Genomic DNA, 72,089 nt, shown 5'->3' with positions numbered 1-72,089 from the left:
TATAAAATGTCATATACAAGCACTCAGTGTATTGTTTAGAAAATGTATTGCCACAACTCTGAAACACTTAGGAAATAAAGTTGCTCTTAAAAATATCTTGTAATTTCACTTGAATATTGTACATAATCAATAAAGTATATTTGTTATAACAAAAAGAAATATAAAGTCATAAATAACTCAAAACTTATCAGCTTCTCTATATTTTTATTTTGTTATTGCCTTTAAAAAACCCTCTCGTTTTCTCCAAGTCTCTGTGTTTAGTTGATAAAATTGTGTCTGGTTGTAAAAATTTAAATTTTTATGTATAATCTGAAGCAGTGTTTTAGCTATTTATTCATATAATTTTTAATACTTAGTTAAAGACTTTAATTTCACCCTTAAACTATACTTTTGAATAAATGATCTCATGGGAGAGAAAAAGAAATAGCCTTTAAAATATAATATAATACAAAATTTAAAGAGACTAAATTTCCTAGTCATTCTAAAATTCTATGATACAAATACAACAATTTAATGAATTTCAAGAGCTATTCAGTTAACATTAAGCCTTCTTTGTAATATTAGCTTCTACACTTATTGAAATGGCATTGATGTTACCTTTATCTCTGATATAAAATTCCTTTGGATCCTCTGGAAAGTTAGTGTGAGCTGGTCATTTTCTGTTTTGAAACTGTGTATATATAGTACTTGGGATTCCTGAGTTGAAACTGCATATAAAATAAAAACATCATCAAGAATAACATTGGAGCATTTCCAAAATATTTATTGGAATTTTTAAGGCCATAGGTGATTGTTTTGGCTCATTTTTAACTGTATTTTTTTTATTCCAATATAAGGAAACTTCTTTTGCATTATTTACGAGAATAATGGCAGAAGAGTAAATGTGTAATGACATCTTGTCTGTTTCTATTGTTCCTGCCTGTTTAATGAGGGGGTTGAAGGGAGATGGTTACTGGTTCTGAACCCTCACACAGAAAGGTGTGGCTCTGCACAGCCTGGGAGTTGGCAAAGTTTGATCTTTTTGTCATCTCTTCCATGCCAAGTGGTTTTTAAGTAATTTTATTTCTTACAGGGGAAAACTGATCTGGCAACATATAGTATTGCCAAAAAGATGCTTCAGAATTACCATGTCAGGGAAAACCATTCTGTCCTTTGCTGGACTATCATAAAGGGAGAAGGAAAAAAGGAAAGCTTGAGTAAAAGATGCCTTCCCACACATACTAATTTCCTGTTTTCTGTAATCCCTGAGGATGGTGTCAGAATGCTTCACCGAATAGGATCTTAGTTTTGTATTTTAGAATAAGTTCTGTGAGATGGTTACATCTGACTTTTCCTGTGACTCAGAACGCATATACAATCCAGGCATCTTTTTTTTTTTTAGAAAAGATTTATTTATCTTAAAAGTCAGAGATATTTTTATACTGACCCTTCTTCTTATTCAAAGTAAGCCATTTCTCTAATTTGTGCCTCAGTCTTCCTTCCTAAAAAGATACAATGATTGTGTGAAGAGGAGAAACAGCCTTAAAGTAATCATATAAATAGGATTAAGTTTCTGATAATAGTAATAGATAGAATTAAAAAGGAGTAAATGTTCCATCCAACATGGGAAGCAGTCCACACAGTAGACTCGTAGAATGACAATCGCTTTAAGTAGCACTTTGATCTCAGAATCAGACCTTAAGGTATTCTAGTCTGGCTGAAAAGCCCACAAGAGCATTTCAGGCATGGAAAGCCAAGACTCTGTGGCAAAAAATGTACTACATGAAGGACCTCAGTGGGTGAGACCCCAGTGGAAAGAAGTGATCATCAATGAAGGAGGTACTTTTCTCTGAAGGGAGGAGAGAACTTCCACTTTGCTTATGGCCTTGTCTAAATCCTTACAGAGTTTGTGGATTCAAAAGGCTTCCATAGCCTAAGCAGATCATGTCAAGAGCATCAGGTGATCACTGATGTCATACATAAGAGTGTTAATTGTTAAATTAACAACAGGAGTCACTGTGCACTAACATTCCATGCAGGACCTCCATTCTCAAAGAGTTGCATTGAGAGTTAACAGTAAAACTTGTTCTCAAAGATTTATTTTGTTTTAGTGTACTAAATGCAGGATATTCTTATGTCTCATAAATTTTAGTTATGCCTAAGTGTCCAATGCCATTGTTTGTTTTCTTAGGTGCTTCCTTAATTAATGATAAACCTTATTCTCAAAGACTTACTTTCTTTTAATGTATTAATGGAGGATGTTTTTATGTCTCAAAGTTATAGTTACTACTAAGTGCTCACAAAAAGATGTATCATAAGTATCATTCTTCAGTACTTCTTTAAAGTTAATTAAGTTTCTGAAAATAAAAAGGAACCAAAATTAACTTTGAGATGCAAATGAATTTGAACAGCCCTTGTCTCAACCGTTGAACAGTTTGTGTGTGTGTGTGTGTGTGTGCAAATTGTTGAACCCTTTACTTAGTATAGAGTTCGTCTTCTGTGTATAAAGTTAATTGGAAATGGATCTTAGTGGAGAATAGGACTGGGAATGGGAAAGGAAGGAGGAGAAGGGGTAGGAGTAGGGATGGGAGGGCGGGTATGGTGGGAAGAATCACTGTATTCCTAAAGTTGTACTTAGGAAATGTATGGAGCTTGTATTCCTTAAATAAAAATTTTCTTTGGGAAAAAAAGTGCACAGAGGACAAAAGCACTAACTTATTTGTATATTTATATGCATTTCTTGATTTGTGTACTGTATTTAAGTAAAATGTTTAAATAATCTGGAAAAATATCTGTGGGAATTTATTAGTTTTGAAAAACTTAGGCAATTTAGGTAATTTTGTGAGTTTTATCATTTTAAAATTGAGAATACATTGTAAAGATAAAATGGGAGAGGTTCTATTACAGCAATTGGGACAAACTAGATTGTCAATAGATGTTCATTTTAATTGTTTTTTCAGCTAGAAATTTCTAGTAAAGTGTGTCAAAGAAACACACAAGACTGTGTAATATATAGATTAATTTACTCTAGAAAATCAGAATTAATACTGGATTGTATCTAAATATAGTGAAAAGTTGGATACATTTATACTAATTCATTCATATATGAATGCAGTGAGTATTTTATTTGAAATAAGCAACTGAACTAAACTTTGGTCAGTGTAGAATTTTTGATCCTAGTAATACTGAAACAAAATAAAGGCAAAAGATCACTTGGAAGGGCGACTGATTGGGAAAGTAATTGAAAAAGTGACTGTTTATTGATACAGCTTCATTAAATGGGAGGCTTTGAAGAAGCTCCTGGCTCCTGGCTTTAACTCTACCATTGTGGCTATCTGGGGAATGAACCAGAGGATGGAAAATTATCTCTTCCTTGCTCTCACTCTCTGTTTCTTTTTCTCTCTTTGAACCTCTGACTTTCAAATAGATAAACAAATCTTAAAAATTATTTATATATTTATTTACTTGAGAGAGAGAGAGAGAAAGAGAGAGGTGGGAGAGGTAAAGTAACCCATTCCTGGTTTACTCCCCCAATGCCTGCAACAGCTGGGACTAGATCAGTCCAAAACCAGGAGCCAAGGGCCCATTCCAGGTCTCTCCTGTGGGTGGCAGGGACCCAGTTACTTGAGCTATCACTTCCTGCATTTCAGGATGCACATTTACAGAAGTTGGAATCAGGAGTGAAGCTAGAACTCAGCCTCAGGATTTTGATAGGGGACATCAATGTCCCATGCAGAGTTTTAACTGCTGTGCTAAATGCCTGCTCCCTAATATTGCCATTTCTTCTAAGGCCAATAAACTAGGTGATATTCTGCAGATATTTATACCTAGTGGCCAAAATCAAACTCACCATTTTATGCCCAAACCAAATTCTGCTCCCATGTTTCCAGTAGGAGTTAGTGGCATCTTCTTATTCTTCCAAGCTGGAAATCTTTGCTTTCTCTTCCTTCTCAGTCACAACATATTGTTTCGCACTCTCCTCCAATATATATTTTTCATATCACAAGTTCTCCTATTTACTGTTGCCTCTCACCCTAATCTCATGCAGCAGCAAATTTCTACTGGTCTCCCCAAATTTGCTCATCTTTTGTTCCACTTCTAGGTGTGTTTATAAAAATACAATATGAAAAAGACATTCATTTGCTCTGCACTGTTTACAAGCTATACTAAAATTACTCAGTATGATGTGCAACTATTTAAAATCTTAAGTTTCATCTCTGGCCTCATACTCTATGATCTGACTATAACAAAATGATCAGCATCCTTCAAATATTTGCTCAATACTTGTCCTCTGATGTTAATGTTCCTTCAATCAAAGGGACACACATAAATTTTTCACTACCTGGTGAGCAAACTCTCCCACTCTCTTCAAAATTAAATGTGGCTTACTTTGCAGAACTCCCATCCCTGAAAGACAGGTAGTAACTAATACAAGGCTAAGAAACATGCAGTCCTTGTTCTATTGTAAAAAAGATAGATGCATTGTGGTTGTACTGCACATTTCCTGCACAGATTCCATTTTAGTATATTGATCATGTTTTTGTTTGCTTTTATCTTATTTTTGAAAATAGAGTTTGAGACAAGAACTTGCAGGCTAACTTCATGGAATAGTGCAAGTTCAGGGAAGCAGAGTGAGGGAGAAAGGAAAGTTACATAATGAATATGAAGAAGCAAACACATAAGGCATGCATCATTGTGCTGGCAAGTGAAGTTGACTGCACATGCTTGACATCTGCAAAAAGACCACATGAACATTGCATCTCAGAAAGGAGATGAGGGATTCATCTGCTAGTTTCCTCTTTTCTGTTACTTCCCCAATAAGTCTAAATTTTCTTGAAATATCTTTTCTGCTTTAAAAACTAAACTTTCTTCAAAACTAAAAATAACTGGGAAAAGTTGAACTGTGATGTGGTAAATTTTGAGCATGAGTAGCCTTTCCTTGTGGATATTAAATTAAAAGCTATAACCAATTTTTATTATTTTCTGTTTGAAGGCAAATCATAAAACCAGTAAATATTTACACATATTATTTCTTTATATCTATAGAACTGTCACAAAATTGTTGTATTTTCCCCTAAATAAATTATGTTTCAGATCAAGATTATCCTCTGGGGCCGGCACTGTGGCATAGTGGGTAAAGCCACCACCTGTGGTGCCAGCATCCCATATGGGTGCCGGTTGAAGTCCTGGCTGCTCCACTTTTGATCCAGCTCTCTGCTATTACCTGGGAAGCAGTAAAAATTTGCTCAAGTCCTTGGGCCCTTGCACTCATGTGGAAGACCCAGAAGAAGCTCCTGTCTCCTGCCTTCATAGTGGCACTGCTCTGGCCATTGCAGCCATCTGGGGAGTGAACCAGCAATGGAAGACTTCTCTCTCTCTCTCTCTCTCTCTCTCTCTCTCTCTCTCTCTTTCTTCTTCCATTTTCTTCATTGTGAAACAGTAGTTTGAAAGAAAGGCAGTCAAAGAGAAATGATAGGAGTCTACAGCAGCCCATGTCACTGGTGATATTTCTTGATGGAGAATATTGTGACCACATGGACTTTGAGTCCAACCTGGAGTGAAGCAGGGGGAGGGTGCCCACCTAAACCCGTGAAGTGAGAATACATTGTCTGTTTCCAGATCATCCCCTTGAAAACAGCAGGGAAGAAGCACCATCTTCAAAGGTGAATACCGGCTATCACAACTTGTGCCTGTGTAAGTAGAATTTATCTGAGGGACAAATCTGCTGCCCCCATAGACTTTGAGTCTGGTCTGGAGGGTTGGCAGGGTATTGGGCACCCACTTAAGCCTGTGAGGTGCTCTCCTCCTCTCTATATCACTCTCACCTGTACTCAAACTGCCAAAATGGAACCCAGACCGGCAGCTGGCTCTGGGAAAACCTTAGCAATCTCCATGGACAGAGAAGCTTTGCATGGCTGAGAGTGGATCCCCTGCTTCCTGTGACTGTGGAAGTCCTGTCCACCAGGACAGTGGGAATTCTGTGACTGCATGATAGGGCATGGAGTGTGGCTGGGTCTCTGGGCAATCACTGTGTCTGGCTTCAGAGGCTCAGAGTTCATTGAGTGCTTGAGATGGGTCATTGCAGAGGGTTCGGTGCTCAAACTGATGATGACACCATTGTGTCATTCTTGTGTATGCATGCAGAGTGTGAAGCCACTGTGGGCTCACCCTGGCATTGATCACTTTGGCAGTGAGGAGGAGGTGAGGCAGTGGTCACACCAGCTCCTGTGATAATACCCAGCCTCACTGCTGACAATAGAGGAGATCCACAATGCCCAACATGGGCCCTTTGCACCCACATGGGAGAACCAGAAGAAGCTCTTGGCTCCTGGCTTTGGATAGGCTCAGCTCCAGCTGTTGTAGCCAACTAGGGAGTGAACCAGTGGATGGAAGACTCTCTCTCTCTCTCTTGCTCTCTCTCTCTCTCTCCTTCTCTCTGTGTAACTCTTTCAAGTAAATAAATAAATCTTAAAAAAGAGAGATAAGGAAGGGCACTACATAATGATTAAGGGATCAATCAACAGGAAGATGTGACTATAGTAAATGTATATGCTCAATTCCAGGGTCCCTGGTTATTCAAAAGCAATGTTAAGGGATGTAAAAGGATACATAGGCTCTAAGATAATAGTAATAGGGGACTTCAACGCCTACTTTCATCAATGGACAGATCAACTAGGTAGAAAATCAACAAAGAAACAATAGAACCTGGCCCAACATTGGGTTGTTGAGGGTATTTAGGGTGTAAACCAGTGTATGGAAGATCTCTTTCTCTTTGCTTCTTTCTTTCTTACTGCCACTTTGCTTTTCAAATAAGTAAAATTTTTAAATAATACACTAAATATACTGAAAAGTCATATTTATATCCCTTGGCCATCTCAATCCATGCTCCTAACTATCTCCTTACTGCTAGATCCTTGTATGAGTACAAAGCCAGGTGATAGTGTCAACATCTTAGGTAGTTCATGTGTAGTCAATATTAACATTGGAAATCATTTAAGTTACCCATAAAGTACAATACACATGGCTTAATGTGCACAGTAAAACCATATGGATAATTAATCACTCTGCCAATATTTTTTGAGAACATCCATAAATTTCCTAGTTTCTTTGAGGACATAGGCCATGCCATCATTATACAGAAGTATGGATGATTGAACATACAAGCGTATTTTAAAAAGTTTCTGAAAAATGAAAATAAAAAATCAGATTGTTTAGGTGCATTTTTATTTGAAATCCACATGGAGTTTTTGGTTTTGTTTTTACTAAATTTTTAATCATATTAAGGGGACAGATTTCTTTATTTCATATATATATATATATTTAAGAACATAATGATACTTCCCACCCTACCCTCCCTCCTTCCCTTGCTCCTACCCTTCATCCTCCATCCTTTCTTATTTTACTTTAAATTTTTTGCAATGGTATAATTTTAATTAACTTCATAATCACAAGCTTAACCCTTCACTTAAATAAAGAATTCAACAATACTAGGTAGAAATACCACTATTCTGGGGCCGACACTGTGGCATAAAGGGTGAAGTTGCTTCCTATGATGTCAGCATCCCATATGGGATTTGATTTGAGTCCCAGATGCTCCACTTCCAATCCAGCTCTCTGCTAATGCAGCTGGGAAAGCAGCAGAAGATGGCCCAAGTGCTTGGACTTCCAACTCATATGGGAGACCCAGATAAAACTGTTGGCTCCTGCTTTCAGCCAGGCGTACCTCCAGTCTGGCCATCTTGAAAAGTGAGCCAGTTGGACAGTGCCGTGGCTCACTTTGCTAATCCTCTGCCTGCGGCACCGGCACCCCAGATTCTAGTCCCGGTTGGGGCGCTGGATTCTGTCCCGTTTGCTCCTCTTCCAGTCCAGCTCTCTGCTGTGGCCCGAGAAGGCAGTGGAGGATGGCCCAAGTGCTTGGGCCCTGCACCCGTGTGTGAGACCAAGAGGGGGCACCTGGCTCCTGGCTTCGGATGGGTGCAGCGCGCCAGCCGTTGCGGTCATTTAGGGGGTGAACCAATGGAAAAGGAAGAACTTTCTCTCTCTGTCTCTTTCTCTCTGTCTAACTCTGCCTGTCAAAAAAAAAAAAAAAAAAAAAAAAAAAAAAAAAAGAGAAAAGTGAACCAGCAGATGTAAGATTCTCTCCCTTCTTCTTCTTCTTCTTCTTCTTCTTCTTCTTCTTCTTCTTCTTCTTCTTCTTCTTCTTCTTCTTCTTCTTCTTCTTCTTCTTCTTCTTCTTCTTCTTCTTCTTCTTTCTCCTCCTCCTCCTCCTCTCCTTTTCTGTAACTCTGACTTTCAAATAAAGAAATGCATTTTTAAAATACTTTACAAAACACCACTGCTTTTCACAGGAGTATTGACAAGGGCTATGAAAAACAATCAAGCCTCCAAATATCAATTTCTTGTGAGAACTTTTTGAAAACTTCATGTTTCATTCAAATTAGGAAAACATTATTTCCAGTAAAATTTAAATGTTCTCCCTCTCTAAAAAGCTCTGTATAATGTATTTGAATTTTTTCTTTTTTCTTTTTTTTTTAGTGCTGATAAAACTCATCCCCTGGGACAGATAAGTTAGGGTTTTAAAAAAATGCCAGGAGCTCAGTGCAGCACTTAGTCAAGTTGCTGTCTGCAACACTAGCATCACATGTTGGAGTGCTGGTTCAAGACCTTGCTGCTCTGCTTCTGATTCAGTTTCCTCCTAATTATCCAGAGGAAGTAGCAGGAGATGGTCCAGGTTTTTGGGTCCCTGACACCCTGTAAAAGAGCTGGATTGAGTTCCAGGCTCTTGGCTTCAGCATGGCTCAATCCTGGTATTGCAATCCTTTGGGGAGTGAACCAAAGGAGAGATAAATCTCTTTTTGCTCTGTTTCTCCCTCTATGTCATTCTGCCTTTCAAATAAATAAAATTAATCTTTGAGAAATTCCAAATTTCTGAACATTGTTACTTTGATTTTATTGAATAATTGTTATTAAAATAACAACTAAAGAGAAAATTGAGAACTTAAAGTTTAGCTTCTTGCAGAAGTCGAACTGAAGTTGTTTTCGCAGAATATATGAAAAAATACATTAGGGTTTTTGGACACAAAGAGGCAAGTAGCTTACAAGTGAACAGCTATCTGAAAAGCAAGCTCTTTGAACAGCTGCAAAATTCTCTCCAATCTAAACTTGCTTCTTTTTTGAAATATCTTTCATTGGTTCAAATTCTAAAACCCCATAAATATCTGTTCTAAGTTCTGTCTTTTTTTTTTTTTTTTTTTTGACAGGCAGAGTGGACAGTGAGAGAGAGAGACAGAGAGAAAGGTCTTCCTTTGCCATTGGTTCACCCTCCAATGGCCGCCGCTGCCAGCGCGCTGCGGAGGGTGCACCGCGCTGATCCAATGGCAGGAGCCAGGTGCTTCTCCTGGTCTCCCATGGGGTGCAGGGCCCAAGGACTTGGGCCATCCTCCACTGCACTCCCTGGCCACAGCAGAGAGCTGGCCTGGAAGAGGGGCAACCTGGACAGAATCCGGCGCCCCGACTGGGACTAGAACCCGGTGTGCCGGCACCGCAAGGCGGAGGATTAGCCTAGTGAGCCACGGCGCCGGCCTAGTTCTGTCTTCTAAAACACTATAACAACTCTGTAAAGGTGATATTTTCCCCTTCTGAAGGAAATTTAATAAAGTTAGCCTTGGCTGAAGTATAGATAATCTCAATGCAATGAATTCATTTTCTTGATGGATAAACACACAATTTTGCTGCAGGAAGGTGTCAAAGGAGACTGATGACAAAGCTACACAAATAAAACCAAAATTAATTCACCTGTGAACACATCAATGTCTTAAAATATACCTACACTTACTGTTCTATAGAAGAAAGATTTTCAAAATTTAGTTTTAAAAAGACCTGAACCTAGGCAAATGTGAAGTCAAAGATATAAAATTTAGATATAATAACATTTTCTTTTAGTACTCTCTCCTTTCATAATAGTAAACTTGAGCCTTCTTTCCCACTTTATATTTTAAATTTATAATGCTTCCTAAAGAATAGAATAATTTTGTGTGTATCTACCTGACATTTGAATTTGGCTTATCTCCTTTCTTAGATCTTTAACATTGCAAAATATTTACATATAATTACCAGCTCTTACCAAACTCACATAAGAATGCTGAGTAATGAAATGAATTGGAGTTACTGTGTATAAAGATATATTAATAGTAAATAAATAAAAGTTTTTTTTAAAAGAATTAATTTTTTTGAGAGACAGAGTTACAGGGAGAGAGAGAGAGAGAGAGAGAGAGAGAGAGAGAGAGAGAGAAAGTCTTCCACCACTAGTTCACTCTTTAAATGGTTGCAATGGCCAGAACTGGGCTGATCCAAAGCCAGAAGACAGGAATTTCTTTCAGATCTCTCACGTGGGTACAGAGGCCCAGGGCTCAAGTCCAGTGCCCATATGGGATTCAGCCACTGCAGTTGGAGGGTTATCCTACTACACCAGAGCACCCTTCCCCTTAACTCTCCCCCCACCAATAATTAAAGTGTTAATTACCTTACTGTGAAAATATGGGAAACAAAATTCAATAACATAATAATTTAATGAAAGTACAAAAATGGTATGTCCCTTTACAATTGTATATTTCCATCTCCTATTCAGAATATCAACATGAGGTATCAAAACCATTTGTTGGAGACGTATCACAGAAATAGACTGTTCTTCAAATATTTTCCTATTTCTGGAAATCATTCACAATGTGGGATATTGAATTTCTTTGCAGCTGATTTGGAAGAATTTTGTAGCATATTTTATGATTATTGAAATAAGGGCAATCACAGTATTTGCTCCAGAGGATCAGTTGCAAGAATTAAGGGAGATAATCTGTATAAAACACTGAGGACAGAGCCACATAGAAAGTACTCAAACAGGTCAGCTGTCATACTCCTTTCCATCTTCCTTTCTACACATCAAATGGGATTAGACTGAGATTCAGGTATATACATCTTATTTTTTGGCTTGTAAACGTGCTGATAACCATGAGTGAAAACCCCTGAGATGTTTTGTTTATAGTTGTGCTTTTACATTATGTAAGAGTAGAAGAAAACTGAGCTTAGAAAGATTAAATGATATGGCCAAGTAATATGGAACTATCTATTGACATACAGTCCCCAATTATCTTGTCCAATATTATCACTTTGTGAATGTACAATAATACATTGAACTAATATTACACAAACTTCCTAATGTGTAGTTTTCGAAAATAATAGAAGTGAAGTAGAAATGTAACAGCTTTGCTTAAATGAAAATATAAAAGAATTTCTGATTTCATTATCTGTAGCTAAATGATTTTTTTAAAAACACTTTTTATTTATCTGAAAGAGAAAGAGAGAGATAGAGATGGAGACAGAGAAGGGGGGAAGAGAGAGAGAGAGATATTGATTTAGTCTGCTGTTTCACTCCCAAAATGCCTGCAATAGACATGGTTAGGCCAGGCCAAAGCAGGGAGCCAGGAACTCAACCCACATATTCTATGTGGGTGGAAGGAATCCAATTATTCGAGCTATCACCTGATCCCCACAAAGACTCACATTATAAGGAAGCCAGAATCAGTAGTGGAGCCAGGATTTGAACTCAGGCATTTTGATATGCGATGCAGGTGCCTTAACTGCTGTACCACGTGCCCACCCCTGGTATCATTTTAAAATCAAGAACAGTTAAGAATGGCCCCTACTTCCAAGAAAGCTTGAACACCATTTCCTCCTTTTCTTCTTCTGTGATCTGTAGAACATTAGTTTTGGAAGAAAAATACTCTTTCTTAATCACCAATGTCAGGTAACCTCTGCCCTGTTATACCTTTTATTTATTTTCCAACTTTTATTTAATAAATATAAATTTCCAAAGTACAACTTTTGAATTATAGTGGCTTTTTCCCCCATAATTACCCTCGCACCTGCAACCATCCCATCTCCCACTCCCTCTCCCATCCCATTCTTCATCAAGATTCATTTTCAATTATATTTATATACAGAAGATCAACTTAGTAGATACTAAGTAAAGACTTCAACAGACTTTACCCACACAGACACACAAAGTATAAAGTACTGTTTGAGTAAGTAGTTTTACCATTAATTCGCATAGTACAACACATTAAGGAAAAAGATCCTACGTGGGGCATAGGTGCACAGTTACTCCAGTTGTTGATTAAACAATTTGACACTCTTATTTATGATGTCAGTCACCTGAGGCTCTTGTCATGAGCTGCCAAGGCTATGGAAGCCTTTTGAGTTGGCCAACTCCTATCTTATTTAGACAAGGTTATAGTCAAAGTGGAAGTTCTCTCCTCCCTTCAGAGAAAAGTACCTCCTTCTTTGATGGACTATTCTTAATGCTGAGATCTCACTCATAGAGATCTTTCATTTAGGTCATTTTTTTTTTTTTTTTTTACTACAGTGTCTTGGCTTTCCATGCCTGTGAAACTGTCATGGGCTTTTTAGCCAGGCTGATTCTGAGGCCAGAATGCTGTTTAGGGCATTTGCCATTCTATGAGTCTGCTGTGTATCCTGCTTCCCATGTAGGATCATTCACTCATTTTTAATTCTATCAATTATTATTTGCAGACACTGGTCTTATTTATATAATCCCTTTGACACTTAATGCTATCATTATGATCAATTATGAACTTAAACTGGTCACTTTACCAAGTAAGATGGCATTGGTACATGCCGCCTTGATGGGATTGAATTGGAATCCCCTGGCACGTTTCTAGCTCTACTACTAGGGATAAGTCCGAGTGAGCATATGCTGAACTATACATCTCCTACCTCTCTTATTCCCACTCTTATATTTACCAGGGATCACTTTTCAGTTAATTTTAAATGCCTAAGAACAATTGTGTGTTAATTAAAGAGTTCAACCAATGGTATTAAGTAGAACAAAAAAAGTACTAAAATAAATAAATAAAATAAAATAAAATATTAAGTGGTTCGTCGACAGTCAGGACAAGGGCTGATCAAGACATTGTTTCTCATGGTGTCTATTTCACTTCAACAGGTTTCCTTTTAGGCCCAGAAGGTAGGAGTGTCTATCATATACCTTCAACACCATTACATTTTGGATGTAGATAAACCGGCTTGATTTTATAGACTCCTGACAAGTGAATTTGGTCCAAGATGAATGTTCTTGAGTAACACCCATATCTGATTTATATGAAACTCTGGACTTCGAATTTTTGAGTTGGTGCTGGGATGAATTAAAACTTGAGGTTACTGGGATGAAATGAATACTATCTTGCATGTGATATGGACATGAATTTTGCAGATCAGACACAGGATGCTATGATTTTAAAGTTAGTGTTGTAAACTCAATCTCCAAAGCAATGGAATGGAGTTCGGAAGTGGATTATTTTTTAAGATTTATTTATTTATTTGAAAGCCAGAGTTACAGAGAGAGAGAAGGAGAGGCAGCAGAGAGTGGTCTTCCATCCGCTGGTTCACTCCCCAGTTGGCCACAACGTCCAAGCTGCACCAATCCGAAGCCAGAAGCCAGGAGTTTCCTCTGGGTCTCCCACACAGGAGCAGGGGCCCAAGGACTTGGCCATCTTCTACTGCTTTCCTAGGCCATAGCAGAGAGCTGGATAGAAAGTGGAATTGCCGGGACTTGAACTGGTGCCCATATAAGATGCCGACATTGCAGGTGACAGCTTTACCAGCTACACCACAGAACGGGCCCCAAGGAAGTGGATCCTAATGAGAGGTGACCAGGCGTTTATACCATGTGAGCAATATCCCTTTCAATTGATTACTGTTATCTTGGGGGTGGATTTGTTATAAAAGGGTGAGTTCAGTCTCCCATTGCCTCTGTCTCCCTCTGTCCCTGGCCATAGGCGAATGCATCAAGAATACCCTTGCCTTGTTATTAGATTTCCCAACCCTCAGAATTCTGAGAAATTAGTTTTTCATTATGTTATTTTGGAATTCTATTATATCAGCACAGAACAGAATAAGACACCCTCACGTTTGATTTCTTGAACAAAGAATGCTAAATAACTTTAAACTTCCACGTTTCAAAGAAACTGCATATTTACTAGAGCTTTTGAATGAACTGGTCAATATTTACATAGTCAAAAGGTCAAAGGATCTAATAATTATAATCATGAGATAGGCTACTCAGTGTGAGCAAACACAGGAATGGTGAATTAATATGTGTCATTAAATGAAAAATATACTTTATGTTTGATAGATGTCTAATATCCTAAGAAGTGTATAAATGTACTCCATACAAAAGGGAGTAAAGATTATGCTCATTTCATGTGAAGACCAGAATATTTTATTACTTTTTTTTGTAGTGCTGTGATAATTTATGACAAAGAGGCTATGACAACATTTGAGGGTGGTAATGGCTCTGCTTGTAAAATTTTAAGAAAATTAATACCAGTTAATATGTAGTGATATCAAACATTTGAGGAAATGTTTTCATTTTTCAAATATTCCAAACATTGTGTTGGTTCTAACATCAATTTAAACAAGGAACATTATGTTATAATTTAATTGTACCATATAATATTATGCTTCAGAAAGACAATGTACTTGTTGTAGATCTGCAATTTTATAGAACAATATCATTAACATTTTTAATTATTCATCTTAATGGTCCCCATACTCAGGCCAGTGCCTGTACATGGAGTTTCTGGGTGCCCCTTGGTGCATAATGCAGACCTGTAGCCACAAATGGTGGGGCTTATATTCAAGCCAGTATCATCTAAAGCTCTTTGTAGTGGCTTACAACTGAATGTCCACCTCAGTAGCACATCGGCCATGGCAGTGTGAGCCATGTCTTACATGCTCTCCTAGTCCAGGCTGACTGTGGGCTCTAATGTAGCATTGCAGAATGGATGGCAGTAGAGTCAAGCATCTGTATCTATCCCTATCCAAAAAGATGCTTGCAGAAGTGGAGTACCTTATTTTAGTTAAACCCACAGTTCATTCTTAATAGCATCTCAACTGCAAATTTATGACAAACTTGGGCTTGGGACACCTGCTAGTGTTGAAACAAAGATAATGCATCCCAACAGCAGATTTGGGGAAAACTTCAACTTCTGGTGCTCTCTAGTGCTGAAATAGTAGGAGTCTCCATAGGCTTAGAGACAATTATCACACTGATTAGATTTTCTGGAAGATAGACACCAGATCAGACTATGGAAACTAGAAAAAATTCCAAATTTTCAATGTGCAGACAGTGTTACATGACAAACATCAAGGTCTTATAGGCAACTATGATCTCACTTAATGAGTAAAATAATGTCAGCAGTTGACTATAGAAAAACTGGCATATGAATATGTCTACATGCAGAAATCAAATTATCTATTTTAATGGAACTCAATAAACTTCAGAAAAATAGACAGAAACAATTAAATACTCTACATGAGAAACTTAAGAGAGATGGAAATAATTAAAACAAATAAATTCTTCAGGAGAAAAGTGCCTAAGCAAAATTAAAAATGTGATAGAAGACATCAATGGCAGAATAGATCAAACAGATGTACTAGCAAATTTGGAGTTAGATTATTGGAAAATGCTCAGTAGGAGGAGAACTATGAAAAATGAAGAAAAAATGAAGAAACATTTCAGGAATTTTGGGACAGAATTTAGAAGGTTAGTTTCTTAAGGCTCAGATTGTGTGCCATAGGTTAAGTTGAAGGTTGCAACTGCAGCATTCAATATAGAAGTCCCCATTTGAGTCCTGGTAGCTTCACTTCTGATCCAGCTTCCTGCTAATGTGCTTGGGAAGACAGTGGAAGATGGTCAAAGTACTTGGAATCCTGCCACCCCTGTGGGAGATCAGGATGGAGTTCCTATCTCTGGGATTTGGCCTGTGTCTTCTCTGGTTGCTGCAGTCATTTGGGAAATCAGCCAGTGGATAGAAGATGTCTCCCCGACTCTCCAAATAAATGAATAAATAAATATTTTAAAAATAGTTAATGTTCTAGCTGTTGAGTTCAAAGGATATGTTAGAAGGTAAATGCATAGAAAGCATATTCAAAAATCTAGATAAAACAAATACGGTAAGATCAGAGACTCAACCAAATGTATCGCAATACATATTATAATCAATGTCTCCAATGTTAAAGATAGAGGATTCTCAAAGTTTTTAATACCAAAAAAGAATAACTGATGCATCATGAAGTTCTAATTCATCTGACTGTAGACTTATCAGCAGAAATGTTACAGGTCAAGTGTGGAAAGAGACTTTCATAGTTATAAAGAAAAAAATCTTTGCCAACATGAATATTGTCCCCAACAAAGCTACCATTTAGATATGAATGAGGGGATAAAAGTTCCCAGACATGCAAATTTTTTTTTTAACTTTTATTTAATGAATATAAATTTCCAAAGTACGATTTATGGATTACAATGGCTTCCCCCACATACCGTCCCTCCCACCCACTACCCTCCCCTTTCCCACTCCCTCTCCCCTTCCATTCACATCAAGATTCATTTTTGATTATCTTAATATACAGAAGATCAGCTTAGTATACATTAAGTAAGGATTTCAACAGTTTGCTCCCACACAGAAACATAAAGTGAAAAATAATAGATGATTTTTTTTAAATGATGATGAAATCAGATCAGACCTATTGTCATGTTTAATCCCAGTGAGAGTCAAGTTGGGAGTTGAGAATTTTTTTTTTTTTTTTTTTTTTTTTTACAGAGGATCAGTTTAGTATACATTAAGTAAAGATTTCAACAGTTTCATGCAAATTTTGAGAGAATTCACCACCACCAGATGTGTCCTATAATGCATGCTAACAGGAATTCTTCCAACTGAAAGGCTATTAAGACAAAAGTTAGGAAACTCACTGAATAGAAAGTTTAAATGTAAATCCCTGCATCAACTAGAAAAGCGATTTTCAATAAAGGTGCTAAGAATATGAACTGGAGCAAGGTCAGCCTCTTCAATAAATCTTTTTGGGAAAATTGAATATCCACATGCAAAAGAATGAAACAAGATCTTAATCTTTCATCACGAACAAAAATTAACTCAAAGTGGATTAAAGACCCAAGTGTGAAACCTGAAACAATGAAACTGCTGGAAGAAAACACAGAGAAAATACTTAAGGACACTGGGATGAAAAACATTTTTATGAATAAGATCCCCACAGCTAAAATAGACAAATGAGATTTCTTCAAACTAAAAAGCTTCTGCATAGCAAATAAAAACAGATGAAGAATCTACCAACAAATTAAGTGAAAATATTTACAGACTACACATTTAAAAGGGTTAATAACAAGAATGTATAAGAAACTGAACCCAGGGCCAGCACTGTGGCACACCGAGTAAAGCTGCTGCCTGTGACACAGGCACGTGCTGGTTCATGTTCCTGCATGCTCCACTTCCAATCCAGCTCACTGCCAATGGCCTGAAAAAAACAGCAGAAGGTGACTCAAGTTTGGGCCCCTGCTACCAACGTGGGAGACTTCAAAGTTGTTCCAGGCTCCTGGCTTTGGCCTGGACCAGCCTAAGGCTATTGTAACCAACTAGGGAGTCAAGCAGTGGATGGAAGATCCTCTGTCTCTGACTTTCCCTCTGCAATTCTGACTTTTAAATCAGTCAATCAATTTTTTTTTTTAAAGAAACTGAATCCAATAGAGCAGGAATAAATAACTAAATTAAAATGAGCAGCAGATCTGAATGGACACTTTTCAAAGGAAGACGTTCAAACAGCCAATAGGTATTTGACAAATTGCTCAACATTGCTAATCATCAGGCAAATGAAAATCAAAACAAAAACAGCACATCACTTCACTTAATTTAAAATATTGTCAATAAAAAATAACAAATACTGACAATTATGTGCAATAAAAACCTTGTTCAAGTTAGTGAGAATGTAAATTAGTATAGCCATTGTGTAAAACAGCATGGATTTTCCTCAAAAATGTAAAAATAGCACTACCCTATAATCCAGCATTTCCAGTGCTGAGTACATATACATGAAAATGAAATGAATCTATTGAAGAAACATCTGCATTCCATGTTTTTGCAGAACTGTTTACAATTGCTAAGAAATGAAGACAACCTAAGTGTTCATAAACTGTTAAATGGTCAAAGAAAAATGTGATACACAGACACAGTGGAATATTTTTTCAGCCAAAAAAGAATGTAATCAATACACAATTATTCTTAAGTGCTGAAACTTAACTGAAAAGTGATCACTGTTAAATATGAGTGGGAATAAGAGAGGGAAGAGATGTGCAATTCGGGACATGCTCAAGCTGACTTACCTCAAACGGTAGAGTTAGAAACATATAGGGGATTCCAATTCAATCCCATCAAGGTGGCATGTACCAATGCCATCTCACTAGTCCCAGTGATCAATTTCTGTTCACAATTGATCATAATGATAGGACTAAGAACCAAAGGGAGCACATAAACAAGAATAGTGTCTGCAAATACTAGCTGATATAATCAAAAAGGGAGAGAATGATCCAACATGGGAAGTGAGATACACAGCAGACCCATAGAATGGCAGATGTCCTAAACAACACTCTGGCCTCAGAATCAGCTCTTAAGGCATGCAGATCCGGCTGAAAAGCCCATGAGAGTATTTCAGGCATGGAAAGCCAAGACACTCTGGGGAAAAAAAAAACCTAAATGAAAGATCTCTGTGAGTGAGATGCCAGTGGAAAGAACGGGTCATCAAAGAAGGAGGTACCTTTCTCTGAAGGGAGGAGAGAACTTCCACTTTGACCATGGCCTTGTCTAAATATGATCAGAGTCGGTGAACTCAGGGGCTTCCATAGCCTTGTCAGCTCATGACAAGAGCCTAGGGTGATTACTGAGGCCATAAACAAGAGTGTCAATTTGTTAAGTCAACAACAGGAGTCACTGTGCACTTACTCCTCATGTAGGATCTTTGTCCTTAGTGTGCTGTACATTGAGATTTAATGCTATAACTAGTACTCAAACAGTATTTTTCACTTTATGTTTCTGTGTGGGAGCAAACTGTTGAAATCTTTACTTAATGTATGCTAAACTGATCTTCTGTATATAAAGAGAAACGAAAATGAATCTTGATGTGAATGGAAGGGGAGAGGGAGCAGGAAAGGGGAGGGTTGCGGGTGGGAAGGACGTTATGGGGGGGAAGCCATTGTAATCCCTAAGCTGTACTTTGGAAATTTATATTCATTAAATAAAAGTTAAAAAAAAGAATGAAATCGTATAATTTGTGACATTATGAAGGTCATTATATTAAATGAAGTAAACCAGGAAAGAAGAAAGAGGAAAGAGAGAAAGAGAGAGAGACAGGAGAAAAGAAAAGAAAAGAAAAAGAAAAAGAAAAGAAGAGAAAAGTGTTGCCTAATATCACCCGTAAGTACAATCTAAGAAACTTGACCTGGTAGAATGTGAGAGTAGGATGGTTGTTACTGGAGTCTGGGGAGGGTAAGGAGAGAAGCAATGAGAAAAGGTTAACAGGTACCTATTTATATTTAGATAGAGGAAAGAAGGTGTTGTATAACATTGTAGTTTGACAAGTGAAATAGTAAAGTACATTGTACTTATATTTCTTCTTCTTTTTTTCAAAAGAGCTAGAAAATGAGGATGGTATTGTGGTGTAACCGGTAAAGCAAACATCTGCAGCACCATCATCCCATATAGGCTACTGCTTTGAGTCCTGGCTGCTCTACTTTTGATCCAACTTCCTGCTAATGTGCCTGGAGAGGCAGAGGAAGATGGCCCAAGGGCTTGGGCCCCTGCACCCATATGGGAGACCAGGAAGAAGCTCCTGGTTCCTGGCTTTGGTCTGGCCCAGCCCTGGCCATTACTACTTTTTGGGGAGTGAACCAGCAGGTGAATGATGTTTTCATCTCTCTGCCTCTCCCTCTCTCTCTCTCTGTAACTGTGCCTTTCAAATAAAAAGAAAGCCTATATATTAAAAAAAGCTAGGAGAGGACTTTATGTCTTTATCCCATAAATAGACACAATTTAGTGTATCAGTTATACATGAAAATTATAAAAATCATTGACACATATATACACAATAGGCATAGTTACGTGTATGTATTAATTGTATCACAAAATTATCTGCTACAATTATTTCTAACTTTTAAATGTAATATTTGATTTTCATTCTGATTATTTCCTTTCATATTGCCACCTGTCTGTGTGACAAAAAGTAGTCTTTGGTAGCATATACATTCTACAAAACTGCCATACTTCATCATTGGGGAAATTTATCAAGATATACAAATAAGAAAAGTTGTTTTACCAATTCCTGAAAATCATTTTTTGTTTTCAAGGGTAAATTCCCTACCCTTTATTTTAATTTACTAAACAATATACCTGGAACTCTTAGCTACATCTGATTTGCATAACTTGAGAATTTTGATACTCTACCTCTCAATCTACCCTTGCCTGTTACAAGTCTGAGATCGCCTCAGGGTCTTTGATGTACCTCACTCCACGCCAATATAGGATTGTTTCTGGGCTTGAAACTTTCCCTTGATTTAATGTCTTTTGATCTGCCTTCAGAGGTTTGGTCTTGCAGGAAGCCATTACAAGGATTTGATTTTATTTAGTATTTATTACACAATAAATAGTGTAAGTACTCCCAGAGTATCTTGGATGGCATTAAGCCAGTGGGGAGAAAAGCATTAGTAAAATATTCTTTAGAAGTAAAATCTTCCTTCTAATGATCATTAATTCCTTTCATATCATCATTGTGTTATTCTGTGCTCTAATGTCTGATTATCCAGATCACCTCCTTTTGTCAAACAATAAAACATTATTTGAAAATTGTTTTCTTATATAAAATATAAGTGGTAGATATTTAAATTACTGATGTAAATATGGCTACCTGTGTACGTTGACTTTGTATTGGAAAACTTTTAAAAGCCATTTTTTTCCTTTACTTGAGTCCATTCCAAGAGGATAAAGTGTTTTTTATGCAGTTCATTTTTAAAGAAATGTTTATTTGTATATATTTGAAATGAAGGGGGAGGGGAGAGAAAGAAAGATTTCCTCCATCTGCTTACTCCCCAAATGCTCTCAAAATCTGGGAATTCACCAGGCTGAACCAGGAGCCAGGAACTCTGTAGGTGTGGCAGGGACCTAAATAAGCACTTGTGGCATCACCTGCTATCACCCAAGATATGAATTATTAGGAATTAGTAGGAAGGTGGTTTGGAAGTCAAGATGAAACTAGATATCAGGCAATCTGATATAAAATGCGAACATACCAAGTGATAACACGCTCTGTCACAACATCTTGCTCCAACATTGGTGATATTTAATAAAATATTTTAATATGAAAGCTATAGTGCTATAAATTTGTTTTTCCAATTTAAAACTATTAGTAATAAATCCTCATCCTTATTTTAATAGTCATGATAAAAACTCAAGTGGTTGAGTATCTGTGAGAGACTCTCATGTGGGAGATTCTGACAGAGTTCCTGGTTCCTACCTTCAGCCTCGCCCAACCTTAATTGTTGCAGCCATTTGGGAATTGAAATAACAGATGAAAAACTTCTCTGTGTTTGTCTCTCTGTATCAGCCTCTTTGATTTATAAATAAAGTAAAATTTAAAAAATCATGACAGAACTGCCTTCTATGCAATCAAAGAAGAAATTGTTTCATAGGCAAGATCAGACTCAAAAGACACCCACAGCCCATGCCCTTTTGTATTTAATAGTGTATAATGTGAAGAGCTTGAGAATTGTGGCCTAACAACATGGACTAAATTTATGTACCTATTATTTCTTGGCTATAAATTTCCATAATGGTAAATAAGAAAAGTCATAATTTCATTTAATTGTGATAAAGTGTGAAAAGCCATATATTGAATTGTAATAAAATATCTTATACATATCATGTGGTATAAATTTTTGAAAGTTTTTGTTCCCTTCTACTTTTGTGCTTCTGTTCCTCTGCATCTGGACAAATCTTGTAACATACTTAAACTATGGTAGTGCACTTCATTTTTATGAAAGGTGGTTTGACTTAATATGAGAAATAACAAAGAAGTGTATAGAAAATATTATCAAAAGGATATATAGTCCTGATCAACTAGTCACACAAATATTTTCTCTGATTTTATAGTCAGAATAATGATAATGTGATCATTATATGCATCATGATGTATAAAGTATTTTGCTTGTCAAATATTAAAGCCTTTAATTTTAGACTAAATAAATTTATGTGGTTCTTTTAGGTTACTATAAATATATATATATATGCTTAATGGATGGACTGAACTTTATCTTCTCATACTGCTAATAATATGACAGTTTTCCCTTATTTTCTATTTTCAGGTTGTCCTTTTTTACATTTATTTGGCCTTCACGACTCATGTCTCCCAATTTTAGAGTAACTGTCTTCCATCTCATTCTTAGATACCAAATTCTGTGTTAAGAGGGAATCACTTCCAACTATTCTTTTTTTTAAGATTTTATTTATTTATTAGAAAGGTAGAGTTACAGACAGAGAAGCAGAGACAAAGAGAGATAAAGTCTGCTGGCTCACTCCCCAGGTGGCCACAATGGCCAGAGCTGCACCGATCCGAAACCAGGAGTCAGGAGCTTCCTCCGGGTCTTCCACGTGGGTGCAGGGGCCCAGGAACTTGAACCATCTTCCATTGCCTTCCCAGGCCACAGCAGAGAGCTGGATCAGAAGTGGAGCAGCCAGGACCAGAACCAGTTACCATGTGGGATGCTGGAGCCGCAGGTGGTGCCCCAATCTGCCACACCGGACATAGCACCGGACCCCTGGATATCTCTATTAACAGGGAAGGGAAGATATTAAGAATCTAACCATAGAATTGGATCCTAAGACTGTTTATTAAACTTTCCTCTGTGTGCATTCATCTCTCCTCATAATTTTATTATTATATGTGCCAAAAATATGAGTAATAATAGTTTGCCTGAAATAACAAGTAAATAATCCACTACTTTCAAACTGTGATTAAACATATGTAATTCATTCTGGATAATGTACATAATATTTTATGTAATGTTCATGCATGCATTTTTTGTCTCTTAGTATTTCATAATTGTTGATATGTCTTATTGGTTTCCTGAGTTTGCTACATTGTATTCTGTACAATCCTGACACTCAGAACATACACAATTCTAGATCACTTGATATAAATGATTAAAAATAATTTACATTTATATGAATTTTAATGACATTTATTTTGGTTAAATATTTAAACAGTTAAAAACTTTGGAATCAAACTAAGAAGCAATTAAACATAACTCAATATATTTTATGAATATAAAAATACATTTCAAAACACTAAGCATCTATATAATATTATAAAATGGACAATGTGTTAAAGACCAGAAAACTTCATTAAATGTTTCTAGTATGTTTCCTCTTCAGCTTGTGTTCTGTGATTAATTACTTTTCTTCCAATCATGATTTACTAATATTTAAGATTACAAAAAAAGAGATGACACATTATCCACTTTAATCCTGAGCTTGTTGAGAGCAGCAAACAAGATCATGTGATAAATTATTTGCATGATGTAATCCATAAATATATACAAATTTGTTTTTATCATAATCATTTCTTTCCATATAAAAAGTGACTTTAAAAATATAAAAATATAACAGTATTTATTCACAATCTTCTTAATGCAGTATCTTACCAAGGTCCATTGCCATTTTGCTTTTTCATTTATTCACAGGTATTTCTAATCTACACACTGTTTTTTTTTTTTTTGGTAGACTGGATCATTGTGTTCTAAAGTACACTGATTGGCATGGAAAGCCAAGACAGTGGCAAAAATGACCTGCACGAAAGGTCTCTGTGAGTTAGAGTCCTGGGGAAAGAAGGGGTCATCAAAGAAGGAGGTACCTTCCTCTGAAGGGAGGAGAGAACCTCCACTTTGATTATGGCCCTGTCTAAATAATGTCAGAGTTTGTGGACTTGAGACGCTTCCATAACCATGGCAGCTCATGACAAGAGCCTCAGGTGATCACTGACATCATAAATACGAGCGTCAGTTGTTAAATCAACAACAGGAGTCACTGTGCACTTACTCCTTAATGTGTTATACTATGAGAATTGACTGTTTTACCCACTCCTGAACATTTGCTCTTTCTTCTGTGCTCCAATCCTAAACATCACAGGAAAACACACACACACACACACACACACACAACTTAGATTCACAACAAAGAAGTGCATGCTTTATAATCTGATTGGTAGACTGATTTTCTATGCTTCTATTCACTGATCCACTTCTCAAATGTCCTTCATAGCCAGGTCTGCATCAGGTTGAAACCAGGAGCCAGGAACTCCAACCAGCACTCTGTTATGGGATACCTGTGTTGCTAGTGGCAGCTTAACTGACTGCCACAATGCCGGCCCTTATAGTATTTTGGCAGCATGAACAGAGGTTGGAGAATAATATAAAATTTTTAAGACAAAAAAGAAAAATATTGAATAAAATGAACTTATTTTTATAAGGCACATCAGTTTAGTGTTACAAATAAGAATTTTTTAGGTCATAGAAATACCTGGCAAATAAAAACTTTGGCAATTGGTAATATCATAAAGGAAAAACACTGTAAGTGTTAAGAATTTGGAGTATTTGTTGTTGATGATGATGATGTCTTACTCAGCTTGAAAATCTTATTTGTCAGGTTGCAGGTAGGGGTAATAGGGTCATTTCATACCATTTTTGTTGAGTTTAAAGAAATAACTAATGTAAAAGCACTTTGAAAACATAAAAATCACCCATGCACACAGTGATATCATTAATATTACTATTTTTATTTTCATGGGACATGCTTGCTCCCTAATCTGGGAGCAATAAAAATCAGCACATATATCATTGGAACAGAAAAAGACCCCAGAAGTTAATCCATGTACCTACACCAATTGATTTTTGACAAAGATACCAAGAGTGAAATTGAGAAAGTATACAGTTTTCAATAAGTGATGCTAGCTGAACTGGTCATAAATTTGTAGGACAATGAATTTAGTTCCATAGCTTTCAGCATATGAAAAATCAACTTAGAGCAAATCAAAAACCCAAATGTGGGGTCGATGCTGTGGTATAGCAGGTTAAGCCTTTGCTTCTGTTGCCAGAATCCCCTGTGGGTGCCAGTTCAAGTCCCTGCTGCTCCACTTTCAATCCACCTCTTTACTAATGTGCTTGGGAAAGCAGTGGATGATGGCTCATGTGTTTGGGCCTCTGCACCCCTGTGGGAGACTCAAAAGAAGTTCCTGACTCCTGGCTTCAGCCTGGCCCAGTCCTGGCTGTCATGGCTATTTGGGGAGTGAATCAGCAGATGGAAGACCTCTCTGTCTCTGTTTCTGTCTCTGTCTCTGTAACTCTGCCTTTCAAATAAATAAAAATATATTTTCTTTTAGATAAAACTAATTCAATAACATTTTTATTAAAAAATTCCAAATGTAAGACCTGAAACTGAAATTTCTAGAATTAAAACAAGGAAACACTTGAAAATATTGATGTAAGTGCTGATTTCTTGGCTAAGAGCTCTGAAGCAGAAGCAGCTAGAGCAAACACAGGATTTTGTAACACTCAGAAGCTTCCACACAGGCAGGAAATAATCAATAGTGGATGAGACATCAGAAAGAAAGGGAGAAAATATTTGGAACCTATTTACCCAACAAAGGATTTATATCTTGAATATATCAACAACTCAAAAACTGAACAAAAAGCGATGAGTCTAGTTAAGAAACTGGCAAAACACCTGAATAGACAATTTTTGAAAAGAATCACAAATGGCTGGGGTTTTTGCTTTTACTAATTGGATGACTTATTACTGATTCAATCTAATTGCTATTCTTAGTCTGTTCAGGTTTTCTGTGTCTTCTTGGTTTAATATTTTCCTATAAATTTATCTATTTCTTCTAGATTTTCCAATATACTGGCATATAGTTGTTTATAATAGTCCCTAATGGTCATATGCAATTCTGTGGGGTGAATTGTAATACCTCCTGTTTCATCTCTGATTTTTGAATCATTTTATTTTTTGGTTAATTAAATTAAAATTTTGTCAATTATATATCTTTTCTAAAAGGCAATTGTTGCATCACTGATCTTTGAATTATTTCTTAATTCTATGTTTCATTTATTCTTTTTAAAATTTTATTTAGTAAATATAAATTTCAAAAGTACAGTTTATGGATTACAATGGCTTCCCCCCTCCCCCATAACTTCCCTCCCACCTGCACCCCTCCCCTCTCCCGCTCCCTCTCCCCTTCCATTCACATCAAGATTCATTTTCGATTCTCTTTATATACAGAAGATCAGTTTAGCATATATTAAGTAAAGATTTTATCAGTTTACACCCACACAGAAACACAAAGTGTAAAATACTGTTTGAGTACTAGTTATAGCATTAAATCTCAATGTACAGCACACTAAGGACAGAGATCCTACATGAGGAGTAAGTGCACAGTGACTCCTGTTGTTGACTTAACAAATTGACATTCTTGTTTATGGCATCAGTAATCACCCTAGGCTCTTGTCATGAGTTGCCAAGGCTATGGAAGCCTTTTGAGTTCGCCGACTTTGATCTTATTTAGACAAGGTCATAGTCAAAGTGGAAGTTCTCTCCTCCCTTCAGAGAAAGGCACCTACTTCTTTGATGGCCCCGTTCTTTCTACTGGGATCTCACTCACATTTCATTTCATTTCACTCATATTTCCTTTAGCTCCCCCCTTTTTTTGCCACAGTGTCTTGGCTTTCCATGCCTAAAATACTCTCATGGGCTCTTCAGCCAGATCCGAATGCCTTAATTGCTGATTCTGAGGTCAGAGTGCTGTTTAGGACATCTGCCATTCTATGAGTCTGCTGTGTATCCTGCTTCCCATGTTGGATTGTTCTCTCCCTTTTTTATTCTACCAGTTAGTATTAGCAGACACTAGTCTTGTTTATGTGATCCCTTTGACTCTTAGACCTATCATTATGATGTATTGTGACCTGAAATTGATCACTTGGACTAGTGAGATGGCATTGCACATGCCACCTTGATGGGATTGTATTGGAATCCCCTGGCACATTTCTAACATCACCATTTGGGGCAAGTCAGCTTGAGCATGTCCCAAATTGTATATCTCCTCCCTCTCTTATTCCCACTCTTACATTTAACAGAGATCACTTTTCAGTTAAGCATACCCAGTTTGCTTAGGGTTTGCATCATGAAAGGGTGATGTATTTTATCAAATGCTTTCTCTGCGTCTATTGAGATAATCATATGGTTTTTCTTCTGCAGTCTGTTAATGTGGTGTATCACATTGATTGTTTTGCGCACATTGAACCATCCCTGCATACCAGGGATAAATCCCACTTGGTCTGGGTGGATGATCTTTCTGATGTGTTGTTGCATTCTATTGGCCAGAAGTCTATTGAGGATTTTTGCATCTATATTCATCAGGGATATTGGTCTGTAATTCTCTTTCAATGCTGCATCTTTTTCTGGCTTAGGGATTAAGGTGATGCTGGCTTTATAGAAAGAATTTGGGAGGATTCCCTCTCTTTCGATTGTTCTGAATTGTTTGAGAAGAATTGGGATTAGTTCTTCTTTAAATGTCTGGTAGAATTCAGCAGTGAATCCATCTGGTCCAGGGTTTTTCTTTGTTGGGAGGGCCTTTATTACTGTTTCAATTTCTAACTCGGTTATGGGTCTGTTTAGGTTTTCGATGTCTTCCTGGTTCAATTTAGGTAGGTCGCGTGTGTCCAGGAATCTATCCATTTCTGATAGATTTCCCTGTTTGCTGGCATACAAGTCCTTGTAGTAATTTCTGATGATTCTTTTTATTTCTATGGTGTCTGTTGTTACATTTCCTTTTTCATCTCTGATTTTATTGATTTGAGTCTTTTCTTTTTTAGTTAGTTGGGCCAATGGGGTGTCAATTTTGTTTATTTTTTCAAAAAACCAGCTCCTCGTTTGGCTGATTTTTTGTAATTTTTTTTTTGGATTCAATCCTGTTGATTTCTCCTCTGATTTTAATTATTTCTCTTCTCCTACTAGATTTGGGTCTGGTTTGCTGCAGTTTTTTTTAGATCCTTGAAGGCGCATTGAAAGTTCATCTATTTGGTGCCTTTCCAATTTCTTGATGTAGCACCTATTGCTATAAACTTTCCTCTTAACACTGCTTTTGCTGCATCCCATAAGTTTTGATATGTTGTGCTGTTATCCTCATTTACTTCCAGAAAGTTTTTGATTTCTCTTTTGATTTCTTCTATGACCCATTGTTCATTCAGGAGCATGTTTTTCAATCTCCATGTGTTTGCATATGCTCTAGGGATTCCCGAGTTGCTAATTTCCAACTTCATTCCTTTATGGTCTGAGAAGCTGCATGGTTTGATTCTCATTCTTTTGAATTTGCTGAGACTTGCTTTATGGCCTAGTATGTGGTCAATCCTAGAGAAGGTTCCATGTACTGCTGAGAAGAATGTAAATTCTTTAAGTGTAGGATGAAAAGTTCTGTAGATATCTGTTAGATCCATTTGGGCTATAGTGTCATTTAAATCTACTGTATCCTTGTTCTTCTGTCCTGTTGATCTGTCTATTTCTGAGAGTGGGGTATTGAAGTTCCCCAGTACTATTGTATTGGAATCTAAGTCTCCCTTTAAGTCCCTTAACATATCTTTTAAGTAAGCCAGTGCCCTGTTATTAGGTCATATACATTGATAATTGTTATATCTTCCTGTTGAATTGATCCCTTAATGATTATATAGTGCCCCTCTTTGTCATTCTTAACAGTTTTTGTGGTAAAGTTTATTTTGTCTGATATTAAGATGGCTACACCCACTCTTTTTTCATTTCTGTTGGCATGGTATATCTTTTTCCAGCCTTTCACTTTCAGTCTGCATGCATCTTTGTTGGAGAGATGTGTTTCTTGTAAGCAGCAAATAGATGGGTTTTGTTCCTTAAGCCAGTCAGCCAATCTGTGCCTTTTAATTGGAGAGTTGAGAGCATTAACGTTCAATGTGACTATTGATAAGTAGTAACTTTGCCCTGCCATTTTCCCTAAGTTATTTTCTAATATCTGCTTTGAACTTCCTGTGATCTTTTGCTGCGAGGTTTTCTTCCTTTACCTTCTTTCATATTGATGACTGTGTTTCTGTGTGTAACACATCTTTAAGCATCTTTTGCATGGTTGGACAAGTGGCAACAAATTCTTTCAATTTCTTTTTTCTATGAAAGGTCTTTATTTCACCTTCATTCACAAATGAGAGCTTTGAAGGATATAATACTCTGGGCTGGCAGTTTTTCTCTCTTAGTACCTGGGCTATGTCTCACCATTCCCTCCTAGCTTCTAGGGTTTCTGATGAGAAGTCAGCTGTGAGTCTAATTGGAGATCATCTGAGGGTAATCTGATGTTTCTCTCTTGCACATTTTAGAATCTTTTCTTTATGCTTCACTGTGTTGAGTTTGATTACAACGTGTCATGGTGAGGATCTCTTTTGGTCATGTTTACTAGGGGTTCTATGAGCTTCCTGTACGAGGATATGTCTCTGTTCTACTCCATACCCGGGAAATTTTCTGCTAATATCTCACTAAAAAGGCCTCCTAATCCTGTCTGTCTCCTCATGCCTTCAGGAACTCCTAGAACTTGAATGCTTGGTTTATTAATAGTATCCTGTAGATACCCAACAATATTTTTTAGATTTCTAATTTCCTCTTCTTTTCTTTGGTTTGACTGTATACTTTCCTGTGCTCTGTCTTCTAAGTCTCTCTCTAAATCTCTCTTCTGCTTCACTGACTCTGTTTTCAAGGCTCTCTAATGTGTTTGTCATTTGATTTATTGAGTTCTTCATTTCATTTTGATTTCTCTTCACTATCACACTTTCCTGTTCTACTAGTTTCTGTGTTTCATTTTGATTCCTCATTAAGATTTCATTTTCACAAGAGAGATTTTCTATCCTGTCCAGTAAAGATTTCCGTAGCTCAAGCTTTTGTTTTTGAAAACTTCTAAATGTTCTTATCATAAATTTTTTGAAATCCATGTCTTGCATTTCTTCTATCTCATTATCTTCATAATCTTGGCTTGGAGTGTCTTGTTCATTTGTGGACGTCATAATGTCTTGTTTCTTCTTGTTTCCTCAGTTTCTGTGTTTGTTGCTTGGCATTGTGGAGATATTCTTTGGATTCTTCTTCCCTCACTGTGGTGTTTTTTTCTTGTTATACTATGACTGTATTAAGTGGATTGTCTGCTTTTGAAGAAGCCTTAGAGGCTTGAGATGGGTGTGGCCAGAGAGCTCTGTTTGGTTCTTCAGGGTTAAGGGTGTGCCAATGGTGACACACTCAGTTTAGGCATGGTAAATCCCTCTCTCTTTTTGTTGATTCAGAAGGGAAGTAATTCCGCACAGCTGAGAGGAATTGAAGGTAGTCAGCTCCAGATCTCTGGCTCCTGTGGGTATAACATTCATCTGCTCTTTCCCAAGGACCACACAAAGAATCTGTCCTCCCCTCAGTGTGGGCTCAAATTCCCCTGCAGTCTCCCACTGGGTTGCCAAGGTTACCAAATTGTAGTGTCTCTGGAGAGTACTCACGTGAACTCCATGTATTCTATCATCCACCTTCTTTTTTCTCACAGTCTCAGTTCATTAGCTCCACACATTCACTAGGTCCTTACCTATTATTTCACCCCCCAGAGTCAGGTTTTTCTGCTTGACTGAGGGCAGGCTCAGCCCTGGGGTTGCACAGCTTTTACGTATGTCCAAAATGGCGTCTGCTTTTTGTCTTGCTCGCCTTTGAGAGGTGAGCCGAGAGAGAGAGAACTCCTGTCTGTACCGGTCCTTTTTTTTTTCCTCTCTCATCTAGTTAGCCTGGTGAGCTTTCCCTAGTGGGGCTTCAAGCCTCGTTCCCTCTAGGCTCCTTCTGCCATACCCCGCCAATGTCTCGGGTTACTGAGGGTTTACCTCACCTCCCCTTCCAGCACAGATGCATAGACTCCACGGCTGGGCTCCCAAGCCGTGGGTGTCCTTGCTCTCCCCGTAGGTCCTCCATGTCACATCCACTAGATCTGGAAGAGTTTCCTCTGCAATTTTTTTCCCGAGCCTTTCCCTGAAACTACAGCAACTCCACTTTTATTAAACTATCTTTTCCTGGACTATCAGTGCATGTCCTCACTATTCCACCATTTTGGCTCCACCCCCCTCATTTATTCTTGCTCTGATCTTTGGTTATTTCTTTTCTTCTGCTAATTTTGGATTGTTTTTTCTTGCTTTTCTAGGTCCTTGAGATGGATAGTTAAGTTCTTTTTCTTCTTTTTTTCACTCTTACTTTTCATGTAGGCAATTACTGTTACACATTCCTATTTTAGTACAGTTTTTGTTCTATCTTATCCACACCTTGTTCTTCTTATATCCAATTATCTCCCGCTCATTCTAATTCAGTTCCAGAGTATGATGGAGTGCTATAGGCTGTAAAAAATAAGAGTTTCCTTAATGTTACTTAAATTTCTGAGGCTGTCTTAGTCCATGACAGCCTAACCCCATTTCAGTAAGATTTCAGCTTACTATAGGATTTCATTTAGTGATAGGTTCTGTTCTTTTCCCTTATCTGGGACTCTCTTCCTGTGACATCTATTGCTTTCTTTTGATTGCGGCTGCATACTAGCTTAATAACCACTTGGTTTGTTCTTTTTATCATCATACATTTTATTATTCATGTTAATATTATCCATCAGTGGTTAAAATCCAAGTTGGCAAAATAAGACCACTCTTACCTGTTCTTGTTATTTTTCTACTCCAGAACCACATTGATCCCTACCTTCAGGATCCAAATGGACTTTTCCATAATCTGACAAGATGTGTAAGTCTGACACACCAGTGCCCTCCTAAAGCCGGCTCCAGGGCTAGGAAACTTTTAACAGGCCTGTGTTGGATGGGTTACAAAATAGTTTGGACATTCATCCTGAGAACAAATTTTTTTCAGGACGTGCTTTTGGGTTTTGACTCCTTCATATTCCACCTGTTCTAAGGTTCAGCCCTTTCCAATAACTCCCTTGTCTCCCTGCTTGAGCACCTGCTTTATGGACCATTCTCTTTCCCCGTTTCTTCTCAAACTTTCACTTTTGTTTGTAATTCAGCTGGACACTTTTGTTCATGATGATCTTCTCTAGACTGTGTAAGCAAATGTCAATGCTTTTCCTGAGTTCACATTCTGTTTTGTATATATCTCTATCTCTGGGATGGTTGAAATGTGTCTTTTGTTTATGTTTTCATATCACTTCTAAACAATATTATTGACTCCAAGGTCATGTGTTTTCATGTACATTTATTCCAACTTGTTAGTACTTTTCATTGATATTCATATTTCATTGGTATTGATATTATTATATAAACAAAGAAAGCCTATCAGGGAGGGTATATAAAATTTTAAAAGCTGGCTAACAGGAATAGATTGGGGTTGATGAATATAGTATATTTTGTGCTTAATTCAGGGAAATATTTAACAAGGGGAATACAGATGAGGTTAATTCACATTCCCAATAAGGTCAACAGCAAAAGCAAAACACAGAGAAATTAAGAAATACATTGGTGACTGGAGAACAATATTAGTATAGTAAATGGATAATATAGAAAGAAGAATCCTATAGCTTTTACTCCTTTATGTGTGAGTAGTTTTGACCTATGCTTCTGAACCCAGTAAACCAAAGTTTATTTTCACACAGTAACCTTGAGTTTGTAACAATTGATAGCTTGTTCTTGTTTGAGCTTGGTTCCAACTCCAAACAATATCACCATCTGTGTCCCAGAAAGATAGAAATCCATGCCAAATGCTCACTAATCTTCTGCAACACATACCTTGTTCTCTCAAAGGTCAACTGACGGCTGCTTCAGCCTCCTGCTTTGTTACCTCTTAAAGCATGTAATTCTCTTTGAAATAAGGTTCACGAAATAAAGAAATGCATTTAGTGAACAAGGTGCTACAGCCCCACTTGATTTTTCAGTGAAATCATCTGAACCTAGAAATTTCCCTCCTAGGAGCTTCTAAGTTCAAAGTCATTCTTAGCTATAGAATGATTCAAATAATCTATTTCAATATCTTAGAAGCATCAATGGCTCATGTCATTTCAACATCTGGCCAGATCTATCCTACGACTACTGACAAAATTTTCCTTTTTGAGATTTTTTGTGCAATTTCTCATATTTAAAATGGGCCCACTTCACACTGCTGTTATCATCTAAAGAAAATTTATGCTAAGATTTATTACGTTGGCCTTTAATTGCTACAGAAAGCTACTTGAAGCAGGATTATTTAGAGAAAAGAGGATTATTTTGGCTCACAGTTTTGGTTCCTGAGCATCCAAACCACACAGCTCATATCTAGATTTGAGCAAGTGTGTACCTCTGTTCTCTCTCCCCCTATTCTTAGAGGATACAGTTACAGATGATACATTCTAATGGCCTTGTTTAAGTCTGCCCTACCTCTAAACACTATTGTTAGATTAATTTTTATCATCTTAATGCCATTAGCATAGATTTTTCAGGGTTAAATTCTTGTATGAGGTGAAAGGAAAAGATCATACTGAAAACACAGCGCTTATCAATGGTAAATCTCTCTAACAGAATGATAGTCATAAAAAGTTGCCAAAGTAATAAGTTTGTTTTCTTAAGGGCTGTGTTTGAAAATTCTATCTCCTTTTTGGTTTCTAATAAAAAATAAAGGGAGAAGATGAAAAGAAACAGAACTGGATTCCTTTTTTGTTTGAAATTTGATAGATTTGGTGTAGTCATTTATCTGGACTGAGTGTAGCTCAAGTCAGTTATTAAAACAGTAAAAACACTGCATTGGAACATCTTTGTGGTTGCTCAGATTAGTTTTTTATTCTAAAAGCTGATTTTTAACAAGTGCCATAGGAAAAATGTAGATGCCAAGCTTTAAGTTCATTCTTTACACAGGTGGAAATCATGTAGTAGGAATGCAAGGATGTTACAGTCTTTTCTCCTTTAGTGTGTTTCTGGACACGAAATTCTCCATTTTAATCCATGTGGTGGTGGTGTAAGTCCTATTGTTATATAACTTTCAACATCTTCAGTTTGACTCAATTCATTACATTTAAAGTGCAAAATTTCTATCAAAGTCCAGAGGTCATCATGGACTAGGATGCTATGGAAAATCATCGTATGATAAGAGATTTCTGTGAAGATTGAGGAGAAAAAAGATGCAAAGCTGTTGGGTATCAAATTCATAACTAACATAGCTACAATTTCCCCTGGCTGGTGTCAAGTAAGTAATGCAACCCTTCTCCACATTGTTCTGCAGAAGACACACAAGCCATTTTAGAAAATTTTGTCTTCACATAAGCAAGTAGCTTTGCATTTCTCCTTGAGTAATTCATGTTCACAGCCAGCTGTATTCTTCAAGGAGCCACAGTTGCTAAGGAGATCTTCAAACTCGCAGCTATTGGCTGTAACAAAAACAGGAAAGTTAGATCCTGGTTAATTTCCTTGGTAGAAGCAAAACAATCCATACATTTAAAGTGATTGAAGAAAAGGCTATAAACGAATAACAAGGTAGCATTACTCACACTGTGATAGGGCTCTATGACTTGAGGAAAAAATGAAGTATTTTGGTTGTGCTCAGTGATTATTCTGTCACTTTATTTCAAATTCGTGGTATGTTTCTAAAATGAATTGGCTCATTTTTCTTATTCAGCAATGAGAATAATTAAATCTCTTTATATCCTCAGAGTCCCCTATGGGGGCCAATAGTCACATGCAGCTATTAATACTAAGTGAAACATTGTTTCTTAATCTTACTACCCACATGTCAAAGTATTCAGAGACCTCACATGCTCCTAGGTTAAGCTAACAAGACACACATGCATAAATAACATTTACATCATCTCACACAATTGGACTGCATGGGTTTTACACTTCAACACTTTCCTTCTGGAGTAAGTTGTCTTTAAGATGGATACAGATGTAAAAAAGTGCAAACATGTCTATTTCCCCCTCAATGTTTCCAGTTGGATTCTCACTAAGGGCCCCAATTCAACAAGTCTAAAACTGAACTCATCATACTACATATAAGAGTGACAATTCTTTTTTTTTTTTTTTTTTGACAGGCAGAGTGGACAGTGAGAGAAAGAGAGAGACAGAGAAAAAGGGTCTTCCTTTTCCGTTGGTTCACCCCTCAAAGGCCACTCCGGCCAGCGCACTGCCGGAATCAAGGAGCCAGGTGCTTCTCCTGGTCTCCCATGCAGGTGCAGGACCCAGGGACTTGGGCCATCCTCCACTGCACTCCTGGGCCACAGCAGAGAGCTGGACTGGAAGAGGAGTGACCGGGACAGAATCCGGCACCCCAACCGGGACTAGAACCCCGTGTGCTGGCGCCGCAGGCAGAGGATTAGCCTATTGAGCCGCTGCGCCGGCCAAAAGAGTAACAATTCTTGGGGCAACCCCCTTGAAACCTTCCCACATACAAGTGCAATGGTGCTCCAACTAAAAAATCTAAGGCAGAAACAGGAATTTTTTGAACTCCTCTTTTCTTTTGATTAGCACTCAACCAGCATAGGTAACAAATCAAATATTGTTTTTGTTATTTATTTTGATATTACTATGGTAATAACATCCTTTTTTACAAAATCTACATATTTCAAGTTTCCTAGCTGAAGGTCAGGCAATTGTTTCTGCATGCTACTGCTAGAAAGCTCTTCAAATAACATGATTCTAACTTAGCCACATTTTGCTCAAGAAGTTCTTACTCTAGGCAAGTAGTGTTCAGCAGTGTTATACATATTATCTTTCTTTTATACTCGTTTAATAGTGTTGATATTTTCAATATTCTGAATTACAGTTGGGTCAGAAAGAATGCTATTCAATAGTGAATACATTTAAAAGGTAAAATTTCTCAGCGAATCAACTCTACCATCCATAATAATTAAAATGTATCCAACATGTTACTTGATGGTAAGTACTCCATTATGTTGTATGTAGTAATTACAAATGCAGTGTAGACCACTGCAGTGTATAAAATATTTAACACACTGATGAGCTTTTCCTTTTCGCATTAACACATTCTTTTTATTGCTTACTTTAGGGAATTTATTAATAAAAGAAAATGAATTAAGAATTGTTTAAAATAATAGCAAGTTAATTACTTCAAACTTACTACAAAGGCCGTTCTCACAGTGACCAGGGCAACTGGCACAAGGTATTCCTTGTTGGTAAGGAGTATTCTTTCTATTCACATTATTCCCTCTGAAATTTGAAATTTACAATATCAAATATTTTTACTTTGTTGTTGAGCTTACATTGTAAAGGCAGTATCAGCCACCATATATATACATAAATAATCATTCATATTTGGGGTTATATAACAAATCTGAAAAATTATAATTTTCAAGTATAACTCAGATAATAATTCAAGTTAATAACACGCTTCCCACATTGACCCCTATTCTTTGACCATTATTACACAGGATGACCAACAAAATTGAGATCACTAGATTCTAGGATTGTCAGAGCATATTTCAACTAATTACACCATCTTCATCTTCCAGTAGACCAGGTCAAATTGCTGAGACAGGAAAGGTGATGGTCCTGGGGCCAAGGGGTCCCAGTAGGGAAAAGAATATTCTAAACGGATGCAGTTGGAGACCTTTTTGCTTAGTGAAATAAACCATTCCCAAAAAGAAAAGTATCATGTTTTCACTGATTTGTGATATATATGAGTACAAAAAATGTAATGAATATGAGTGAAATTGACATTTTGATATTTGATTATTGTCTATAGACTATCTATATTCCTGAGGAACTGCAGTTTTTCTACTTTATACTTGTTGAATTCTTTATTTAGTGGAGGATTAAACTTACTATTATAAAGTAAATTGAAAGCATGTCATTCCAAATATAATAAGAAAAATAAGAAAGAAGGAGGAGAGGGGGTGTGAGCCAGGTGAGAAGAAATGGTGGGGTAGGAAGTAGTATCATTATGTTCTTAAAACTGTTTATATGAAATACATGAATTTTTTACCTTTATATAAAAAATGGATATAGTTAAGAATATTCAATGCTTTTAGTAGTACCATCTTGTATTTGAAAAATGAAAAAGCACCCTAATTTCTCAAAACTGGAGAAAATGATGTCCTGGTATTTTTTTTTTTTTTTTTGCTTTGTTTTGTTTTAATTCTAGATAGAGGTAGTTACTTTACGTTGTTAGTGGTGTGTTTGTTTAGTGACATGTAATGGGAAGGTGAGAGTAAGAATTTTATGCTTACACAAAATGAATTAGTTCAAAAACAAATTTGATAAACATCAGTATCCAGGGTGTAGTCACTTTATACTCACTAGCCTGCAATTCATTGATGATAATTATCTTAATTAATTTGTAACAACATAAGAGTGCAAATCTCAAAACTGAGTTGGGACATGAGTCCAAGGCAACACTATTGAAACTCCATCTCCCTTGCATAATACATATTCTGTGTACAGGCACTTTAAAAAATGTGAAATAGATATAGAAGTGTTCACAAGTGTTCACCCCCTTGCTTCCTCTCATTACTCACTCCAACCTTTACTTTAAGCATCTGGCTCCAGATGCCTCACTCTGGGAACCCAGAAGTGAGTTTGGATGCATTCTCCTGAGGACTTGATCCTCTCTACTGATCTTTAGGATCTGCTCACTGTAAAATGTCTTTGAATGTGACATTTCTCCAGCTGTAACCCAACATCAGCAGGTTTATCCAGAGTCTCAAAACAAATACTATAGGAGGTTTTTATGGGGAACCCCTGCTTGCAGTGGTAAAGAATGTCAAACATGAAGAAAATCAAAGCAGATAACTTGTGAATATTTATTAAATATTTGTATATTCATAGAATTTAAATGAAGACCTCAAAATGTGGTTAAGGAATTTTCTGCAAAATTCTAATCAAAGACTTAATATATTACCTTTTCAGGATTCTGAAATACATTAGAAGTCTCCTGAAAATATTTTTGAGTCTCCAAATAATGACTTATTTGTAAGGATAATAATATACAAACGTTTTCTTTTTAGATAAAGAAGAATAGTACCAATTGAGCTGAAAGAGCTAAAATCACATTATTTCAACTGAATTTGCTAATCCATCAACACATCTAGCTTAACCATCAAGTTTCTACACTCTTAGAGTGTGTAATCAACAAGAACAATGATAGCAAATTTGGAGAAATGCATACTACATATGTTTAAGGACTAACCGTGAGCCTTGGGGAAGACAACAGACAGAAAAGATAACATTTTTTTTCAAAAATTTATTTATTTATTTATTTATTAAACTTTTATTTAATAAATTTCGAAAGTACAACTTTTGGATTATAGTGGTTGTTCCCCCCATAACCACTCTCACACCCGCAAACCATCCCATCTCCTACTCCCTCTTCCATCCCATTCTTCATTAAGATTAATTTTAAATTATCTTTATATACAGAAGATCAACTTAGTGTACACTACATAAAGATTTTAACAGACTGCACCCACACAGACACACAAAGTATAAAGTACTGTTTGAAGATTAGGTTTACCATTAATTTTCATAGTACAACTCATTAAGGACAGAGATCTTACATGGGGAATATGTGCACAGTGACTCTCGTTGTTGATTCAACAACTGACACTCTTATTTATGATGTCAGTAATCACCCGAGGCAAAAAAAAAAAAAAAAGATAACATTTTATAACTCAGGAACAAGTGCTTCTGATTCTCTGACAGTACTTTGATCTTGAAGACATTTTGAAAAATGTATTCTCTCTTTACACTGAAATATACTTTTTATTCTACTTTACAGAAATTTTGTTTACTGAATTTATCAAATGTTATATTAATAACATGTCCCAATTATTTTGAGATATTGGATGTGAATCATTTCTTCTGATCACAGGTACGTCTTTCTTATATATTTAATTCTGATGTATTTAAGATTTTTGATGATAGACAAAACATTTGAAATATAAAATTGAATATGGGATTATCTGCACTAAACTTTAAACTGCACACTTACGCAGGGCAATATTGGCAAACGTAGTAATATCTGAGGTTATCTTGATTAGGACAGAAGGCAATTCCACATCCAACACGGTAAGATGAGTACCAAACAAGCTAAAAATCCACAAAGCAAGAAATATATTAGAATATATTACAGGGAAAATATTAAAAGACAAATGATAACAAATATAGATGGAAGAAATGTTACTGCTGTATTTTGTAGTCATATACCTTAAGAAAATAAAATGTTTGATCAATGTCATAAAATTCTAACATTAAATTTTCATGGACATTCACCATTTTACCCATTTATAATATAAACACTATAGAGCATGCTTTCTGAGGAGTTTTTCAGACTTGAAGTAAAATGACAGCTCTAGATGAAGCATCAGCCAAATGTCAAGAGTATAGCACATCTACTCAGGTTGTTCCCTCAAAGTGAACATGTAAACTGGTAGCAATTTGGGGAAGCTTTCTCTGGGGAAGCTTTCTCTGTTAGAGCACTTGCGGTAGAGATGCTTTCAAATATTCCTCTTACCTGAGTATAATGTCCAACAATTGCATGGGGACTCTTGGGTCCTACACCATAGGTAAAATACTGGCTCTCATCAAACCAGTTTTGGATTGCATCTGACCAGGAAGTAGGGTCACTAGACATGTAGAGATTCTCACCACATTTTGTACCTAAGAAAAACCAGATTGTTCATGAGGAAAGTAAAAAAATCATTCAATGGAAATAAAAAAAATTACAACATAAGCATAAATATGCTTCATTCAAACGTAGGAACTGAAGTTGCAAACTGTTGAAAATACACAAGAAGAATGCCTTTTTTTTTTAAATCAGCAATAAAACTGATTAGAAGGCAAAACTGCCTCAAACATGGTAGCTGATTTGGACATGCATAACTTTATTGAGAGGATTTCATTCATTAAAAATATTTTTCCTTCCAGATGGTCAAACATGTATTTACTTACATGCTAAAATTTTCTTGTGTGTAAATGCTCCCCATTCTTGACTTTGTACTATGAGCTTCTGGAACACAGCTGCCAACTCTTATACTGTCTCCACTGCTGTGCCACCCTCACCAAAGAGTATTCATATCTATACAGGAGCCTGAATAAATGTTTATATACTTTTGTGAAATTTGAAGAAAGTGTTTATAATCAGTCTTTAAGAGGCCCAATCAAGGGACAACTGATGTCAGGGGGAACAATAGCTTTCTTTTATTTTTTTAAAGATTTATTTATTTATTTGAAAGTAAGAGTTACACAGAGAGAGAGAGGAGTGGCAGAGAGAGAGAGAGAGAGAGAGAGAGAGAGAGAATCTTCCATCCACTGGTTCGCCCCCTAGATGGCTGCAATGGCCGGATCTGTGCCGATCCAAAGGCAGGAGCCAGGAGCTTCTTCCAGGTCTTCCACGTGGGTGCAGGAGCCCAAGGACTTGGGCTATCTTGTACTACTTTCCCAGGCCATAGCAGAGAGCTGGATCAAAAGTGGAGCAGCTGGGATTCGAACCAGTGCCCATATGGGATGCAGGCACTGCAGCTGGCGGTTTTACGCACTATGCCATAGCGCCAGCCCCACAATAGCTTTCAAAACTTGTAAATCATCCCTTAATCAGGAAATCAAAATATTACAAGACCAAATCCTCCTCAGAGAGTTCCACATGTGCATGATAGCCCAGAAATATTTCTCTGTTTTTTGCAATCCACCAATATATATTCATATATATATATTTATTTTATATTTACAGCATATATCATATATAATATATGTGCTTTTGTAATTCAAACTCTACAGGCTGTTTACAGAGATTTTAAAATATTCTTGGGATTCTTTGTAAAGAGAAGAAGCGAAATTAAGAGTCTAACCAGAGACTTGTAACTTAAGACCATTTGTCTCAGTTTTTTACTGAATGCAGTCATCTTTCTTCATAATTTTATTATTATCATAGCAGCAACAATATAAATAATAATAGTTCACTTGAAACAACAGGCAAATTACCCACTGATTTCAAATTAGGCTTGCCTATGTGGATCCCAATCTTGATAGTGTATGTATTTTTCATAAAGTTAATGAGCACATGTTTCTATCTCTTTTTTTTTTTATAATACTTGATATGTATTATTGACTTTTTTCAGTCTAAATAATATTCTGTACATTGGTGGCACTCAGTACATACAAAATACTTGATTACTTGGTTTAAAAAATTAATGATCATACTCAAAATATTAATTTTATGTGAATTTTAATATGATGTATTTTAGTATGATTAAATAGTAAAAAATGTTTAATATTTTTAGAACAATACTAGGGACAATCAACATAATTTAATGTATTTATGAAGACAAAATCAGATTTCAAAACATTGAACAATTATTTATTATAAAAAGAACAGTGATTTAGAAATTAAAAATTTTCTGGTATGACACCTTTTCAGATTGTGTTCTGGGTTTGTCACTTAACTTTATAAACACAATTTTCTAACCTTTAAAATTGCAAAATAAAAAAAAAACACACACAGATGACACGTGACTTACTCTGAGCTAGTTGAGAGGAACAAATAATATGTAAGAAATTATTTGCATAATGTAAGCAATAAAGAAGTCCAAAATTGTTCATATCTTCACTATCTCTGCATCTCATACAGTTTTGAAGAGAGATTACTGTATAAGCAATCTATATTCACAAAATCTTTTTAATGTAATATCCCACCAAGGTCCACTTTTGTTTTATCTGTTAATTATTCAACAAATATTTCTAATTTACTTACTGGTTTTTCGGTCCTCTGGGTCACTGTGCTCTAAAGTGCACTTATTTGCCCACTTTTGAGCATTTACTGTTGCGTCTCTGCTCCATTCCTAAATATCATAGGAAAAAAAATACACAGATTCACCACAATGAGGCACATGGCTTATAATCTGATTGGTAGATTGATTATATCTTAAAACTTCCATATTATCTAATTATCACTGCTATTAATTTTTTTTTTTTTTGTATTTTAGGTGTTAGTGTTTCTCTGTCTGCCACAGCACCAGTTTCCACAGGAATTGAAGTCCATAGATGGTGAATCTAAGGAGTGAAATATCTAGAACCATGTTATTTAAGAGAGCTAACCAGCCACAGCTAGGATTTTAGGCAGTGTGATAACCTAAACATGGATTCATATGTGAAAAATTCTAATTATATTTCAATACTTGTATCCTGGCCTGGGTCATTCCGAACTTATTTTGTATACCACTGCATTTATATGGGAGATACCAACTTTCAGGGACTGTGACCTGGGAAGTTAACTTTTATTTATATAAAATGCCACTGATCTCGAAGAGTGAAACAAAAAGGTAAGGGAGATTTTTTTGAGATGAGAGTAGGAAAGAAAGTGAACAGAAAACAGGCTGGCTTTTTTAAACCACAAAAACCTGAAAAGAGGTGATTCCCCACTGCCTGCCCCTTTCACTGCTGGTACACTGGTTCACAGCACTACCCATCCATTATCTCCTCTTACCATCTTCAGCATGTTGCTGGCAGAGGGAGAGACTGCTTTCCTTAGCTCATTGTGTTTGTTTACAATCTCCTTTTGCACTTGTGTTTGGGTGGTTAACAAAGCAGTAAAAGCTGGATCCTAGAGAAAAATAAGAATTATTTTTAACGCTTTTGAAAATTATAATAGTGAATAATTCCAGAGAAAAAATCATGTGCATAAGATTTAGCTAATTTATGATAATACAGAATTATTAAAAACAAAGTTTTGAGCACTTCCAATAAAAATGAGACAAAATTATGAATTTTGCAGGGGATATAGTAGAGAAAAGCTTTGCAACAAGGAGTAATTCATGGCACAACAAATAACAACCTGTATTGGAGACACAAATGCAAATTTCTGGCTTCAAGAAATTTTTTATATGATTTTTATAGATATAGGGTAGATGATATTTTAGAACCTTAGGGCATATTCATTCCCATTTCTTTTGACTGCAGCAAAGTGACATAAGGGTGGAACCCGAAATTCATCTTGGACTTTCTTTGCCCTGAGATAAGGATTTGTATTTGGAGAAAGAATGTTGAGGACCAGCTGAAGTGCATGTCTCACATTCAATACTCAACTAAAATCATTCTACCTACTATGTGGCAGATTTTATGTTTTTTTTTCTTAAAAGAAGCTTTGCAATGTTTTTAAAAAATTTCTGGCTCCTGGCTTTGGCTCAGCACAGCCCTGACCATTGTAGGAAGATTCTCTCTCTCTCTCTGTCTCTCTCTCTCTTGCTCTTGCCCTCGTTCTCGCTCTCCCTGTCTCTGCTGCTTCTCTGTAACGCTAACTTTCAAATAAATAAATAAATCTAGAAAAATAAAAAGAAATGGGTGATACTGAATTAATAATGTATATTATTTATAATGAGTTGAGTGGTGATTTCCAAAAAGACATGTCATGTGCTTATCCCCAGAATGTGTGAGTGTTATCTTATTTTGGAATCAAAAAAGGCACTCTTTAAAGATACACTTAAAGATCTTAGATTGAAATCATCCTACGTTATCCAGTGGGCCATTAATCCAGTGACCCATATTTTATAAGAGACACACAGAGAGCAGACAGCAGTGTGAAGATGAAGGCAGAGATCAGAGTGATGGAGCCACACGTTTATCAATGCCAGGGACTGGCAGAAGCCACCAGATGCTGGGAATAAGGCAAGGTGTTGATCCCTTCTGGAACCTCCAGGAGCATCCGGTCTCAAGATACCTTGATTTCAGATTTCTGGCCTCTATAGCTGTGAAAGAATAAATTTCTGTCGTTCTAAGTTACAAGCTTATGATCTTGTGTCTCAGTAGCCCTAGGAATCAAATACATTTGTAAACTAAATATTCAAGGTACTATCATTTCATCATTATTGAAATTTATTGCTATTGTTTCTCTAAACCTTTGAAATGTGGTATCATACTTGCGCTACAATTTGTCTCATTCAAGCCTCATTTCAAGTGTTTAATCACTACATGTGACTGACAGCTATGTCAAGTCCTTTGAATAGCCGATGAGAACCTCATAGCATACCAGACACTTCCATCCTTGAAGTAGCTTGCTATCCACCTAGTTGCAGATAGTGCTGAGATTATCAATTTCAACCTTACCTTTCCTTCAGTGGGTAAAGATGGAAGCAGCACAGTAACCAGAAACAACACCACTGGGAATAAAGCCATTGCTAGAAATTAAGCAAAAGAAAACAAAAGCCTGCATTAGATCAAGCAGTGCATGGATTTCTGACTAAGAGGAAGAAAAATCAATGAAATTATCTTGCTTATCCAAAGGAACTGTGACCTTCAAATTTGCTAATAACATAATTAGTGAATAATTGACATAGTTCCAGTAGACTCATAGTGGAGCTGATCCTGTCTGTACTAAGGGCAGCAGTGAATAAAGTGAATAATTTGATTGATGCCTTTAAGGTGCAATTATAAATGATAGGGACATGTTGCCTTCTTTATCATGGTTTTGTTACCCTTATCTTACCAAAAGGAAAATATGGAAAAAACTCCACATTCCTTCATAGGTATTCATAGTACTAGCATCTATTATTCATCTCTATGTTTTGGAAAAGCTTACTTTCAATGTGTACTGTCTCTTTATTATTAAGATTTATTTTTATTTATTTGAAAGGCAGAGTTACAGAGAGAGAGAGGGGAAGAGAGAGAGAGAAAGAGAGAGAGAGAGAATGTTCTATCTGCTGGTTCACTCTCTGGATGCCGGTACTGCAGGGGGAGGCTTAACCTCTATGTCACAGAGCCAGCCCCCGTGTACTGTCTTTTGATTTGCTATTTTATATGAAAAGTATAATTATTTGTCCATTTTATGTATATCAGACTGCAATCAAGATTCCAGGATTGTGACCACATAGACATATATGTGCAACCAGTTCATTAATTATTTTTCTAATGGAACTCTTAGAAGTTGTGTTAATTTTCTTCCTTATACTCGTGTGTAATCTCAAATTTCCTGTGGAGAAAAAAATGCAAATACAATCAATGTATTAAAAGTTTAGCTGTTCAAGGAAGTTTAATACATGATTTGGTACACAGGTAATATTTTCATTAATTTTTGAAAAGTCATTCAGCATTTCATTGTCCATATTGTCCTTTCTTTTTTTTTCTTAAAATAATTTTAATTTTATTATGTAGTTTTTAAAACTGAAAACTATAACACTGATAAGATAATTAAAATTTTTACAAAAATGAGAAAAAAATTTTGTATACATCAATATAATAGTGTACATAATAGAAAAATAATCACCACTATCACTATTTCTGATTTCCTTCAAAAGTTTCAGGCTGTATTTGTTCTTAAATTTTTTATGTACAAAAAAAAACTCTTCAGTTTCAATTTAGTTGTTGAATTATCATAATATTCCCAGTAATATTTTCTTTTTTAATTTTATTTAATGAATATAAATTTCCAAAGTATAGCTTATGGATTACAATGGCTCCCCCACCCCCCCCAATAACTTCCCTCCACCCTCAACCCTCCCCTCTCCAGCTCCCTTTCCCCTTCCTTTCACATCAAGATTCTTTTTCAATTATCTTTATATATAGAAGATCAATTTAGTATATATTAAGTAAAGATTTCAACAGTTTACACCCACACATAAAACAAAGTGAAAAATACTGTTTGAGTACTAGTTATAGCATTTTTTAAACTTTTATTTAATGAATATAAATTTCCAAAGTACAGGTTATGGCTTACAATGGCTTCCCGCCCATAACGTCCCTCCCACCCGCAACCCTTCCCTTTCCCACTCCCTCTCCCCTTCCATTCACATATTGTCCTTTCTTACTGTATCAAAACGTCCTAGACATTTCGGATGAAGCAGTAAGACCATTTCACTTAGGAAGCACTCATCTTCCTGCCATTAATCTACTTCACTTATTTTGCTAATTAAAGTCCGCTTTGATTTGCTTCCAATGTGTGAGACTGCACTCCCAAATTCTTGGAGGGAAAGAAATTCTTCAAAAAATCATTTGCGATACATCTCAGACTTCACCAATTTGTAAATATTAGGCAATTGATCCTCAATGGTATGCCAATTAAATGAAGAAAATGAACATTTGTTAATGGTTTATGATAAAATTTGAAGTGTAATGCACTTTGCTGCTTTCTTGGGTATTACTCTTCAATTTTACAGATGAAAAAATAAAGGCCTAGATCAGTTAGCCCTTTTCAATGATAACTTTTTATTCAATATCAGAAATTAATTTTAATCCAATTAAAACTCAATATACACTGAAAGAGACATAGTTTCAACTGGGAAAAGCAAACAATGAATCATTGTTGCAGCACAATGGAGCCTTGCTGTTCCTATTTTAATAATTCATACACTACTGCATAATCATATATGTAATAGAAGTAAAACAATTAATATGGAAGTTTATATACATAAATAGCAACATTTTAAATTCTATTTAAGGTGATTTTAATATAATTATTTAAAAAAGCAATAAAGACAGGAATTAAGGAAATTATTTTTAGAATGAATATAAAAATTCATTGGATATTACATCTTTGTTTTGTAATAGTGCTACAATATTCCTTCTTAATTTTAAAAGTTTTATTGAAATCATTCTTAATAAAAATTTATCAAAATTTTAGAAAACATAGGTATATTTACTAAATATATAATTTTACCCATAGCAACCTAAAAATAAATGGCATAATAGAATATTCTTAAAATATTACTACTGCTACTCACTGTTGGTTCTCATAGCAGGATGTAATATCTGTTTAAACTCTAGAAAGGACAGTGGAGAGAAGTTATAGGAAAATATATATTGTACCCATTTCTGTTTTTGTAAATTCTGGTTTTCAAGTAAACCTAAGTTTAAAAGATTCTGGGAAGATAAGGGGGTGCACACAGAGAGGCTGGACAATGGGCACCAAAATACAGATAGAAGGAATAAGTTCTAGAGTTTCACAGCACAGTGGAGTGGCTATAGTTTACAATAACCTGCTATATATTTTATGAACATATAGAAGCAATGACAAGAAGAGGGAAATGCTAATGTTCCTGATTGGCTTAACACCCATTGTATGCATTTATTGAACTATCACACTGCACCACAGAAAAATGCACTATTATTAAAGATTTTGACACAGTGTAAGGAATTTAAAATGATAACTGATCATCACACATTGAATATATGTATTGAATTATGACATTGTATACCGCAAGTATAAACAATCTAAATAATGAAAAAAATTGTCATAAAAATTCTGAAATGATATTTTTCAAATCAGTGGCCTCAATTTTTATCACCATTTAATCAACAATGTTATGACATTATTTGCTTCCCACAAAGCATTAAGAGAAAGTAAACCATGATGTCTCCCTCTCACTAGCAAAGTTCCTCTCATCTTTTCAAGGATACCAAAATCTGGATTTTGCTTTTTTGACCTACTGCTTCTATACTCACCACTGAAGTCAGATTTATTACCAGGAACAAGGAGCCAGCATCATAGAGAGCGCCCATGGCTCTGCTTTCTCTGACTTTTACTTCCTACTTATCAGCTACTTACAGCTTAATGATTAGGAATACAGTTTTTGGAAGTCATTAGGTCTATGAAACTCTCACTGAGCTTCAGTGTCAAATTTCTCTATGTAAAATGTGGATTATCATATATTGTCAACTTTGAAAATTGAAAGTCATAATATATGCAAAACACCTAGTATAATCAATACTCATACACAATATGACATATTTGGTAGTGTGAGGATTCCTAAGATCTTTATATAAACATATATTATATTTAGTAGTTGATTTCAGAAGTGTTTATAAGACTTGTTTTGCCTTCTAGATGCCTTGGTGCGTGCGTATTAGGGAGGGATCAGAAAAATCTAATCAGGGATTCAAGTGTTCAAGACATGGTTCTGGCTTACTTTAGGAAAACTACCTAACATCTGTGTTGCTTATCATCATCAGTTCCTTGAAAGGTAAATATACATAAGAGCCTGAAGATTTTGCACAGCTCAGTCAATCAATAGGCTTGCCTTAGATGACATATTATTCCATAATTTAATAGACCATGATATGATACACTCTTCTCTGCTTCTCTCCTTCCCCATACTTTTTCACTCATCCAACATCTTTCAATCATCTTTGTTGCATCAATGAAAACAATGGTGAGAGCATATGAAATACTTCTCCATTCACTATAACTTCATGTTATCTCTACATTCATACATAGTTGAAAAGTTGGTTACCATTTTTTCTCTTGCCACTTACCAATCAAAAAGTACTGTGCCCTTTATGGCAGATGTTCTAAGACCAGGATGACATAGCTGTCTTAGGATGTCTGTAGGAGCAGCATGGTGTACAGTTTCATAGTGCTAAAAAATGGAATATTTAAAATAAATAAAAGAAGACTACTGTTATAGATAGTATCCATATTTTCTGTCACAAACTGAAAACTTGGCTCAACTATTTAGTTTTGTTCTCTAATTCATTAGTATATATGAAGTCACCATTATGACTATAATTTCCTCTAGAGATCAGTTTGTGTTTCTATGTCCTAGTTTTTGCTTCAAGCACTAACCTAAAAGTAGACTCTTTAAAAGAGTTCAACTAATTCTGGATTCCCTAGCTTCTCTGAAAAATCATAGCATACTTTCAATACTCCTAATCCCTTATCTAGGACTCCAACTCATGCACTATCTAAAGGATAATATCAGTAAGAAGTTTCAGACATACATGGATTTGGGAATTAAATTTTTAACTTCATGTTTTCATATGGAAGACAATGGATGACATAAAATCCAGAAGAGGCAATGACCATAAGTCTAAGTATTGTATACAACTTTGAATAACAGTACATTCAAAACATAAGAAACTAAGGCACTTAATTTGATTTCATGAAAGACCAGATTTAGAGACGTCCAACTTGTGTGAATTAATAGGTCTCAGGTACATAGGATGTTTTGTTTTATAAGATAAGTAAAGCATATGATAGATTAAACAGAGAGGTGCATTGAACGTCCTTGGTGGGTAAGTACTAAGCAATAATAGTGAACTATCTGCCCTGAAATCTGCCAATGTACCCTCGACAGTGCCCACAGGCATGGATGAAGACGAGCAATCCCCCCCTCCTCACAGATGTATCTCTCTGTCTTCACTCACCTTCCCGTGCCTGGTCGTTTCCATTCTCCCAGGCTACCCTAATACTTACCTCCTTCTCCTGAGCACAGGTCTTCGTGGTGTGGGGCCTAGCTGCGGCTGCTCGCCCCTCCTATGGCGATTGTCAGCTTTCCCCATTGCACCACGTGGGGGCGACGTCACAGGGCTTTATGCCTTCACAGCCATCTCGCTAAGTGGTTTCCTCCCATCGCTTCTCCATTTGTCCCTAGGATTGCGCCTAAAAACTTCAGTACATTTCTCGTTTTTTTTTTTATTCTTGGAATGTATACCCTATGAATTAGCTGAGGCTACCACACATACACAAAAATATTTATATTTATGATATACACCAATAATCTCGTACAGCCTAACTGAAAATGATTTTCAGTCAATTGCTTCTTAACTGCTTTCTTGCTTCCATTCTTGCTCCCTTACAAAATAGATTTCATTATATCACACTCCTTTTCAACATACGTTGATGACTTGCCACTTTACTTTTAATAATATACTAATTTATTTAAAAGTGTTTTTATTAAAAATGTTAACATGAAAATAATATATATATATATATATTAAAGGGCACTAGGTGATGTTTTGACATTTGCACTATGTAACCAGGTTTCTGCCTAATGCTGTTGCTTCTTTTCAAATTTTCTTAGCTTTTCTCTCTCTGCTTCAGCTCTTCTGGGCTTCTTGCCTTTACTTAACTATGTCAAGTTATTATCTATCTCAATAAATTTGTACTCACTTTTCTTTCTGTCAGAAGTCTTCTCCCTTAAAGAATCTAATTGGTTGTTCTCTCATTTCTATTGTGTTTCTGACCCAATATCATTTTCTCAGAGAGGATTTATCTGAAAAGTTGTTTAAATCCACCTTTCTTTCTCCAAGCCCATCCTTATCATGTTTTATCCTCTAGCAATTTTAGTTGATAATGTATATGATTTCTTAGTATCAGTCAAAATAGTTTTCCTTTTCTCTTTTCTACCAGAATGAGCTCCATATTATCTTCAACAAATATTTCTTAAGCTCAAGAAACAGTGATACACACTGTGATGATTACTATGAAAGAAAATACATGGAGTTGCAAGAGAATAAGAAAAAATTCTTCAGTTATCTTCTCACAGAAATATCTTTGATAGAATGTTTATTTTGCATTAGCTACTGCAGTAAGTAATAAGAAGGATGCTTTCAAATGGAGCTAATAGCAAACATACCTGCCTTGAGATATAAAAGATTTGAGGTGCTTCACAGAATTTAATGGGGTCATTGTACTGGATCATAGTAAGGGAGAGTAAAATGAAATGGGATTGGAGGGGAAAGTAGAAACTCATTCAGTTTCTTTCAGTTTGGTTTGAGTATGAATATGTGAATTCTCTAAATACTCAAGAATGCCATTGAAAAGTTATGAATGGAAACCAATTAGAAAATGTATTAAAGACTAAGAGATACTGCAAAAATAGCATCTGCGAATTACAGTAGCAGCCTTGGAGCTTCCTGCTTTCCCTTCCCTCAAGACTATGTATATCTTTGAAATTTTCAGTAAAGTCAGACACTGGATAAGCAAGTTTCAAATTTGACAGTGCAATTATTGGTATTATTTGAAAGGTTATGAAAAGATGACAAAATCATCTGTTTAACAATTGCACAGAAAAAGTGAAAGTTAGTCAGGGGAAGTCTGAAAGATCAATAATCAGATAATCTAGAGAAAAAATGTGAAGTTTCTGGGTGGCAAGAAAAAAAATCTTGCTCTTTTTAAATGCATTTTTTATTTATTTTTATTTTAGGTCTACAGAAAATTTGCTAACATAGTGGAGAGATCTGCATGTATTTCTCGTTCAGATTCACTTTCTGTATTGTTACCATTTTACATTTCCCTAGCACAATGATCAAAACTAAGAAATCAGAGTCACTGTTAATAATACTCCATACCTGGATTGTACCAATTTTCCCATTAATGGTTTTTTCTCTTCCAATATCCAATCCATGATAGCACATTGCATTTAATTCTCATGTCTCCTTATGCTCCCTTGGTTTGTGACTATTTCTCAAAATTTCCTGATTTTTCATGATTTTTAGTTTTGAGGAGTACTGTCAAATACTTCAGGGGTATTCTGTAGATTGTGCCTCAGTTTAGGTTTGTCTGATGTTTTAGCTCATTTGATTAGAGAGAGATTTTGATTTTCTTAGCGAGAATGTCACAGAGGATGAAGAACAGAATCCACATAACTAATCACTGATGGTGTTAATTTGGATCTGTTGGTTCATATGGAACTTGCCAACCCTCAACTTTATTGTTACTCTTTTGCTTCTTCCACATTTTAGTTCTTGGAAGTGAGTCACTAAATTCAACGAGTCTCAAAATGAAGAAGACTGAGTTGTGCCTTCTTGAGGGGGTATTTATGGAGATTATTTTTAATTCTTTTAAAAATGTTTCTAAAAGAAAATTTTTCTAAGGGAAAAGAGGTATAAAAAATAAAGTGTGATCATTTTCTATTGGAAAACTTGTGTAAATTGCAGTTAGCTTTGTGGTGCTGGGTTTAGTCGCCACATGTAACATGTGCCGGTTTCAGTTCTGGCTGTTCCTCATTCAACCCCGCTCCCTGCTAGTGGCTTGGGAGAAGCAGCAGAAGATGGACCAGGTGTTTGGGAATCTGCCACTCATGTGGTTAACCTGGATGGAGTTCTAGGTTCCTGCCTTTGGCCAGCCAAGCCCCAGTCATTACAGCCATTTTGGGAGTGAATCAGTGAATAGATTTGTCTTTCTCTGTCTTTCCCTCTCTCTTTCTGCAACTCTGCCTACCAAATAAATAAATAATGATTTTAAAGTGAATCAAAAGTCTTCATTAATCTTGGCAAACTTAAAGTTTGGGTTCCTTTAGGACACATTCAACTTAATTGTAGGTTGAGCTGAATGAGTGAGACAAAGGGTGAATGAATGAAACAGCATTAAATATAAAATATGTGGGGGCTGGCACTGCCACATAGCCGGTAACTGATATGCCTCCATCCCATATAGGGCTGGTTTAAGTTCTGGCTGCTCCACTTCTGATCCAGTTCTCTGCTAATGCACCTGGAAAAGCAGTAGAAAACAGTCCAAGTTCTTGGACCCCTGCACACATGTGGGATACCTGGAAAAACCTCCTGGCTTCTATCTTTGGCCTGGCCCTGCCCCTGCTGTTGCGGTCATTTGGGGAGTGAACCAGTGGATGGATGATCTTTCTCTCTCTCTCTCTGTCTAACTCTGACTTTCAAGTACATCTTTAAAAAATGGATTATATGTAAATGATTATTTGGAGGTATTTATTTATACAGCAGTGCTAGGAAAGATGACTGTTGGCCAGCATTTATGTGACAAAGCTAATACATTCCATTCTTACTGTACATTTTAATCTAGGAACATGATTTTCAATTTCAGCTCCGGAGCTTAATAACCATAGTTATAAAACAATACAACTTTCAGAAGCTTCTACTTGATTTAATTTAATTTACACCACAAATTTATATACAGAAATTTCAAGTTGTTACCATAGATTTTATTACTTTGAATCCTTTCTCTAAAAGCCATTTCTGTAAAATAAGAAGTATATTCAAAAGAAAAATATTTATTACATTTTGGAATCAAATTTGGAGCTAATGCACCTATAACTTCCCTGCTAGTATACATCAAATCTAAGTGGATGATGTAGCTTCTCTCCATATTCCTTTTAGTTTGTGAGGGGCTTTCCATAAATTTTATCCTTACAGTAGCAGCTGGCCTTGCAGTTGTTCTTAACCAATTGATGTTCACAACTTAGCATTCTTTCCAGGTCATCACAGTTACTATAGATATTTTCATATTCACAACCATTGGCTGAAAAAAAAGAAATTAATACTTGATTATACCATTTCTCCACAGGAACAATACATTATGTTTAAACAGGGAATAGAGAATTAAGCAAACAATGGTACATCATTACATTATGATGACCATTTCATTGAGGAACACATAAGTTAAAATTTGAATAATTCATTATTTTTTTTAAAAATTATTTATTTGAAAGGCAGAGTTAGAGAGAGATCGAGAGAGAGAGAGAGACATCCTCCATCCCATTTGCTCACTTCTCAAATGGCCCAATGGCCAGGGATGGCCTAGGCCAAAGCCAGGAGAATGGAACTCCATCCAGGTGTCCTACGTGAGTGGCTGAGGCTCAAACACTTGGGTCATCCTCTACTGCTTTCCCAGCTGCTTTAGCAGTGAGCTGGATTAGAAGTGGAGCAGTCTAGCTGGCAACTGGCCTTCCTATGGGATACCAGCGTTGCAAGCACTGATTTAAATCACTATACTATAACACTTGCCCCAATTGCTTCTTTTAAATTTGAGTTATTAGTCATGTTTTCATGATGAATTTACTGATTTTCTTCACTCAAGAAACAGAGGATTGGGACATAGCAATGTACTCAGTGGGGTAAGCCTCCAGTTGTAATGCTGTCATCCAATATCAGAGTGCCTGTTTGAGTTACAGTGGCTCCACTTCTGATCCAGCTCCTTGCTAATATTTCTGGGAATGATGTACCCAAGTACTTGGGTCTCTACCACCCTCTCAGAAGACATGGAAGGAGTTCCTGGCTCCTGGCTTTGATCTAGTTCAGACTACCAATGTAGCCATTTGGGGAGTGAACTAGTGGATGGAAGCATTCTCTCTCTCTCTCTATCTCCCTCTCTTTCTGTCACACTGCCTTTCAAATGAATAAATACATCTTTTAAAAAGCAGAGTAAAACTAACTTAAATTAATTCACCATACCTGCACTGCCTGAAGTGGTAGCCACAAGACATGGGATTGATTAAGCTTGAAGTTAAACTAATTAAAATTAAGTATTTTAGGTCACAGTGACATTAGTTGCCTCCCAAGTGCTAATAAGCATCATCCCTATGGGTTACTTTACATGGCAGTGAAAATGTTACGTATTTCTATTATTATAGAAAGTTCTGTTGGACACTATTGCTCTAAACTAATGCCACCAGTATTTCTATTTAGATGTCCCTTAGTGGCCAAAGACAGCAAATTCCAAATTTAATTAATCATCTTATCATGCACAAACTTCACAATGTGTTGATATTTTCACAAATCTCTCCATTCAATTCACATAGTCCATGGCACTCCCAAATACTAAATAACTGTAAGGACAAATTGGGAATCACCAGAATTTGTTTCTCTATACTTTTCATCAACCTTAAACAAGTGCAGATAACAAAAACTATAATATTTTTCCTATCTCTCATATCTGTCTCTTTCTTTTCATTTTGCACTTCAGTAAAGATACCCATTTGTTATTAAGTCTGTGTTTATCAACAGTCTCCTAGAATACATGCCTGCCTATATCTACCTACCAAAGTTAAATAAAGAAAATATGGAAAATCCAAACATACCAATAAAAGAAGCAAGATTGAAGCAGTAAGTGAAAGTGTCTCATTGAAAAAAGAAAGAAAAATCCAGTACATAATGGCTTTATATCTAAATTCTATAAAACATTTAAAGAGAAAGTAAATCCAGAACTTCTCAAATTTTTATACAACTATTAAAAACGATGAAACTCTGCCACATTTCCTTTCATGAGGCCACCATTACTCTGATACCAAAATCAAACAAAGGTACACCATGAAAAGAAAACTATGTACAAATATTCTGATGAACATAGATGCAAACATTCTTCAAGCAGTATTAGCAAACAGAATCCAACACTGCATTCTTAAAGCAGTACTAGCAAACAGAATCCAACACTGCATTAAAAAGATCATGCATCCTTATCAAGTGAGATTTATCTCAGGGGGGCAAATATGACTCAACATTCACAAATCAATAAGTAATACATCACAGTGACAGAGTAAAGAACAAAAACCATGGGATCATCTCAAGAAATGTAAAAAAATCATTGGCTAAGATGCAATGTCCTCCAATTAGTGTGATGTATCATTTTTATTGATTTTCATATGTTAAACCATCCCTGCATACCAGGGATAAATTTCACTTAGTACAAGTGAATGATCTTTCTAATGTGTTGTTGGATTTGATTAGATAGTATTGTATTGAGTATTTTTGCATCACTGTTCATCAAGGATATTGTTCTATGGTGCTCTTTCTTAGTTGTTCCTTTTTCTCGTTTGAGAATTAAGGTGATGCTCGCTTTGTAGGAGGAGCTTGGGAGGATTCCCTCCTTTTCAATTGTTTTGAATAGTCTGAGAAGATTTGGGATTAGTTCTTTATTTTTCTTTATATTTTATTTAAGGCATACAGATTTCATGCATTCTTATATACAGATTCAGGAACATAGTGATACTTTCCACCCTACCCTCCCTGCTGCCCACACTCCCACTTCCTCCTTCTCCCTCTCCTATTTCCATTCTTATTACAATGATCTACTTTCAGTTAACTTTATACTAATAAGATTAATCCTACACTAAGTAAAGAGTCCAGAAAATAGTATGAAGAAAAAAAAATCACTGTTCCTCAACAGTTGATTCAAGGGCTAAAAACAATCAGTGAATTTAAGTGTCAATTTCATTCCTATAGATTACCTTTTATGTACTCCATTAGTTACCACAGACCAGGGAGAACATATGGTATATGTATTTTTGGGACAGGCTTCTTTCACTAAGTATAATGGTTTCTAGTTGCATCTATTTTGTGTCAACAATAGGATTTCATCCATTTTGTTGCCAACAACAGGATTTCTTTTTTTTTTACATAAAATTAATAACAAACACAAATGCAGTGATTATTAAATTGAACTTACTGGTTCTAAAAACACCATGAAGAAAATGAAGAATTAGTATGGTAAACTCCTTGGCATATAAAAACTTGCAATATTTTATGTTCCCATCTGGACTTAATCATCATCTATGGTCTCCCACTTTTAGGTTTCTATGTTTTTTCTCTTTGGAAAATGCCTCCTTTGGCATAATGACATTTATTTTGATGAAAAGAGGTTTTGCATTTACCCCAATGAATTATTTTCACAGAAACGTTTTCATAGATGCCAATATGTAGTGTTCTTAATGTAGTAACAAGTATACACAGATAGTAGATATTTCTTAGATTATGCACATTACCAGTATTTTTAATTTAAATAATATATAGATACTAAACGGTGTAAAACTTCACTTAAAAGTACAAAGTGAGGGCCAGCATTGTAGCATAGTGAGTTCAGCTGTTACCTCAGCACTGGCATCCCAAATGGGTATGGTTCATGTCCCAGTTGCTCCACTTCTGATGCAGCTTCCTGCTAACTTGCCTGGGAGACTAGGATAAGTTCTTGGACCACTGCAGCCCAGTGGGAGACCCAGACAGAGTTCCAAGCTCCTGGCTTTGACCTGGTCCAGCCCTAACCAGCCATTGTAGCCATTTAAGGAATGAACCAGTGGATAGAATATATCTCTATTCCTTTCTCTGTCTCTTTCTCTCTCTCTCTCTCTCCCTCCCTTCCTCCCTCCCTCCCTCCCTCCCTCTAGCTTTGTCTTTCAAATGAATAAAAATAAAATCTTTTTAAAAAACAGGGTTTTTTTTTGCTTTTGAATAGCTTAAGTTGGTTATATTAAGAGGATTCTAAAAAAATGACATTTTATTATCCAGCAAATTAATCACATCAGACTTACTGCATAGTCCATTGTCACAGTGATCAGGGCAACTGCCACAAGGTTCTCCTTTTGTATAAGGTATATATTGTCTGCTAACATCATTCCCACTGAAATTTGAAATGCAAAATGTCAACTTTAAATTTTTTTTCTGTTTAGATTAGCTTCAAAGTTAGCCTGAGTCACCAAAAATATATGAATATTCATTTAAAATTTTTGATTTTGAAAATAACAGAAAAACCAACAAAGTGTATTCAATTGATAATACAAAGTAAGAAGATAATCTACATATTCACTTATTTCCTTGACCAAAATCTCAGAACTTGAGCAATGGAAATAATATAACTAGAGTTTAAATAATATAACTAGAGTTTAAAGTTATCAGAGTCTGTTTCCACTGTAGTAACAGCCTCTTCATATTCCAAAACATTTGGTCAAATTGCTAAGACCATTTATCACAATGTACTGGTGATAGAAAAAGGAGAAGAACCTGGGGTGGGGGTAGGGGCAAAAGAATGCAATAAGAAAATTATATAAATTATAATTTTACAGCTAAAATTGAAAAATGTACACATTTCCATAGTGTCGATGAAAGTATATAAAGCCTCAGTGTATTTTTTTGACTCTTGGATGGGGTGGTGATTTTCTAGTGTGCAAATTTTTGGGGGAGGAGGTTGTACTTGGACTGCTTATAAAGGTAAAGAACTGGCAAGTGAATGAATTTGTATGTTTACCAAAAATAATTTTGTTAGTTAGACAGACAAAAAAATTCCATTAACACCAGTTTCCAGAGTGTGTTTATCCTACAAAGACTAGTCTGTACTTAATTGATTATGATTATTCCTATAGGTCATTATCTGAAAATACACATAAAAAATTCAGTCTCTGCTGGCGCAGTGGCTCACTAGGCTAATCCTCCACCTGGGGCGCCAGTACCCCGGGGTTCTAGTCCCAGTTGGGGCGCCAGATTCTGTCCCGGTTGCTCCTCTTCCAGTCCAGCTCTCTGCTGTGGCCCAGAAGTGCAGTGGAGGATGGCCCAAGTGCTAGGGCCCTGCACCCACATGGGAGATCAGGAGGAAGCACCTGGCTCCTGGCTTCAGATCAGTGCGGCATGTTGGCCATGGCTGCCATTTAGGGGGTGAACCAACGGAAGGAAGACCTTTCTCTCTGTCTCTCTCTGTCTAACTCTGCCTGTCAAAAAAAATTCAGTCTCAATTGCACTTAGAAGGCAAGATGACAGAGCAATGTAACTGAAGCTCAGTCTTTCTGTATAAAATATAGATATTCCATGTGACAACATGGAAAAATCATGACATGTATGAAAGTGCTCTGGAAGTTTTCTCTTCCCTTCTTTCCATTATTATTCACTCTTTCATTATGAATGCCTAACTGCATGTTCCATTCCCTTGACCAGGCATTTGGATGCATTCTCCTAGGACCTTTCATTCTCTCTACTAAATATCAAAAACATTTTACTCAAAAATGACTTTGAGGATTGAGCTTCACAAACTGGAACCCTATTTCATTGGAATTATCTACAGTTTCCAAAATCATGGTAGAGGACGTTTTATTGGTGGGAACTTCTGTCTCTGGTACTAAAAATTTTCCAATACTAAAAAGAAAATAAAATTAACAGATAAATTGCAAATTTGTCTTCAGTATAACTACAGGATTTTCTGTGTGTGTGTGTGTGTGTGTGTACAGTTCAAACATAATATTCAAAGAAAGAGTAGGTTTCTGGCTAGAAATAAAAATCTCAATGGATGTTTCCTTCCATGTTTTTGGTGGTAAATTCTGAAAAGCAGGGCTGGTATTGTGGCACAGTGGGTTAAGCTGCCACCTGTGAAGCTGGCTTCCCAAATCAGAGCACTACCTAACTCCTGACTGCACTCCTTCCAACCCATCTTCCTGCATCTGGGAAGGCCACAGTACATGGCCCAAGTGCTTGTGCTTGTGGGAGATCAGAGTGCAGTTCCTGGCTCCTGGCTGTTGAGGCTATTTGAAGGTGTGAACCTGCTGATGGAAGACCTCTCTTTCTGTCTCTTTCTCTATGTCTCTTTCTGTCACTCTGCCTTTCATATAAATAATTGAAACTTTCTAAAAAATAAATTCTGAGAGGCAAAGCCTTGAAACTCTTATCTAGTATTGATTATTTGAATATATTAGGGATCTCTTGAAAAGTCCTGGATACCTCTTATTTAATCATTTCTCAATGATAAAAATATGTCACTTTTAGGTAAACAACTATAGGAACATTTGAACAGAAATTGCTGGAATCACTAAAATGTGTCATTTCCTATTTGCTACTTCACCTTTACCCTGGCCTAATGTCAAATTTTCACCTTCTAGTGTGTTAACTGACCACAAATTTATAATATACATCTGGAAAAATAGATGCTACATGTACTACAGGTACTTTTGAAGTACCTCTGAGTATAGGGAGTGGCCATTGAGAAGGAACATATTATACATTTTAGGCATACAGACAGAGAACTTCAGAATATTATACTTGAAACCAAGAAGTTGGTAGAGGGTATATCAACTTCAGAAGACTTTTCTAAAGACTTATCTCTTTTTTCTTAATATTTTATTTTTGATCTTTTATTATATGATAATTTAAGAATATTAAACTGCATTTGGAATTATTAGCAGTAAATTCTAAAGCACATACTTACGGAGGACAATACTGGCAGACCATGAAGTGTTTTAAATATTCATTAGGACAGTAGGCATATCCACACCCAACATTGTAAGATGAGTACCAAACAACCTACACACCGATAAGTGAAAACATGAGAGTACATTAGAGAAGGAAGTATCAAAAATAAGTAGTAAGAAACCCAAAACTCAAAAGAATGTTTCTGATGTACTTTGTTTCTGTATATCTTATATATATATATATATTTTTGTTAAATTACTGAACCAAACTGTAAACTTGTGAAAGTATTATATTTCTGTAAACATTAAGTATTTTATCTATTCGGCCTGTTAAAAAAATGCAGAGGCTATTTTTCTACCAAGAGCCTGAAAGCTATTGAAAAATGGCAGCTCACAACCAAAATATTTACAATATGCCCAGGCTACTATATCCACTTAAAATAGTCCCCAAAATTAATATTGGAGTGAGTAAAAATTTAGAGAAACTTTCCTTATAGGACAATTGTGTTAGCGAATATTCAATTTTTCCTCTTACCTGAGTATAATGTCCAACTACTGCATTGGATGTCTTTGGCCCTACTCCATAGACAAAATTAAGTTGCTCATCATACCAAGTTTGGACTGCTTGTGACCAACTTGTGGGGCCACTTGACATAAAAAGGTTCTCACCACAGCTTATATCTAAAAAGGAGCAGATCCAACATATTAAATCATGCAATGGCAAATACACACACACACAGACTCACAGAGACAAACACACATGCACATGCCATTGATTTCCTGGTCTTCAGAGTACCCATAGTTGCTCACTGTTGACTAATACATAAGGAAGGTGCCATGGATCCTTATCAGCTATAAACTGAGCAGAGGCTAGATGTGCCCAAAACCTTGAGTCTGGCCTCAACATGCAAACATTGAGCAGGTGGAATAGTCATTTTTTTAAATATCTGCTCTGCCTAGAGTCATTTATCTACACATAAAAGTCTACCTTTGTGTGCCTCATGTGCACTCAGCTTTTTATTTTAAGCTTATTGAAGGCAGAGACCAACTCTTGTAATCTCTGTTGCTTTCACTGTTACCCAGCAGAGATTTTCATATATAAAAATCTGAATAATGTTTGGGTGAGCTTTGAAAAACATCTAATAATAAGTTTTTAAGAGCTCCTAGCAGGAATCAAATGACATTAGTAGGGACAATTTTTTTTTTTAAGTTTGTGAACTGTAATCAGCAAATCAGAACATCACAAGCCAAACTCTCCCCAGAGAATTAAAGTGTCTTGTAGCCCATGAACTTGTTTACTTTCTTCAAACTCTGAAATTAATATTTATGTTTATGTGGCTCTAAGTGTAATGTTTGCTTGTTGCTTAAAGAGTACAAACTACTTTTGGATAACTTCTTTAAGAGGGAGAGAAAAGAGCTAAGTTTTTAACAGTAGGCTAGAATTTTGAAGACCACTTTTTCCAAAATTTCATTTAATGAAGTTATTCTCTATAATTTTATTAGAACTATAATATCAAAATATAAATAACAACTGCAGGACTATCTTTAAAACAGGTACGTTATTTGCTACTTTCCAGTTGGGCTATATTTATTTATGTCATTTTAGTAATTGAATGAATATTCTCTCTAATATTTCATCCATATGGTATTTTATCTTACATCTTTATGTTCTTTGATGTATAGGTCATGTCTTATGGGTTCTTTTTCAATCTAATATAGTATGCATGCTAGGCACCCAAAACACACAAAGCACTTGACTTATGATTATAAAACATTAAAAAAATAGCAATGTAAATGCTAATGTTATTTTTTCAGTAGAATTCAGGGACAATTTGATAAAATTCGACAGTTTTTATAAATCCAAAAAAAAAAAAAAAAAAGCTTTCGAAGTGATAGTAAGCTAATTAATACCATGAAAGGTACTGGGTGAAAAGTCAAAAATTCTAGTTTTTAATTTCCTGTATGAGACACTAAATACTGTTCATTTTCCTCTGCACAGTTGGTTTTCTAATATTTGAAGTAGAGAAAGAGGTGATTAATCACCTGCTTTACTCATAAGCTGGTTGAGAGGAACAACTGTGGTGCTGTATGAGACAGTTTTTATAAAAATGTAAAACAAGAGATACAAAGTGGTGGTTCTCAGATTAACCCTTTACGCTGAGAGAATTATCTTGAGACGGGCATTAAAAGTAACATTTACAAAATTTTCTTAATGCAAACCATAATGTCATCTGTAATTACTTTATTCATGTATCTATTCAGAAAATGTTTATTAATTTACATACTGATTTTTCGATCCTCTCTGTCACTGTGTTCATATTTGCACTGGTTTGCCCACTTTTGGGCATTAGCTGCTGCTCCACTGTTCCATCTCTAAAATAGAGAAAAAAAGACATTCAATTAATGATTCAAACCTCTAAAGATAATAAATATCATTATCAGATAAGTTGATTCACATCATTTTAAAGTTAGGTACAGGCACTTGTGATTTTTGTCATATTCAAAGAAAAATTTCACTGATGTGCCTTTTTCTTTTTTTAACGATTAAACATTAAGTTAATTGAAAGGGTAAGAAGAGAACAGAGTGAAGTGTTTGGGAGACTATGCTCTTTGGCACTATTCCCAGAAGTGTTGGCAACTATTTACCCTAAATGGTATTGATCCTAAAGAGAAAGTATCTTCTTAAATCCAGATTAGGATCATGAGCACAAAAACAGGATGAATTCTACCGGATGTCCAGAGATTCGGTTTTAATTCTTTCTCCACGATTTAAATAAGCCTACAAATTTCACAAGTTACTTAACCATTATAAAGCAGAATTAAGACCATTCTAGCTAAATGAAATAACAAAATAGAGACAGAGCTTCATAAACCACAGAGTTATGAGATATTGACTGCCAGCTGCCTGTTCTTACCATAGCTGGTGCAAGCCATTTTCCTTATATTATTGCCTCTTACCATCTTTAGCATGTTGCTGGCTGGTGGATTGACTGACTTCCTTAGATCATTGTGTTTATTTACAATCTCCTGTTGGACTTCTATTAGGCTGGTTGACAAAGCAGCAGAAGCTTGATTCTAAAGAGAAATAAAGTGAGACTAATTTTTATTATATTCGAAAGCATATATAGTAGTGAATGAGTTAGTTCAAGAAAACAAAGGTCATTTTCAAAATATGTTCAGTGGGTTGGTGTTGTGGTGTAGTGAGTAAAGCTGCCGCCCGCAACGCCAGCATCCCAGATGGGTACCAGATTGTGTTCCGGCTGTTCCACTTTCAATCCTGCCCCCCTCAATAGACTAGAAAGGGCAGTGGAAGATGATTCAAGTGCTTGGGCCCCTGCTACCCATGTGGGAAACCTGGAAAAACCTACTGGCTCCTGGCTTTGGCTTGGCCAGCCCTGGCCGGTGCAGTCGTCTGGAGAGTGACCCAGCAGAAGGAAGATCTCTATCTCTCCCTCCCTCTCTGTAGCTCTGACTTTCAAATAAATATTTATGAAAATATGTTTAGTGCATGACAATATTAGCTGCTTAGCATCACCAGTGAGTCTGAGCCAAAGCTACAACTTTTAAATAGAAAAAAGGTAGACTGAGAAGCTTTGAAGATGGGGATTTAATTCAGGCATGACAAATTGAAATCTCTTCTGAATATACAAATGCCAATTTCTGGTTTGAAAAGAGGTCTTAATTTGATTCTTCTAGATATATGCTATTATATATGCTATTATAATATTATTATAAATTCTGTGGTTTATGATGATATCTTATAATGATAAAAGTTATAATGATGTCTTATAATGATAAAGTTACATGACAGGAATCATTAAGATATTCACACTCAAGTAGGCTACAGTAAGTTAGTACTAAGGATGTGGATACCGATTTACTCTAGGCTTTAGAGAGAACATCCCTCTGGTGTGGTGTCTGGAATTTAAAGAAATAATGTTTAGGCTCAGTCCAAGAACATTTGTGATATTCACTACTGCAGTAGAAGACTTGTATGTATTCTTCTATCATATTCAAAAACTTGCAAAGTATTAACAGGGAATGGTCATTCAATTTGTGAACAACTGTTTATTTTGTCTTTTTTAAAAAGATTTTTTTATGTATTTGAAAGGCAGAGCTAGGCAGAGGCAGAGGCAGAGAGAGAGAGAGAGAGAGAGAGAGGTCTTCTATCCACTGTTTCACTCCCCAGATGGCAGCAAAGGCCAGAGCTGAACCTATCCGAAGCCAGGAGTCAGGAGCTTCTTCCAGGTCTCCCACGTGGGTTCAGGGACCTGAGGACTTGGGCCATCTTCTATTGCTTTCCTAGTGCATAGCAGAGAGCTGGATCAGAAGTGGAGCAGCCGGGACTGAAACCAATGCCCACTTGGATGCCGGCACTACAGGCAGTAGCTTTACCTGATAGGCTACAACGCTGGCCCCTATTTGTATTTTTTATTAACAAAACTGTAACTGATAATATTTTAAATTAGATTTTGGTATTTGAGTGTGTGTATGGGTGTCTGGAGAATGGATTGGAGTTGTGTGAATTGTTGGCATGAGAAATTAGAAGTTTGTTTATGAAAATAAGATCAGGAGGCTCTCTGATAAAGTTTTATATGAGATGTTGTGATAAATACTCCAACTCTCCACTCCAAATGAGTTTCCATAAATTTTTTTCCTCATACTCAAGACTTACAAAAAATGATTCTGAATCTCTCTGACATCTAATGTAATAATTTTGTAAATAAACTCAAGAGAGATAGGTTTTGTAAAGGGTCACAAAATGTTATCTTTGTAGGACATAAATTGTAAGAACAACAAACTACTTAAATGAAGACTGAGGTGGTGAATAAAGAATCTTCAGATTGTTGCCTCAATTATTGTAACACAAAGACTATATTTATAAATGGCAAATGAGATTTTAATTAAGAGTCAGTATTCTCCAGTCTGCATTAATCTTCCAGGCCTATAGCCAAAGAATGGTCTGAAAATAGATGTCAAAATTTGAAGCTTTTCATATTCACTGGCTTCCTGGCTAGGAGATAAAGCACTCTGTGTTGGTGTTATACCCCAACATTGAAGAGGGTGACATATTCTGCATCTCAAATTACTAAAGCAAGGAGGCATGTTAAAAATAAGAGCCTTTGGGGGCTGGCACCGTGGCTCACTTGGTTAATCCTCCACCTGCGGCACCAGCATCCCATATGGGCGCCAGGTTCTAGTCCTGGTTGCCCCTCTTTCAGTCCAGCTCCCTGGGAGGGCAGTGGAGGATGGCCCAGGTGATTGGGCCCCTGCACCCGCACGGAAGACCAGGAGGAAGCACCTGGCTCCTGGCTTTGGATGGCATAGTGCTGGCCACAGTGGCCATTTTGGGGGGGTGAACCAACGGAAGGAGGACCTTTCTCTCTGTCTCTCTCTCACACTGTCTATAACTCTACTTGTCAAATAATAATAATAATAATAAAATAAGAGCCTTTGGCCAATGAGCACATGAATGTACTGTGAGAATATAAAATAAACAACAAATTCAAGAAAATTTTTAATTTAAAAGTCAGATATATTCTCACAAGCCACTGTACATCAAGAAATTATACCAATGTAAGATTATATAAATATACTCTAGTTTCTGTGAGAATAAATTTGAAAAATTTCTTGGGACATGAAGAATTTCACCATCTAAACTGTAGATGTGTAATGTCCAATAAAACTATAGCTAAAACAGCACATACAAGTTTGTTTTTTTCTGAACACTTTAAAAAGTAGATAATTGAAATTAATCTTGAGTTTATTTTATTTAACTAAGATACTCAAAATATTATAATTTCATCATGTCAGTAATAGTAAATTTATTATTAGCTCTTTCAATTCTCCATTTTTGCAATGTCTTTGAAAATTTATGTAACTTTAAAAGGTATATTCATCTTGATTCAGATAAATCACACTTTCAGTTTACTACCCTCCTGTACTTAGGGCTACAATATTGCTCACCACTGCTTTAAACTTGTGTCAACTTTCCTGAGCAGGCAGTGAAGATTCTGTGGTGTGCCAGATCCTCTACACCTTTTTGTTAAAGACTGATCTGGTAGCTTTCTGTTGCTCACAGCAAGCTTTAATAAATAGTTTTCGCCTCCTGCATACCTGATTCCCATCTGCAGGGAAGGATGGATGCAGCACAGCAGCCACGAACAGCAATCCCAGGAGTAATGCCATTTCTGGGAAAACAAAACACAGGCGCTGAAGACTTGCATTAGTACATCCTTAGCACATGAACTTCCAAGTAACATGGGCAGGGGCCATAATCTCTGTTATCCCAGATGTAACAAAGGATCTGTCATGTGACGCCTGAAGAGTGCTAGTGGACTCAGTTGTGGAAGCATGCTTCCAACAGGGACAACAACAACAACAACAAAAAACACTGGACTGGAGCCCTGAAAGACATCCATAAAAGCTAAGAACCTTCTGCTGTGTTTCCTCCCCACCCCGCCCCCTGGGTCCCACAAACTTATCTATATAGCTATTATCTTTAATTCCTGGGAATGGGTTTCACATATCTACTCAGAAGTAGTAATAACTCCCAACTGTTACTATTATTGGGGTACATTTGCATAAGCCCTGGTTGGTTATCTTAAGCACAGCCTACACCCTTATGAATATACACTTACTGCCATCTCTTCAAGTGAGAAATTAACATGTGCCATTTGCTTCTTGTCAGGACCCTGGCTCATTCACAGCCATTCTTAGAACCCATGGCAAATTCTCTAAGATGGATGTGCTTTTCTTTCAATCCTCCACACCACTCTCCTTGACTTTGCCATGCAGCCCAAGGTCTCAGTTATTCCCTTTCAAATCTTTATCGTTAGAATCATGTCTCCCATTCCAAAAAGCCAGTCTTCCTCTGGAGCTTGAAACAGAATGCAGTAGTTTGACATCTCACTTTTAAGGAGTTACTAACCTTACCTCTATTAACATTGATCTGTTCACATTCTTTGCCTCACTAATTCAATTTCTTAGGATATAGAGAAAATAATAAAAACATTAGGAATGATTTAGGCATGAATTTTTCATCATATTATTTATGAGGATAAAATATTATAAATCAATATATGTTCAATAATAGGGAGATGAAATGTTTAAATAGACTAGACTGTATCCCATTGAGGTGTGTTATAGGTAAAAATTCCTATGATTTCATGGTGCTTTAGTAACAAGAAAAATATTTGCTAAAATTTAAGTTAAGGGGGGGCTGGCACTGTGGTGTAGTGGGTTAAAGCCCTGGCCTGAAGCACCGGCATCCCATATGGACGCCTGTTCTAGTCCTGGCTGCTCCTCTTCTGATCCAGCTCTCAGCTATGGCCTGGAAAGAAGTAGAAAATGACACAAGTCTTTGGGCCCCTGCACCCATGTGGGAGACCCAGAAGAAGCCCCTGGCTCCTGGCTCAGGATCGGTGCAGCTCCGGCCATTGCCGCCATCTGAGGAGTGAACCAGCGATGGAAGACTTCTCTCTCTCTCTCTCTTTCTCTCTACTTTTCTCTGTAACTATGTCTTTCAAAGAAATAAAATAAATTTTAAAAAATTAAGTTAAAAAACTACAAGGTCAGGGACCTTGTGGTTCAGTAGTTATGTTGCTGCTTGTGATAACTACACCCATATAGTGGTTATAGCAGTTTCCATCTGCTCTGCTTCTAATCCAGCTTCTTGCTCATGTACTTAGGTCGCTGCCACCCACATGATAGACCTAGATTGAGTTGCAGTCTCCTGGATTTAGCCTACCCCAGATTTTGGTTTTGTGGATATATGGGAAGAGAATCAGCACAAGAAAGATCTCTTTCTGTGTCTGTGTATGTCACCTTCAAATAGAATGAAAATAAATAAAAACTTAAAAATAATGAAGACAGAACATCAAAGAGCACATGGTAGATTATTAATCTTCTCTTATAAATTAAATATTTCTGCCCTCCACTCCTGTCTCCCCTCCCCCCAATTCACGTGTTGATTCCCTAAGCTTCAATGTGGTGAAACTTGGAGATGGAGCCTCAAAAGAAGCAGTAAAATTCAATGAAGTCATAAGAATGGGGCTCTGAATCAATAGGATTAATGTTCTTCTTAGAGGAGACATCAGAACATATTCCCCTCTCTCTTCTCCTCTCTGTTTTAATCTCCATCTGCATATCTGTCTATGTCTATTTCTATGTGTATGTCTGTATCTGTCATCTCTATCACCTCATGTCTCTCCACATATGCACAAAGAAGTGAAGTGAGGAAGTGAGGACACAACAACAAGTAGGATGAGACTATTTGTAAACCAGGAACTACAAATTGTAGTACAGGCACTACAAATTGCTGGTATCATGATTTCTGATTTCTAGCTCAGAATACTGTGAAAAAAAAAATAAATTCTGTCCTCAGGTTACCCAGTCTCCAATAGCTTCTTAAGTAGATTGACAACTAGTTCACATTCTCATATTTGATACTGGAAGCTTAGGTTATGTTTGAGTGAGATTCAAGATTTGCAACATGTACTAATTTGAAATCTTCTGGAGCTGCCGATATATATTTTTGCAGATATGTTCAGGAAGGCACTGAGAGAGAGGCTTTACTTCCAGCTACCATTCAGTTTCCATCTCTCAATACAGTCTTTTTCCAAATTGATGTAGCAGAACAATAGCATCAAATAGTTATCTTGGACCAACTTTTATTGCATAATGGTATTGATGACGTTGGGGTGCTGTCAGAGCTGGGAATGCATCCATTATGAATCTACTGGAGGACAGGCATAGCTTACCACTTACCTTTCTGCCACAAAGCTAAAAAATGTGAGGCAGGCAAAAAACAAAAGGGAGAGTAAACAAAGGAGAATGAGTTCATTTTTTATGTGATATTATTCTCTGCAGTTTTATGATTATGCTATTTTAGAAAATGTTTATACATTTAGTTTTATTTATTTCAAAGGCAGAGAGATAGAGAAAGGTGGGAACAAATACAGAGAGAGGGCTTCCATCCGCCAGTTCACTCTGCTAATGACCACAACAGCTGGGAGCAAGCTTTAAAATTCCAGTGAAGAACAAATAGGATATTTGAATAAGTTGAGTTTTTTCAATGCTTTTAAGTAGTATTTATTAAAATAATAACGTTATCAAGGTGAATTTTTAATTAGTTTATTATTTACAATCTCAATATTCTGATGGGTCCAATTTTTAAGACAAGAATTAATAGGGATAACTTTCTATTTTAGCTATTAAAAAGGAGTTCAAAGCTTTGATAATTTGATAATATTGTAGGATCAGGCAAATGGATTGATTGAGGTAAACAGAAAGTTTAAGTGATAGACCAAACAAGATTCAATTGAAAGGTATTAGAGAGGGGCTGGTACTCCACAGCTCTGGCCATCCCATATGGGCGCACTGGTTCAAGTCTTGGCTGCTCCATTTCTGATCCAGCTCGCTGCTGATGGCTTGAGAAAGTAGTGGAAGATGGCCCAAGTGCTTTGGCCCCTGCACTCAAGTGGGAAACCTGGCAGAAGCTCTTGGCTCCCTGCTTTAAACAGGCCCAGCTCTGGCCATTGCAGCCATTTGCAGAGTGAATTAGCAAATGAAAGACCCCTCTCTCTTTCTCCCCGCCCCCACCCTGTAACTCTGCCTCGCAAATAAAGAAATAAATCTTTTAAAAAAGTATTAGAGAAAGAAAAGATTATTTAATATGTGGTGTTGGGAAACTGGCGAAATAAATGGGGAAAATAAAAGTCGATTCTTTTTAAGCATTGCCTAAAAAGCTGGATGTAGATGGAGTAAATTTATAAGTAAGTGAAATAAGTTACACACAACCTTTCAATGCTGTACCCCTTTGCCCTAGGTGAGTTACACATAATAATGCCATAAATGTGTTGACCATGTGTTTTGTACTAGACACTGTGTCATGTTTTATGAGTTTCATTTCAAACTCATAAAAACCTAAGTATTAGATGATGTGATTCAATATTTACATTTGCAGATGGACAGTACTAGATCAAAAATTTAATAATAAAATAGTGTAAACCTGCAAGAAGTAGAACAGAGAGAAAAATCCAGACTCTTTGATGTCACTGTTGTTTTAAGGGGCAATAGAAATGTTTTAAATTAGACCTGCAAAGATGTAATTAAAAGTATTAACATGTGTGTGATGTGTAAGATATAGGTATAGAGACATGCACGAACTAGTCACAGATTAGAAAAATATTTGATGCAGCTTTTCTAACTTAAAATGTAATATTTAATCTTCATATTAGTAACTTTCTTTCATCTCACCATGCACCTATAAGACAGAATGATGCCTATGCCAACATACTAGTTTGCGAAAGTGCTAGACCTCATCACGTAGGAAGCCTATATAGATATCTGAATAAGACTAGCTATTTTCCAATTCCTGAAAAGCACCTTTTTTCCACCTAGAATGAATTCCCTCTCCTTTATCTGAAAAGTGCTATACAATGTCACTGGACTTCTTATCTGTGTATGATTTACATTATGTGAGAATTCTGACACTCTTCTTCCCAATTTACCCCTGCCTGTTGCAAATCTGATTTTATTCTGGGACTGCAATTCTCATCACAACATGCTATTATAGAGTAGCTCCCAGGCTTTAAACTTGTTATCAACTTAATTTTTTTTTTTTTTTTTTTTGATCCACCATCAGAGAGTTAGTCATACAGGCAGGCAGGCAGGCAGGCAGGAATTCTAGGGTTTAGTTTAACCACTAGAAGAGGTAACACTGGATTTTCTCTGGCAGTAGAATTGAGCATCTCTAGTAGTTGGCATTTAGCCACAGAGGAGAAAAGCATTAATAAAATACTCTTTTTTTTTTTTTTATTTTTTTTGATAGGCAGAGTGGACAGTGAGAGAGAGAGACAGAGAGAAAGGTCTTCCCTTGCCGTTGGTTCACCCTCCAATGGCCGCCGCTGCAGCCGGCGCACCGCGCTGATCCGATGGCAGGAGCCAGGATCCAGGTGCTTTTTCCTGGTCTCCCATGGGGTTCAGGGCCCAAGCACCTGGGCCATCCTCCACTGCACTCCCTGGCCATAGCAGAGAGCTGGCCTGGAAGAGGGGCAACCGGGACAGAATCCGGCGCCCCGACCGGGACTAGAACCCGGTGTGCCGGCGCCGCAAGGTGGAGGATTAGCCTATTGAGCCACGGCGCCGGCTTAATAAAATACTCTTTATAAGTAAAATCTTCCCTCTAGTGAAAGTTACTTTCATGTCATCATTAGGTATTTCTCTGGTCTCCTAATATCTGATTCTCCATACTCACTTCTTTTTCCAACAAATATACAGTTCTATGTGGAAATTGCTTCTTTATATAAAATATGCACAATATCTAATATTTAAATTATCTACATAAATATAACTACCTGAGCTTATCTAAAAGATTTTATGTTTTTAGTTGAGTGCATTCCATAAGTTAAATTATATTTTATGCTGTGCTCTTAATAAAATATGTTTCATGTCAAAGTGAGTGCTGGAATTTTATTTTGGCCAATTAAAAACTGTTAGTAATGACTCCTAATCTTTTTAAATAATGTCTGTGTTAACACATAGCCATATGTGCTACTGATAGAGGGGCTGGCGCTGTGGCTTAGTGGGTAAAGCAGCTGCCTGCAGTGCCAGCATCCTATACTGGTGCCGGTTCAAGTCCCGGCTGCTCCACTTCCCATCCAGCTCTCTGCTATGGCCTGGGAAAGCAGTAGAGGATGGCCCAAGTCATTGGGCCCCTGCACCCATGTGGGAGACTCCGAAGAAGCTCCTGGCTCCTGCTTTGGATCGTCACAGCTCCGGCCTTTGCGGCCATCTGGGGAGTGACCCGTGGATGGAAGACCACACTCTCTCTCTATGTAACTCTGACTTTCAAATAAATAAATAAATCTTTAAAAAAAATTGATGATAGAAAAAAAGCATACAAGTATAACCAAATTTTTTTTCATTTTTCTGTTAAAGACAGTTCTATTTTAATTATTTCCAAAAGGCATAAACACAGGAATTCACTATATTACTTATTTTAGAATAGAGTCAAAAATTTTAAGTAAGTAAATGAGATTAAGTACTTCTGTAATAGCTATGTGTAATGTGGCTATTTATATGTTGCCCTTTTAGCTTAAAAAGATATTAAGATAATTACTCTCCATAAAAGTTATCAATAGAGGTTTGAAAATCCACATAAATTTACTAAATATATCATTGTACCACTGTAAAGTTATATATTAGCATAATAAAATGTTCATTTTAAAATAAGAGAATTATAACTTACCGTTGGTTCTCAGAACAGTGAAGTATTTGTTTTACCTGTTGGAAGAAGGAAGGAAGGTGAAGAAAGAAAAGGTTTGAACTGTATATATATATTACACTTGTTTCCTGTTTTGGCAAATTCTTGTTGTGCAAGTAAATCTTGGTCAACAAGGTCTGAAACAGCATTTGTCATACTTATAATCTCATATTTCATTGCTGGTTGTCCAACTGCAATTCTGACACTATTTGTTGATTTCCTACAAGAGTTCCACAACTAAATTAATATGCCAAATATTACTATTTTATGTTTATTCTTTAGAGCTCATAAAATCTTACAATTTATTCATATTTGAAAATTCTTGACCAAATCATTCTCATCACAAATTTCAGAGTTAATTCTTTAAAACTAAGGTTAAGCTTATGCTTTTCATAATTTCTGGAGAACACTATGTTTTCTTATGTAACTCTAATACATTATTAACAATTTGATGTGCTTTGTTTTACAGAATAATTTGTTCTTTTATCTGTTTAAATAC

General features: G+C 36.3%; 2 protein-coding genes across 3 annotated transcripts; both read right to left on the bottom strand.

The window, feature by feature from the left end:
- Positions 1-33,745: 33,745 nt before the first annotated feature.
- On the bottom strand, positions 33,746-52,362 carry CRISP2 (cysteine rich secretory protein 2). 2 transcript variants are annotated; one of them, XM_089333201.1, is made up of 9 exons: positions 49,107-52,362; positions 48,167-48,270; positions 44,027-44,097; positions 42,411-42,527; positions 41,679-41,766; positions 39,444-39,589; positions 38,922-39,019; positions 36,054-36,142; positions 33,746-34,347 (listed from the first exon to the last, which is right to left on the bottom strand). In XM_089333201.1, the coding sequence occupies exons 3-9, from the start codon at positions 44,093-44,095 to the stop codon at positions 34,220-34,222; spliced, it is 735 nt and encodes a 244-aa protein (XP_089189327.1). In that variant the 5' UTR covers positions 44,096-44,097; positions 48,167-48,270; positions 49,107-52,362; the 3' UTR covers positions 33,746-34,219. The 2 variants fall into 2 exon arrangements, with proteins under 2 accessions (XP_089189327.1, XP_089189326.1); XM_089333200.1 differs by having other exon boundaries at positions 48,167-52,362.
- A 146-nt stretch (positions 52,363-52,508) lies between these two features.
- LOC100350165 (cysteine-rich secretory protein 3) lies at positions 52,509-71,660 on the bottom strand. The gene is made up of 8 exons (XM_002714381.6): positions 71,576-71,660; positions 65,440-65,513; positions 62,281-62,397; positions 61,608-61,695; positions 59,858-60,003; positions 59,340-59,434; positions 56,686-56,774; positions 52,509-52,904 (listed from the first exon to the last, which is right to left on the bottom strand). Exons 2-8 carry the CDS (start codon positions 65,509-65,511, stop codon positions 52,759-52,761), a joined length of 753 nt encoding a protein of 250 aa, XP_002714427.1. The 5' UTR covers positions 65,512-65,513; positions 71,576-71,660; the 3' UTR covers positions 52,509-52,758.
- Between the last annotated feature and the right edge of the window lie 429 nt (positions 71,661-72,089).

This window comes from Oryctolagus cuniculus, chromosome 5, assembly GCF_051225735.1.
Source record: "Oryctolagus cuniculus isolate XC-2025 breed Fujian yellow rabbit chromosome 5, ASM5122573v1, whole genome shotgun sequence".
Lineage (NCBI taxonomy): Eukaryota > Metazoa > Chordata > Mammalia > Lagomorpha > Leporidae > Oryctolagus > Oryctolagus cuniculus.
This window is presented reverse-complemented; position numbering and strand designations above follow the sequence as displayed.

Coding starts and splice junctions, on each gene's coding strand:
- CRISP2 (XM_089333200.1), bottom strand. CDS start 44,095: ATGGCTTTATTCCCAGTGGTGTTGTTTCTGGTTACTGTGCTGCTTCCA. Junction 39,590..41,678: donor CCCAGAGGACCGAAAAACCA/GTAAGTAAATTA, acceptor GGTTTTTCTTAG/GTACAAAATGTGGTGAGAAT. Junction 36,143..38,921: donor GTTTGCCAATATTGCCCTGC/GTAAGTGTGCAG, acceptor TTCAAATTTCAG/AGGGAATAATGTGAATAGAA.
- LOC100350165 (XM_002714381.6), bottom strand. CDS start 65,511: ATGGCATTACTCCTGGGATTGCTGTTCGTGGCTGCTGTGCTGCATCCA. Junction 59,435..59,857: donor TAGTTGGACATTATACTCAG/GTAAGAGGAAAA, acceptor ATCGGTGTGTAG/GTTGTTTGGTACTCATCTTA. Junction 56,775..59,339: donor GTCTGCCAGTATTGTCCTCC/GTAAGTATGTGC, acceptor TTCAAATTTCAG/TGGGAATGATGTTAGCAGAC.